This window comes from Mercenaria mercenaria, chromosome 1 (genome assembly GCF_021730395.1).
Source record: "Mercenaria mercenaria strain notata chromosome 1, MADL_Memer_1, whole genome shotgun sequence".
NCBI lineage: Eukaryota > Metazoa > Mollusca > Bivalvia > Venerida > Veneridae > Mercenaria > Mercenaria mercenaria.
The window spans coordinates 60,840,282-60,895,171 of record NC_069361.1 but is presented as its reverse complement, the minus strand read 5'-3'; the positions used below and the strand labels follow the sequence as shown (position 1 = coordinate 60,895,171).

The 54,890-nt window shown below is 36.9% G+C and overlaps 1 protein-coding gene across 1 annotated transcript; it reads left to right on the top strand.

Moving 5' to 3' along the window:
• Window positions 1–16,153: 16,153 nt before the first annotated feature.
• Window positions 16,154–18,417, top strand: LOC123566247 (zinc finger protein 862-like). The gene is made up of 2 exons (XM_045360190.2): window positions 16,154–16,717; window positions 16,867–18,417. Exons 1-2 carry the CDS (start codon window positions 16,154–16,156, stop codon window positions 18,415–18,417), a joined length of 2,115 nt encoding a protein of 704 aa, XP_045216125.2.
• Window positions 18,418–54,890: the final 36,473 nt, after the last annotated feature.

Below are 54,890 nucleotides of genomic sequence, written 5' to 3'. Positions count from 1 at the left end.
AAACATGTGAAAATAGGTCACTAGGTCAAAATCAAGGTCAAATTTCATTTGGGAACACAAAACTATGCATGTGGTCCAAATTTGAAGCCTGCACCTTCATAAATGTGAAAGTAGATCACTAGGTCAATCTCAAGGTCAAAGTTTATTTCGGTATACAAACCTATGCATGTGGTCCAAATTTGGAGGCAGTAGCTACAGAAATGTGAAAGTAGGTCACTGGGTCAATCTCAAGGTCAAAGTTCATTTCAGTACACAAAACTATGCATGTGGTCCAAATTTGAAGGCTGTAGCTATAGAAATGTGAAAGTAGGTCACTAGGCCAAGATCAAGGTCAACTCATGTCAATGTTCATCTAGCCACTCAAAACTATACATGTGGTCCAAATTTGAATGTTGTAGGTTATGGACAAGAAGATTTTTAAAGTTTTTCCCTATATAAACCATGTGACCCCCAGGGCAGGCTATATTCGACCCTATGGGGATAATTTGAACAAACTTGGTGGGGAACTACTAGATGATGCTACATTACAAATATCAAAGCCGTAGGCTATGTGGTTTTGGACAAGAAGATTTTCAAAGTTTTTCTCTATATAAGTCTATGTAAACCATGTGACCCCCAGGGCGGGGCCATATTTGATCTAGGGGAATAATTTGAACAGTCTTAGTAGAGGACCACTAGATGATGTCACATACAAAATATCAAAGACCTAGGCCCTAAGGTTTTGGACAAGAAGATTTTCAAAGTTTTTCCCTATATAAACCATGTGACCCCCAGGGCAGGGCCATATTTGATCCTAGGGAAATAATTTGAATATCTTGGTAGAGGACCACTAGATGATGCTACATACCAAATATCAAAGCTTTTCCCTATATAAATCTATGTAAATTATAAAAATAAACGAAGGACCATAACTCACTCAAAAATTGTTGAACCAGTCTGATTTTCAGGGGGACACAACTAGGGTACCAATACATCATTCTGACAAAGTTTGGTCAAAATCCCCCTATTAGTTTATGAGGAGATGTGATAACGAGAAATTGTTTACGGACAGAAGGACGACAGACCACGGACGCAGAGTGATTTGAATAGCCTACCATCTGATGATGGTGGACTAAAAATGTTGATGGACGGACGACTGACAATGGACAACACACGAAGGACATTAAGCGGTCACAAAAGCTCACCATGAGCCTTTGGCTCAGGTGAGCTAAAAAAACAAAAAACAAGAGCTGTCTCCATAGGATGACATATGCCCCCGATGGCACTTTGAATGAGTAGTTATGGCCGATGTTAGAGTTTAGGACCTTTGACCTACGGAGCTGGGTCTTGCGCGCGACATGTCGTCTTACTGTGCCACACATTCATGCGTAGTTATTTTAAAATCCATGCATGAATGACAAAGATATGGACCGGACACGCCCATCAATGCACTATCATGAAAAATGACCTTTAACGTCTAAGTGTGACCTTGACCTTTGAGCTACGGACCTGGGTCTTGCGCGTGACACGTCGTCTTACTGTGGTACACATTCATGCCAAGTTATTTGAAAATCCATCCACGGTTGACAAAGATATGGACCGGACACGCCCATCAATGCACTATCCTTTAATGTCTAAGTGTGACCTTGACCTTTGAGCTACGGACCTGGGTCTTGCGCGCGACACGTCGTCTTACAGTACTGTGGTACACATTCATGCCAAGTTATTTGAAAATCCATCCATCGATGACAAAGATATGGACCAGACACGCCCATCAATGCACTATCCTTTAATGTCTAAGTGTGACCTTGACCTTTGAGCTACGGACCTGGGTCTTGCGCGCGACACGTCGTCTTACTGTGGTACACATTCATGCCAAGTTATTTGACAAGAAATCACAGAGTGATCTTGGCGCCCACCAATGTGCCATTTTCAGTGTTCCAAATTTCAAGATTTATTGACTAGCTCAAGGTCAAATTTCATGTGGTCCAAATCTGAAGGTTGTAGCTACAGAAATGTGAAAGTAGGTCACTAGGTCAAAATCAAGGTCAACTCATGTCAAGGTTCATCTCGCAACTCAAAACCATACATGTGGTCCAAATTTGAATGTTGTAGGTTATTGACAAGAAGTTTTTAAAAGCTTTTCTCTATACAAGTCTATATGAACCGTGTGACCCCCAGGGCGGGGCCATATTTGACCTTAGGAGGATAATTTGAACAAACTTGGTAGAGAACCACTTGATGATGCTACATTAAAAATATCAAAGCCATAGGCTTTGTGGTTTGGACAAGAAGATTTTCAAAGTTTTTCCCTATATAAGTCTATGTAAACCATGTGACCCCCGGGGTGTGGCCATATTTGACCCTAGGGGGATAATTTGAACAATCTTAGTAGAAGACCACTAGATGATGTCACATACAAAATATCAAAGCACTAGGCCCAGTGGTTTTGGACAAGAGGTTTTTCAAATTTTTTCCCTATATAAGTCTATATAAACCATGTGACCCCCGGGGCGGGGCCATATTAGACCCCAGGGAAATAATTTGAATCATCTTGGTAGAGTACCACTAGATGATGCTTCATACCAAATATCAAAGCCCTAGGCTCTGTGGTTTTTGAAAGAAGATTTTCAAAGTTTTTCCCTATATAAATCTATGTAAATTATAGAAATAAACAAAGGGCCATAACTCACTAACAAATTGTTGAACCAGTCTGATTTTCAGGGGAACACAACTAGGGTACCAATACATCATTCTGACAAAGTTTGGTCAAAATCCCCCTGGTAGTTTCTGAGGAGATGTGATAACGAGAAATTGTTAACGGACGGAAGGACGGACGGACCACAGACGCAGGGTGATTTGAATAGCCCACCATCTGATGGTGGGCTAAAAAATCTATTCTAATAGAAAAAATCTATTTTTAGAAACTGTGACCTTGACCTTGACCAAATGGCATTAAAATGACCTTTTTATCACAAAAAAAAGAAAAAAAGAAAAAAAAAATGTTTTGGATCTCAGTAGAAATTTGAACAGACGCTCTAATCTGACTAAAAAGTAGCTTTAGACCACTGCGTCACCGTGGAATTTTCTAAGTGTAAAGATTATCCTGACCTTGAACTTGACCCCAATGACCCCATATGCAATCCCAATCTTGGTTTTAAGCTACCTATAGGCCAAGTTTAATTTCAACAAGCAAATTCGATGAATTGGTATCCCCCGCCGAAAGGGTATATCCACCAAAAAGTTAAGGATGTTACTAAGAAGCAAATAATTTCATTAGTCAAAATCCATTTAACAGAAAATGCCTTTTTTTTTGGTGGGGTGGGGGGACAGCGGGGGTGACCGAGTGAGGGTACAAAACTTCACATTTTGATTATATTGATGAAAAATTAAAAATAAAACAAGAGGGCCAAAATGGCCCTATATCGCTCACCTGTTATCATTGCACTTAAGGACAAGAAGGTCAAACAAGAGCTGTCGGATGACAGCGCGCTCGACTATTCGAAGAATTGATTGAAGAATGGGGTCAAAATATTTCCATAGATTTTCAGACTAAACAAAAAAATGGATTAAACAAAAAATGTTCCTGTATTTGTGGATTTCGATTAGTCTTGCACTAAATGGCAATGTGTGACCATGATGGCAAATATGTTAAGTTATATGTTAGGCAGAACATGGACTTATATGAAAAATTTAACTAATTTCTAAGTCCAAAAAGGGCCATAATTCAGTCAAAATAGTTGACAGAGTTATGTACTCTTGCCTACAGATGGAAATCATGTTGATAAACTAGTGTTAAAAGTTTCAAAGCCACAGTTCAAACAGTTTTGACAAAACGCTGACTTGTAAGAAAAATTGAACAAATTTCAAAGTCCAAAAAGGGCCATAATTCAGTCAAAATAATTGTCAGAGTTATGTACTCTTGCCTACAGATGGAAATCATAATGATAAACAAGCGTTTAAAGTTTAAAAGCCATATGTCAAATAGTCTTGACAAAACATGGACATTTACAAAACAGAACCAATTTCCAAGTTCAAAAAGGGCCATAATTCAGCCAAAAAAGATGAGAGAGTTACATACTCTTGCCTATTGATAGAGACTATTATACTGAACAAGATATAAAAGTTTCAAAGCCATATGTCAAACACTTTACACAAAATATAAACTGGTACGAAAAACTTAACCTAGATTTCTAAGTCTAAAGGGGCCATAATTCAGTCAAAATGCTTGATGGAGTTATGTACTCTTGCCTACAACTGGACATTGTGATGGTAAACAAGTGTTGAAAGTTTCAAAGCTTTATCTCAAAAGACTTTGTCAAAATGTGGACTGGTACGAAAAACTTAACCAAGATTTCTAAGTCAAAAAGGGGCCATAATTCAACCAAAATGCTTGATGGAGTTATGTACTCTTGCCTACAACTGAACATGGTGATGGTAAACAAGTGTTGAAAGTTTCAAAGCTTTATCTCAAAAGACTTTGTCAAAATATGAACTGGTACGAAAAACTTAACCAAGATTTCTAAGTCAAAAGGGGCCATAATTCAGTCAAAATGCTTGACAGAGTTATGTACTCTTGCCTATAACTGGACATGGTGATGGTAAACAAGTGTTGAAAGTTTCAAAGCTTTATCTCAAAAGACTTTGTCAAAATGTGGACTGGTACGAAAAACTTAACCAGGGTGTGACGCCGACGCCGTGGTGAGTAGGATAGCTCTACTTATTCTTCGAATAGTCGAGCTAAAAATCATAATCAAGATCAATCAAAAGAATTATGAGAAAATATAGTTGAAATTTTCTAAAAGTTACTACAAATAAAATTATTTTCAAATCAGGCCAGTAGTTTCTCTGGAAGAAATTAAAAATAAATCTAAGTCCTCAGAAAAAAATGAAAGTCCTAAGGACAGGAACAACAAATGGAAGAATTTAACCAAAATTTAAAAAAATTCTTAAAGGTACAGATATGTCAAAATACACCTAAAAATTGGAGGTACCATCCATGTTGTACCACAGAAAAGTGGTCTCGGTTTTTCCCTACGGCCAATAATAAAAAAGTTTCTTAAATAAGCTATTTATAGTAATATAAAAGGGAAGTAATAAAAAAAATTTATTGTAATTGAACAAAAGGATCTGCCAAATAAAAACAAGAGCACTGCAATCGACGCAAATGCAGAGCAATATACACAAAACAAAGTCATATGACCCCTAAGTGTGACCTTGACCTTGAATTGAGCCATCCGAAACATGCGCTCTGCACATTGTTTCGATGAGGTGAACATTTGTGTCAGGTTTCTTTGAAATCCTTCAAGGGGTTCAAGAGTTACAGAGCGGAAGGGAAATTGCTAACCAACAGACATACAGACAGACGGACACCGAGGCGATAACATAATATGTCCCTTTGGGTGAATAAAAAGGAATCAAGATCTTATGGTGATACAAGTTGTGTGCAAGTTTGGTTAAAATCAAATCATAAACTAGAAAATGCTTTTGTAAAAAAGCGCATGTCTCCCCCAATGCAAAGTCCTATAGGCAAGAAGTCAATAGGGGTCAGGAGCGAAAGTCAAAGAGACACTGATGGTTGGCTGCAATAGGGATAATCTACTTGGCATGTCCAGTCATCCCGCTAAATTTCAACATTCGTGGCTTAGTGGTTCTCAAGTCACTGTTCAGGCTCCTGTGACCTTGACCTTTGATCAAGTGACCTCAAAATAAATAGGGGTCATCTACTCTGCATGTCCAATCATCCTATTAAGTTTCAACATTGTAGGTCAAGTGGTTCTCAAGTTATTTCCAAAAAATGATTTTACATGAACAGGCCACTGTGACCTTGACCTTTAATAGACTGACCTAAAAATCAATAGGGGTCATCTACTCTGCATGTTCGATCATCCTATGAAGTTTCAACATTCTGGGTCAAGTGGTTCTCAAGTTATTGATCGGAACTGGTTATCAATGTTCAGGCCCCTGTGACCTTGACCTTTAACAGAGTGACCCCAAAAACAATAAGGGTCATTTACTCTGCATGAACAATCATCCTATGAAGTTTCAACATTCTGGGTCGAGAGGTTCTCAAGTTATTGACTGGAAATGGTTTTCCATGTTCAGGCCCCTGTGGCCTTGACCTTTAACAGAGTGACCCTAAAATCGTTAGGGTTCATCTACTCTGCATGACCAATCATCCTACGAAGTTTCATCATTCTGGGTCAAGTGGTTCTCAAGTTACTGACCGGAAATGGTTTTCAATGTTCGGGCCCCTGTGACCTTGACCTTTCACAGAGTGACCCCAAAATCTTTAGGGGTCATCTACTCTTTATGACCAATCATCCTACGAAGTTTCATCATTCTGGGTCAAGTGGTTCTCAAGTTACTGACTGGAAATGGTTTTCAATGTTCGGGCCCCTGTGACCTTGACCTTTCACAGAGTGACCCCAAAATCGTTAGGGGTCATCTACTCTTTATGACCAATCATCCTATTAAGTTTCAACATTCTGGGTCAAGTGGTTCTCTAGTTATTGATCGGAAATGGTTTTCAATGTTCAGGCCCCTTGTGACCTTGACCTTTGATGGAGTGACCCCAAAAACAATAGGGGTCGTCTACTCCAGCAGCCCTACAACCCTATGAAGTTTGAAGGTTCTAGGTCAAATGGTTCTCCAGATATTGCTCGGAAATGAAGTGTGACGTACGGACGGACGGATGGACAGGGCAAAAACAATACATCTCCTGGGGGAGACATAATGAAGCTGCTATTGTGCAGACAAGGTCAAAATAGCTAATGTTGGCCCTTTCAGGGGCCATAACTCTGGAACCCATAATGGAATCTGGTTCAAGAAAGGAACCAAGACCTTATGGTGACATAAGTTTTGTGCAAGTTTGATTAAATTCAAATCATAAATGAGCTGCTATTGTGCAGACAAGGTCAAAATAGCTAATTTTGGTCCTATCAGGGGCCATAACTCTGGAACCTCTAATGGAATCTGGCCAGTTGAAGAAAGAAACAAAGATCTTGTGGTGATACAAGTTGTGTGCAAGTTTGGTTAAAATCAAATAATAAATGAAGCTGCTATTGTGCAGACAAGGTCAAAAAAGCTAATTTTGGCCCTTTCAGGGGCCATAACTCTGGAACCCATTATGGGATCTGGTTGGTTCAATAAAGGAACCAAGATCTTATGGTGACACAAGTTTTGTGCAAGTTTGGTTAAATTCAAATTATAAATGAAGCTGCTATTGTGCAGACAAGGTCAAAGTAGCTAATTCTGGCCCTTTCAGGGGCCATAACCCTGGAACCCGTACCGGAATCTGGCCAGTTCAAGAAAGGAACTAAGATCTTATGGTGATACAAGTTGTGTGCAAGTTTGGTAAAAATCATATTATAAATAAAACTGCTATTGTGCAGACAATGTCAAAATAGCTCATTTTGGCTCTTCAAGGGCCATAACTCTGGAACCCATAATGGGATCTGGCCAGTTCAAGAAAGGAACCAAGATCTTATGGTGATACAAGTTGTGTGCAAGTTTGGTTAAAATAAATTCATAAATGAAACCACTATCGTGCAGACAAGAAATTGTTGATGCACAAAAATAGCAAATTCTGGCCCTTTAAGGGGCAATAACTCTAGAACCCATGATGGGATCTGGCCAGTTTTCGAAAGGTACTGAGATATCATGCCAATACAAGTTTTTTACAAGTTTGATCAAAACTGCTTGCAAAATGTGGTCTCTATCTTGTTCACAAGAAATTGTGGACGGACGATGGACGGACAACAGACGAAGGGCGATCACAAAAGCTCACCCTGTCACTACATGACAGGTGAGCTAAAAAAAAACAAGAGGGCCATGATGGCCCTATATCGCTCACCTGTTATCATTGCACTTAAGAACAAGAAGGTCAAAAAATCATAATCAATATCCATCAAAAGAATTATGAGAAAATATAGTTGAAATTTTCTTAAAGTTACTTCAAATAAAATTATTTTCAAATCAGGCCAGTAATTTCATGCCCGAAGGATTATATCAGAGGAGGATAGGAGCAAAATTTTGACTGATGAAGCCAAAAGGACAGGAACAACAAAGGGAAGAAAGTAAAAATAAATCTAAGTCCTCAGAAAAAATATCTAAGTCCAAAGGACAGGAACAACAAAGGGAAGAAATTTAACCAAAAAGAAAAAACTAGATGTGTGTCTATAGGACACAGGTGCTCCCACTCCTGCCATTGTAACATGGTTTAATGACTCAGGTTAAACAATTCTTAAGATGTTTGCAACACAAACTTTTAAGAACCTTATGTGTATTTTTCACTTAGTTGGCCATAACTCTGGCCTAGCTGAGTAAAATCCTAAAGAGAACACTTCATAGGCTAATGTTTTATGATTCTAGGTCAAGTACATTTTAACATACATGTTTCACAAACTTTTTTTTTTTGAGTTAGTCTGGACAAGAAGTCCGGTCTTGTGTAGTGAAATTATGACTGTGGGTAAAATATTTTCGGAGCTACGCGCGACAAAACATTAAAATGACAATTTTTTTCTAGGTCAGGGGCCATAACTCCTACAATACTGAATTAGGGCTGTCATTGATTGGGTCTTTGGCATATCGACGATACCGATATAACGGAAGACAAATATCGACGATACATCGATTATTAAGTTAGATTAACAACCTATTTGTTCATGGGCATGCTATATACCTTCTTGTTAATGTTATGTTTAGTTTTATTGCCTATTTTTTATATTACTGTTTGATTGTGTCGTATTTGTATCTATGAAATAAACAAGAGGGCCATGATGTCCCTTTATCGCTCACCTGTTATCACTGCACTTGAGGACAAGAAAGTCCTCAGAAAAAATATCTAAGTCCAAAGGACAGGAACAACAAAGGGAAGAAATTTAACCAAAAAGAAAATAAAATTCTTACAAGGTACAGATATGTCAAAATACACTTAAAAATTGGAGGTACCATCCATGTTGTACCACAGAAAAGTGGTCTCAGTTTTTCCCTACAGCCAATAATAAAAAAGTTACTAAAAATAAGCTATTTATAGTAAAGTAAAAGGGAAGTAATTTAAAAAAAAATTATTGTAAGTGAACAAAAGAAGGATCTGCCAAATAAATCGGTTGACATAAATGAAATTTCAGATCAGTATCTTCATTAGTTACGGAGATATACCCATTTTAATTTGAAATAAAGGGAGGTAATTTGACATAAAATCAGTCCATAGTTATCTGCCCTGATTGGCTCGGTCCAACTAATGACAATCATGAAATTTCAAATAAGTCCTATAAGTACTTTCTGATATAAATCCATTTTGATTACAATCAGGGGAGGTAATCAGATATAAAATAACTCTGAACCTACGCTTGGATCTGATTTGTCATGGAATCCAAGAATTATTGTTGTTGAAGTTATTTTGGAAGTTTGTATCAAATAAAACCATAAATGAAGTCTCAATATGGCTGCAAAAGCCAAAATAGCCAATTTTGGACCTATAAGGGGCCATAACTCTGGAACCCACGAGAAAATCTGGCCAGTTCAAGAAAGGAACCAAGATCTTGTGGTGATACAAGTTGTGTGCAAGTTTGGTTAAAATCGAATCATAAATGAAGCTGCTATTGTGCAGACAAGGTCAAAATAGCTAATTTTGGCCCTTTCAGGGGCCATAACTCTGGAACCCATAATGGGATCTGGCCGGTTCAACTAAGGAATCGAGATCTTATGGTGACACAAGTTTTGTGCAAGTTTGATTAAATTCAAATCATAAATGAAGCTGCTATTGTGCAGACAAGCTCAAAATAGCTAATTCTGGCCCTTTCAGGGGCCATAACTCTGTAACCCATAGTAGAATCTGGCCAGTTCAAGAAAGGAACCAAGATCTTATGGTGATACAAGTTGTGTGCAAGTTTGGTTAAAATCAAATCATGTATGAAGCTGCTATTGTGCAGACAAGGTCAAATTAGCTAATTCTGGCCCTTTCAGGGGCCATAACTCTGGAACCCATAAGGGAATCTGGCCAGTTCAAGAAAGGAACCAAGAGCTTATGGTGATACAAGTTGTGTGCAAGTTTGGTTAAAATTAAAATCATAAATGAAACCACTATCGTGCAGACAAGAAATTGTTGACGGACGGACGGACTGACAACGGACGACGGGTGATCACAAAAGCTCACCTTGTCACTATGTGACAGGTGAGCTAATAAAATAAATGAAAATTAATGAAATCTTTTATACATCTTCATTGTGCCTTCACTCCTCTTTTACATTTATCCTACTTTACAACCTAGTAAACTATAATACCAGGCACTGGAGTTGGGTTTCAAACAGCTAAAATTCTGCATTTCTCTTCCACAGATATCTATTTATTTATTAAATTAATTAATTTATTTATTTACAATGTTTTTATTTATTTTTAGCCTGTTTCATACCCTGTCTAATTTTTACCTTGCACTTACATTCGGTACTGGCACCGCGTTTTTTTTTTTTGTTTTCTTTTTTAACTTCTGCCCAAGTTTTTGATGGGCCTCAAATTTGTAGTGTTTGACTGTTTGTTTGTTGTACTGAAAGGCATGTTTAAGCAACACCCTGTGTTTCTACGAACCCAAACAAAGCTTTTCTTTCCGTCTTTTGACCCTTTTTCCACTATTTAAGCCGGCGACGGCTTCCTCTTCGGCCATCTTTGATTGTTATTGTTACGGGCACTAGCTAAATTCTGTACCTTTTACTGAGTGATCAGCTATATGCGAACAAGTAAAAAGACCAGATTGATGTAGAAACAGTATATATACACTATGTTTTTACATGCACAAACAACGAAGCGACCTTTCAAGACAGGACAACGTAACTTTTTGCAAATATATTCTGAAGTTGAGCCCTTTTTACTTCTACCCATATAGGTAGTGCCGGCTAGTTGGAAAAGACTGCTACGGTACAAGTTTAGACATGACCTTTTTTGACAACTTCCATTACTTACGGCACATTTTTGCAGGCAGAAAAAGTTGTTTTAAAGGGTCTGAGTGTTTATCTAGACAGTTGTTTTTTCTCTCTGTAAAATATCAATTTTTGAAAATGGGAATCGATAATTGATCGACCAAAAAATATCGTAGATACATCGATATCGTTTCTATCAATGACAGCCCTATACTGAATGAATCCTTATGTGAAACCCCAGGTGCACAACTGCATATGCTGACCAACATTCCTGTAAACTTTGGGGACTCTAGGTCAAACACTTTTGGAGCTACGCGCAACACAACATTAAAATGATCAATTTTTAACTAAGTCAGGGGCCATAACTCCTACACGTCTGAGTGAATCCAGACGTTAAACCTCAGGTGCACAACTGCACATGCTGACCAACATTCCTGTAAACTTTGGTGACTCTAGGTCAAATACTTTTGGAGCTACGCGCGACACAACATTAAAATGACCAATTATTTTACTAATTCAGTGGCCATAACTACTCCACAACTGAACGAATGCGGACGCAAAACCCCAGGTGCACAACTACACATGCTGACCAACATTCCTGTAAAGTTTTGTGACTCTAGGTCAAATACTTTTGGAGCTAGGGGCGACACAACATTAAAATGACCAATTTTTACAAAGTCAGAGGCCATAACTCGTACATGACTAAATGAATCCGGATGCGAAACCCCAGGTGCATAACTACACATGGTGACCAACATTCCTGTAAAGTTTTGTGACTCTACGTCAAATACTTTTGGAGCTACGCGCGACATAACATTCTCGGAAGGACAGACAAGGGTAAATCTATATGCGCCCCCCAAAAGTGGGGGCATAAAAAGGTTCACACACAACTCTTTACCAGGTAGAGATGGGTCAAAATACATCTAAAAATTCAATGTAACATGCATGTTGTACCACAGAAAAGTGGTCTCGATTTTTCCCTACGGCCAGTAATAGAAAAGTAACAATATACAGTGAAACACCGCTCGCTCGAGCATCGATGCCTCGAGCACCCGGGCTCGCTCGAGCAATTCATGTGGTCCCGGCCGATTTCCTTCTATTTTTTATGTGATATTACCATGGCTGGGTCGAGCATCGATAACTCGATCGCTCGAGCATGACACCTGGTCCCTGTGTATTAATTAACTCTTTGTTGCTTCTGGATAACTCAAGCAGAGGTGTCAAAATTTTTCACACATTCGGCGGTCAGAATGTATCGGTTAATTAAACATTTTCACACACCGTGAGAAATGCGTAGTCTGTTCCCAGACTATCTTAAATGTTTGTTTGTCAGTATATTTGATCTTATGATGAGATTAATTATTGATAAAAGCTTAAAGAAAAGTTTTATTGATCAAATAATTATCAATTACTAATTACTTAAAGCATCTTTTCTGCGGGATCGAGAAGATAGTTATGAGATCTTAGTATTTTAATCAGCACTTGTTTGCATGCAAATTAAGGAAATAATATAGCGTTTTATAAAATTGAGACGAAAATTATGATATGCACTTGTTGATGAATGAAAACAAGAGGACCATGATGGTCCTGAATCGCTCACCTATCCCCACATGACCCAGTGTTGAACCGAGTATGACGTCATTATTTCTATTATTTGACATAGTGACCTAGTTTTTGAGCACATGTGACCTAGATATCATCAAGATAAAAAATTCTGACCAATTTTCATGAAGATCCATTGAAAAATATGGCCTCTAGAGAGGTCACAAGGTTTTTCTATTATTTGACCTAATGGCCTAGTTTTTGAAGGCACGTGACCCACTTTTAAACTTGACCTAGATATCATCAAGGTGAACATTCTCACCAATTTTCATGAAGATCTCGTGAAAAATATGGCCTCTAGAGAGGTCACAAGGTTTTTCTATTTTTCGACCTACTGACCTAGTTTTTGACCGCACATGACCCAGTTACAAACCTGACCTAGATATCATCAAGCTGAACATTCTCACCAATTTTCATGAAGATCCGGTGAGAATATGGCCTCTAGAGAGGTCACAAGGTTTTTTCTATTTTTAGACCTACTGACCTAGTTTTTAACCCCACGTGACCCAGTTTCGAACTTGACTTAGATATCATCAAGGTGAACATTCTGACCAATAATCATGAAGATCTCATGAAAAATATGGCCTCTAGAGAGGTCACAAGGTTTTTCTATTTTTAGATCTACTGACCTAGTTTTTAACCCCACGTGACCCAGTTTCGAACTTGACCTAGATATCTTCAAGGTAAACATTCTGACCAATTTTCATGAAGATCCATTGAAAAATATCGCCTCTAGAGAGGTCACAAGGTTTTCCTATTTTTAGACCTACTGACCTAGTTTTTGACCGCACGTGACCCAGTTTCGAACTTGACCTAGATATCATCAAGGTGAACATTCTGACCAATCTTCATGAAGATCCATTGAGAAATATGGCCTCTAGAGAGGTCACAAGGTTTTTCTATTTTTAGATCTACTGACCTAGTTTTTGACCCCACATGACCCAGTTTCGAACTTGACCTAGATATCATCAAGGTGAACACTCTGACCAATATTCATGAAGATCTCATGAAAAATATGGCCTCTAGAGAGGTCACAAGGTTTTTCTATTTTTAGATCTACTGACCTAGTTTTTAACCCCACGTGACCCAGTTTCGAACTTGACCTAGATATCATGAAGATGAACATTCTGACCAATTTTCATGAAGATCCATTGAGAAATATGGCCTCTAGAGAGGTCACAAGGTTTTTCTATTTTTAGACCTAATGACCTAGTTTTTGACCCTACGTGACCCAGTTTCGAACTTGACCTAGATATCATCAAGATAAACATTCTGACCAATATTCATGAAGATCTCATGAAAAATATGGCCTCTAGAGAGGTCACAAGGTTTTTCTATTTTTAGACCTACTGACCTAGTTTTTGAACCCACGTGACCCAGTTTCGAACTTGACCTAGATATCATCAAGGTGAACATTCTGACCAATTTTCATGACGCTCTTATGAAATATATGGCCTCTAGAGAGGTCACAAGGTTTTTCTATTTTTAGACCTACTGACCTAGTTTTTGATGGTACGTGACCCAGTTTCGAACTTGACCTAGATATCATCAAGATGAACATTCTGACCAACTTTCATAAAGATCCCATGAAAAATGTGACCTCTAGAGTGGTCACAAGCAAAAGTTTACGGACGCACGGACGCACGGACGCACGGACGGACGACGGACGACGGACACCGCGCGATCACAAAAGCTCACCTTGTCACTTTGTGACAGGTGAGCTAATAAAAAAAAAACAAATCTTAGTTGTTTCTTCACATGTGCCATTTACAAATTACATATTGAAACGTCTATCAACAGATATCTTTTGTAATACAAGTTTCAAGTTTATTTTCTTATGTTTGGCCCATATGGGCATCAACATTTACATTTTTTTTTTGAATGTCACAAGTATGTTATTATTACGCATCACCATTTACTCTGCAAACGGTCCCGATGACAAATGGTAAAACAAACTTTAGTTTTCTTCGTAGGTTGGTCAATGTTTGGGTCGCTCGAAACCATGGATAACTCGAGCATTTTGCTCATCCCCTTGCGACCTCGAGCAGGCGGTGTTTTATTGTAATCTATTTATAGTAAAAACAAAGGGAGGTCATTCTTAAAACAAGAGATCACAGAGTGATCTTGGCACCCACCAATGTGCCATTTTTTAGTGTTCCAAATTTCAAGACTTACTGACTAGCTCAAGGTCAAATTTCATTTCCGTACGCAAAACTGTGCATGTGGTCCATGCATGTGGTCCAAATTTGAAAGCTGTAGCTTTTGAGAAATGTGAAAGTGGGTCACTAGATCAATTTCAAAGACAAAGTTCTTTGTACACAAAACTATGCATGTGCATCAAGTTTGAAGGCTGTAGGTTGAGAAATTTGAAAGTAGGTCACTAGATCAATCTTAAGGTCAAAGTTTATTTCGGTACACAAAACCATGCATGTGGTCCAAATTTGATGCCTGTACCTTCAAAAACTTGAAAGCAGTTCACTAAGTCAATGTCAAGGTCAAAGTTTGTTTCAGTATACAATCCTATGCATGTGGTCTAAATTTGAAGCCTGTAGCTACAGAAATGTGAAAGTAGGTCACTAGGTCAATCTTAAGGTCAAAGTTTATTTCGGTACACGAAACTATGCATGTGGTCCAAATTTGAAGGCTGTAGCTTGAGAAATGTGAAAGTAGGTCACCAGGTCAAAATCAAGGTCAAATTTCATTTCGGAACACGAAACTATGCATGTGGTCCAAATTTGAAGGCTGTAACTTGAGGAATGTGAAAGTAGGTCACTAGGTCAATGTCAAGGTCAAAGTTTTTTTTTCGGTACACAAAACTATGCATGTGGTCCAAATTTGAAGGTTGTAGCTTGAGAAATGTGAAAGTAGGTCACTAGGTCAATGTCATGGTCAAATTTCATTTCGGAACACAAAACTATGCATGTGGTCCAAATTTGAAGCTTGTACCTTCAAAAATGTGAAAGTAGGTCACTAGGTCAATGTCATGGTCAAAGTTTTTTCCAGTGCACAAAACTATGCATGTGGTCCAAATTTGAAGGCTGTAGCTACAGAAATGTGAAAGTAGGTCACTAGGTCAAAGTCAAGGTCAACTCATGTCAATGTTCATCTTGCCTCTCAAAACTACACGTGTGGTCCAAATTTGAATGTTGTAGATTATTGACAAGAAGATTTTAAAAGCTTTTCCCTATATAAGTCTATATGAACCATGTGACTCCCGGTGGCGGGGCCATATTTGACCCTAGGGGGATAATTTGAATAAACTTGGTAGAGAACCATTAGATGATGCTACATAACAAATATCAAAGCCCTAGGCTTTGTGGTTTGCACAAGAAGATTTTCAAAGTTTTTCCCTATATAAGTCTATATAAACCATGTGACCCCCAGGGCGGGGCCATATTTGACCCTAAGGGGATAATTTGAACAATCTTAGTATAGAGTTCTGCCGAGGACGCGTTTTTGCGCCATTGGCGCGAAAAAAATATGAATGGCGCACAAAAAATCGGCTAGGTGGGCCTTTGGCGCGCCAGTAAAATCTAAAAATCAAACCCGATAACGATCGCTAGTGTGCCGGTCTTTTACGGAATTTAGATATCTCCAAGGGAGATCACTGCGACGGATCTATTAAAATAACGCGTTGTGATAATTGCACCATCGAAATGGCAACCGCACCGAAGCGAAAAGCCACTTTGCTTGATTTTTTCGGTTCTCCTGCCCATAAGAAATCGAACAAAACTTCAGTTACCACGGAGAAAGATAAAAACAATAATAATAAATCAAACGAAAGTGACACTTCAGCGAAAGATACCGCTGATCAGTCAACACTGACCTCAGAATTAACGAATGATCCGACCCCCACCCAATCTAGTAGTACTAGTAGTAATTTGAGTAAATCGACTTCTGAGCCCGAAAACAGCGGTGAAAAATTAAATAAAACGTCAGAAAAACGGAGCTTTCACAAAAACTGGTTGATTGACTATACATGGCTCAGTTACAATGAAAATGATAATGCTATGACATGTACATTGTGTGTAAAGCATAAGAAAAGTAATGCTCTCACCACAGGTAAATGTAACAATTTTAAAACTTCAACATTGTCTAGGCATGCAGAGAGTAGTGACCATAAAGCAGCAGCCACTGCTAAATCAATGACTGGTACTCTAGAAAAATCAGTTGAAAAGGTTTATGATGAGAAGGAAAAGGCTGTAGTGAAAGCATTGAAAGTAGCATTTTGGATGGCTAAAGAAGACATATTTATCACAAAGTTTGAAAGCTTTCTGTATTTACCCTAGAATGCCCTGATATTAATAAGTTGAAAACCGGACAGAGTGTTACTTATAAGTCTGACATATCAGCCATTGAATTTATTCAGTCAATCTCTTCAGCAATCCGGAAGAGTGTATTAGAAAGTATCGATAGATCTCCATTTGTAAGCATCCTCTGTGATGAAAGTACAGACATTGGAGTGAAGAAAAAATTAAGTGTATATGCTAGAGTTGTTAATCCAGAAACATTTCAGGCAGCTACACTCTACATCTGTAACAAAGAGATAGACAGTGGGACAGGTAAGGGTATATATGATGCCCTGAACAATGCTGAGGAGGTAAAGGGTATACCAAGAGAAAAGATTATGGGTCTTGGATCATATGGGGCCAAGGTGATGACAGGGATGGGCCAGGGGCTTACAGGATATATAACAAGGGACAATCCCATGATGCTTAACTATCACTGTATAGCACATCGTCTTGCATTGGTAACATCTCAGGCAGCTGATGAAGTTCAGTTTTTAGTGGATTATCAGAGGATTCTTACAGGAATATTTTACTTCTTTAAGTCTTCTGCCAAAAGAACACATGAGTTAAATGAAATACAAAATGTACTGAGTCAACCCAATTTGAAAGTTAAAGAAGTACATGAAGTGAGATGGATGTCTGTTTTTATTGCAGTTGAAACAGTGTACAAGATCCTTGACTCACTGATAACATTTTTTGCCCAGGACAAAGATGCAAAATCTAAAGGATATGCTAAGAAAATGGTTCAGTATGACTTCATAGCAACAACATATATGCTTATGGATGTGTTGCCTATAGTTACAGAGCTGTGTCTTCTCTTTCAGAAAGCTGATCTTGATGTGAGTCTTGTGAAAGTTAGTGTAGACACATGCAAGAAGGAACTTTCTCACATTAAAAATGGTACACAAGGTAAATCCCCACACCTTCAGAAATTAGTCAACGAGGATTTGAAAACTGACAAGGGTAAAGTGGTTTTCAAAGCAAATCACATAGTTCAGGGCAAACAGAACATTGATTCAATCAAAGTAAAGTTCATTGACTCTATTCTTAGCAAGTTAGATCAGAGATTTCCTGAGAATGATAGCAACATCATGTATGCTTTTGCTGTGCTGTCCATGAGACCAATTAGCTTCTGTTCAAAGGAAGATCTTGAAACATGGGGAAATGAAAAACTTGAGATACTCATCAAACAGTATGGAGAGAAAAAGGAATCAAAACCCACTGAGTACCAGCCCATCGTTACAGTAGAGCCTATTATTATACCAGATGAAACCAGGAAAGAATGGGACCAATTAAAACCACTTGTACTGCAAGAGGGATATCCTAGAGATAAAATGTCCACTCTTTGGCGCTTGATCCAACAGAACTATAAAGACAGATTTCCAAATCTTATCAAGTTAGCAGCCCTGGCCCTCACAGCTCCAATCCATACCTCTGATTGTGAAAGAGGATTTAGTTCACAGAATCAGGTGAAGACATCATTGAGAAACAGAATTGGTTCTGAAACAGTTGACAATTTACTGATGATCAAAATCCAAGGAGGAAAGTTAGAGGAGTTTGATTTTAGTGTGCCACTGAAACTATGGAGAGAGAAACAGAGGAAGCTGTTTAGTAGTTACAGAAAGGAATAATTGATAATTGAGTTATACTGAAAATAAAATGTTTTACAGTTAAGTGTGATTTCAGTTCATATCTATTTTGCACCAATCAGGTTTGTTTTGCAAGTCATAACCTGTATTTGAGGCATTCAGCTGATGGCAGTGAGTCAATAGTGATTATAGGTGAGTTTTTAAACACAAAATTTGTATGGCCCAAAATATTTCAGAACGGCCCCATGTTTTCAGCATAGATGGGCCATGGGCCCATTGCGCTGAAAACCTCGGCAGAACTCTGTTAGTAGAAGACCACTAGATGATGTCACATGCAAAATATCAAAGCCCTAGGCCCTGTGGTTTTGGATAAGAGGTTTTTCAAACCTTTTCCCTATATAAGTCTATTATATAAACCATGTGAACCTGGGGCGGGGCCATATTTGACCCCAGGGATATAATTTGAATCATCTTGGTAGAGGACCACTAGATGATGCGTCATACCAAATATCAAAGCCCTAGGCTCTGTGGTTTTGGACAAGAAGATTTTCAAAATTTTTCCCTATATAAATCTATGTAAATTATAAAAATAAACAAAGGGCCATAACTCACTAACAAATTGTTGAACCAGTCTGATTTTCAGGGGGACACAACTTGAGTACCAATACATCATTCTGACAGTTTGGTCAAAATCCCCCTGGTAGTTTCTGAGGAGATGCGATAACGAGAAATTGTTAACGGACAGACCACTGACGCAGAGTGATTTGAATAGCCCACCATCCGATGATGGTGGGCTAACAAGGGTGCCTCATGGCAATGAACATTTGTGCCAAGTTACATCAAAATCCCTCCATGCATGGAGAAGAAATGCTCTGGACAAAGTCATTCTTAAATTTAACCTTTGACCTCTAAGTATGACCTTGACCTTACACCTAGGGACCTGGTTCTTGCGCATGACAATCCGTCTCATAGTGGTGAACATTTGTGCCAAGTTTCATCAAAATCCCTCAATGCATGAAAAAGAAATGCTTCTGACAAAGTAATTTTTGCATCTGACCTTTGGCCTCTAAGTGTGACCTTGACCTTAGACCTAGGGCCCGGGTTTTGTGCATGACATGTTGTTTCATCCAGGGAAATATTTGTGCTAACTGATACTTAAATCCTGTCTTGCATGACAAAGTTATAGACCGGACAGGAAAAAAATCCTATTGATACTTGATCTCAGAGTGTGACCTTGACCTTTAAGCCAGGGTTCTGGGTTTGCGCATGACATGTCGTCTCATCATGGGAAACATTTGTGCCAAGTAATATTAAAATCCCTTCATGGATAGCAGAGTTATGGACCGAACAGGAAAAAAAGCCCCGCTGACCTTTGACCTTGACCTTTGAGTCTCATCATGGGGAAATTTGTGCCAAGTAATATTAAAATCCCTTCATGGATGACAGAGTTATGGACCAGACAAGAAATTGCAGACAGACGAACGGACGGACGGAAAAGTGCATTCCTATAGTCCCCCGAAACTGGTTTTCAACCAGTAGGGGACTAATGACCGGTTTTCTACAAAAACCTGGTTAAAAAAGTTTTTTTTCTTTGGTGTGTGTTTGAGAGGGATGTTATGTGGCAAAGGGTGGGGGGTTGGAGGGTATCTGCACATCAACGATGATTACTAAGGCACTAGATACTCAAGTGAATTGTAGCATGGGGTTGGGAAGGAAGGTGGTGTGGGAGTAATGTGGATTGTTGCACTCCTTAATCTACTTTATCACCAACCACCTTTATTCTAAATTTAAAGTCATTTAAGTTAAGTTATGTTCCAGACACAAAATACAAAGGGTTAAATTTGTGACCTTAACCTTTGACCTACCGACCAAACTCATGCACTCTGCACATCGTCTTAATGCTACCTACCTACATGCCAAATTCAATGTCAATACCCTGAAGGGTTATCAAGTTATGCTCTGGAAACAAAACATGACAGAAACACTTGACCTTGCTGTAACCATGACCTTTGACCTACCAGCCTAGTGCATCCACTTGAATGCTACGGCATAAACTAGAAGTACATTCTGCATGCCCACGGGCAGAATGTCGAGCCCGCCAGCACCTTTGTCCTCTAAGTTTGACCTTCACCTTAGACCTAGGGACCTGGTTCTTGCGCATGACATTCCGTCTCGTAATGGTGAATATTCATGCCAAGTTACATCAAAATCCCATCCTGCATGAAGAAGAAATGCTCCGAACAAACTTCAATTTGACCTTTGACCTCTAACTGTGATCTTGACCTTTGAGATAGGAACATGGGGTTTGCACAAGACACTCCTTCTCATTGAGGTAAACATTCATGCCAAATATAAACAAGATTGGTCCATGCAGGTCAAAGTTATGGTCCGGACAAACTTCCATTTGACCTTTGGCCTCCAACTGTGACCTTGACCTTTAAGATAGGAACATGGAGTTTGTGCATGCCACTCCTTCTCAATGAGGCAAACATTCATGCCAAATACAAACAAGATTGGTCCATGCATGTCAAGGTTATGGTCCGGACAAAATCGGATGGACAGACGCACATACACGACCCGCCAAAAGTGATGACAATATCGTGCTCACCACAAGCAGGCTCGACAAAAATAACAAGAGGATCATTGACAAGGCTTCAAGTGTGTTTGTATAAAGTAATGGTACAAGTACAGAGTTAGGTTTATATAAATATCAAGGTTCTAGCTATTATGGATTCAGAGCAGAAGATATTTGAAGTTTCTTTTATATTAGCCTAAATTAAATCTATATCATACACACGGGCATGGGCATATTTTAATCTAGGGCAATAATTCGAACAATTACAGTAGACAGTCAAACCACGATTATCACAGGCCAAATATCCAAGAAAAATTTCAGTAAAATTGTCTTAAAACTGGGCCTGCTACTTCTGACAAGAACATTTTTTAAGGCGCTGCCCTCCAGATCGTGGACAACAAAAAAGACAAGATACCCAAATGGGCCTAAGTTGCTCACCTGAAGAGGACCTTAACCATCTGACCTTTAAAGGAGCCAAGCACACCAAATTGAACAAATTTATGAGAGGACCTTATGTTGATACTACAAACCAGGTTTAATGAAGATCTATTGAGCAGTTCATGAGAAGTAGTCATTAAAAGTTACTTTTACTTTTAGCCCTATGAACTCCTAAAAGGGGCCAACTCTGAACAAATCTGAGAGAGGACTTTGTAATAATTAGAGATTTTTCTAGAGCAGAACAGCAGGGCGCAGTGCCCTGCCCTTTTTTAGTGGCACCATTCTGCCTAAATCGCCGCCCTTTTGCCTTTCTTCTGTGCCCTTTTGAACTTTCAGCAATGCTCCTTTGACCCTTCAGCAGTTAATTATTTCTAACCAAACTGCCTACCACTCTTTGACAAAATATCAGACGTCCCAAATAACTGTCAATTAATACGCAGATATGACACTCGCCGACTACACACAGGTGCTGTGTGTTTGCCCAATGCGTGTATACAGTAACAGTAATTAAAAACGATTAAAGAAACGATAACAGACTGAATCGTAACATACAACAAAAGGGCCATGATGGCCCTATATTGCTCATCTGAGTTTAGTTGCTTCCTTGAACAAATTTCTTTCCTAAAGCTTCAAAACCAAGAGAGTAGGTCAGTAGGTCACATTCATGGTCACTGAAAGTCAGTATTGAGATCTGCGTGCAAAACTGTACATGTCATCCAAATTTCAAGGCAGTATTTTAAACAAGAGTGTCATTGACCCTAAAGCGCTCACCTGTGTACAGGGTTTAAAGTGTGTTTGACTACTGGGTCATGTGGGGTCAAAAACTAGGTCACCACTCAGATCAAAGGAAAAGCTTTTTCACACTGTAGAGGCCACATCTATGACTCTATCTTCATGAAACTTGGTCAGAATGTTTATCTTGATGATTCAAAAGCCAAGTTTAACAGGTGAGCGATAATAGGGTCATCATGACTGTCTTGTTAAACAGATTTCAGTAGTTATCTTGAATTATCTTTTCCATGACCTACTCACCTAGTTTTTGTTAGTGAAGCTTCAGCAAAAAAATTTGTTCAAGCAAGCAACTAAACTCAAGTGAGCAATATAGGGCCATCATGCTCTTTAAGATACAGCCTTGAAATTTGGATGACATGTTCAGTTTTGCGCACCGATCTTAATACTGACTTTCAGTGACCTACTGACCTACTTGTTTTTAGCTCACCTGAGCAATACTAATGGTGAGCTATTGTGATCACGCTGTGTCTGTCCGTCAGTCGTCAACAATTGTGTTTAAAAGACATCTCCTCCATAACCACTGAATGGATTTTGATGAAACTTGGCATGGATGTTCCTTGGATGGTCCTCTACCAAAGTTGTTCAAACGGTTCCGCTTGGTTGCACATAGGGGCCGCCAGAGCTAAAAATAGAAAAATCTTCAAACGACATCTCCTCCTAAACCGATCGTCCGATTTTGAAATAATTTCACACAAATGGTCCTTATATCACCCTCTACCAAGATTGTTCAAATTATCTTGATTCGTCAAAAAAACTTGGCCGCCATGGGGCGTGGTCACTTTTCTCTCTATATATATATAGCGGAAACTTTAAAAATCTTCTTGTGTGAAACTGCTTGCCAAATTTTAGAATTATTTTACACAAATGGTCCTTGTGTCATCCTCTACCAAGATTGTTCAAATTATTTTGATCTGTCAAAAAACATGGCCGCCAGAGGGCATGGTCACTTTTCCTTACATGTATATAGTGGAAACTTTAAAAATCTTCTTGTGTGAAACTGCTGGCCCAATTTTAGAATAATTTTACCCAAATGATTCTTGTGTGACCCTCTACCAAGATTGTTAAAGATTGTTCAAGATTGTTCAAATTATTTTGATTTGTCAAAAAACATGGCCCTAAGGTCAAGAAAAATGGCCACGCCCCTGTGTCTGACATGTACTTACTATAGGCTTTTATGTTATTATCTTCTTCCCTGAATCAATAATAGCTAGAGTCTTGATATTTGGCTTGTGATATCAGATTTGTAATGTCTACCATAATTGTTCAAATTATTGCCCTAGGTTCAAAGGCAACATACTTAATATCAAAAGCCTAAGCCTTGCAGTTTCAGGCAAGAAGATTTTTAAAGGTTTTTTCCTATATAAGTCTATGTCAAACTTGAGACCCCCGGGCTGGGCCTCTTTTCAACCCAGGGATATAATTTGAACAATTTTGGTAGAGGACCACAAGGCAATGCTATATACCAAATATCAATGGCCTATGTCTTATGGTTTTAGACAAGAAGATTTTTTAAGTTTTTTACTATATAAGTCTAAGTAAAATTTGTGACCCCCTGGGCGGGCCTCTTTTCACCCCAGAGGCACAATTTGAATAAACTTGTTAGAGATCCACTAGGTAATGCTACATACCAAATATCAAAGGCCTAGGCCTTGAACTTTCAGACAAGAACATCTTTATTTTTTTTCCAACATAAGTCTTGTTAAACTTGGTACCCCCAGGGCAGGGCCTTTTTTCACCCTAGGGGCATAATTTGAATAGTTTTGGTGGAGAAACACTAGGAAAGGCAACATACTTAATATCAAAAGCCTAGGCCTTGCAGTTTCAGGCAAGAAGATTTTTAAACTTTTTTTTTCCTATATAAGTCTATGTAAAACTTGAGACCCCTGGGCAGGGCCTCTTTTCATCCCAGGGGCATAATTTGAACAATTTTGGTAGAGGACCACAAGGCAATGCTACATACAAAATACCAAAGGCCTAGGTCTTGTGGTTTTAGACAAGAAGATTTTTTAAGTTTTTTACTATACAAGTCTATGTAAAATTTGTGACCCCCGGGGCGGGGCCTCTTTTCACCCCAGGGGCACAATTTGAGCATTCTTGATAGAGGACCATAAGATGACGTCACATGCCAAATATCAAGGCTCTACACCTTGCGGTTTGGGACAAGAAGACTTATAAAGTTTTTCATTTCGGTTGCCATGGCAACCAGAATTCTGCATGGAATTAAATTCTTTCAAAAATTTTGAAAGTGGGCCACCCAAGGATCATTCCTGTTAAGCTTGGTGTAATACTGCCCAATGGTTTTCAAGAAGATTTTTTTAGAATTTGTTGACAGCCGCACACCACACAACGGACACTGAACGGTCACAAAAGCTCACCATGAGCCTTTGGCTCACGTGAGCTAATAAACAAGAGGGCCATGAAGGCCCTGTATCGCTCACCTGACCTACTGACCTAAAGATCATCAAGATTAACATTCTGAACAAGTTTCATTAAGATATGGTCATAAATGTGGTTTCTAAAGTGTTAACTAGCTTTTTCTTTGATTTGACCCGTTGACCTAGTTTTTGACTCCACATGACCAAGATTCGAACTTGACCTAAAGATCATCAAGATTAACTTTCTGACTAAGTTTCATGAAGTGGCCTCTAGTGTTCAAAAGCGTTTCCTTTGATTTAACCTAGTGACCTAGTTTCTGACCCATCCTGACCCAGATTTGAACTTGACCTATAGATCATCAAGATCAACATTCTGACCATGTTTAATTAAGATATGGTCATAAATGTGGCCTCTACAGTGTTAACTAGCTTTTCCTTTGATTTGACCTGGTGACCTAGTTTTTGATCCGACATGACCAAGATTCAAACTGGATCTTGAGACCATCAAGATTAACATTCTAACCAAGATTCATGAAGGTACAGTCATAAATGTGGCTTCTACAGTGTTAACAAGCTTTTCCTTTGATTTGACCTGGTGACCTAGTTTTTAATCCCAGATGGCCAAATATCGAACTCATCCAAGATTTCATTGAGGGTAACATTCTGACCAAGTTTCATTAAGATTGGGCCAAAATTGTGACCTCTAGAGTGTTAACAAGCTTATCCTTTGATTTCACCTGGTGACCTAGTTTTGACCCCAGATAATCCAGTATCGAACTCATCCAAGATTTTATTGAGAGTAACATTCTGAACAAGTTTCATTAAGATTGGGCCAAAATTGTGACCCCTAGAGTGTTAACAAGCTTTTCCTTTGATTTGACCTGGTGACCTAGTTTTTGATCCCAGATGATCCAATATCGAACTCGTCCAAGAGTTTATTGAGGGTAACATTCTGACCAAGTTTCATTAAGATTGGGCCAAAATTGTGACCTCTAGAGTGTTAACAGTCGAATTGTTGACGACGGACGACTGACGACGGACACAGGGTGATCACAAAAGCTCACCTTTCAGCACTTCGTGCTCAGGTGAGCTAAAAATGTGACCCCTAGGGTGTAAACAAGCTTATTCTTTGATTAGACATGGTGACCTAGTTTTTGACCCTAAATGACCCAGATAAAAATTCATACGATATTTCATGCAGACAAACATTCTGACCAAGTTTCATGCACATCAAATGAACAAGTGTTAACACGCTTTTCCTTTGATTTGACTGGGTGACCTAGTTTCTAACCCCATATGACATAGTTTCAAACTTGGCCTAGGAACAATCAAGATAAACATTCTGACCAAGTTTCATAAAGATTGGGTCATAAATGGGGCCTCTAGGTTGTTTACAAGCTTTTCCTTTGATTTGACCTGATGACCTAGTTTTTGACCCGAGATGACCTAGTTTCGATCCAGGCCTAGAGATCATCAAGATAATCATTCTGTGCAAGTTTGTATCAAATCAAAGCATAAATGAAACCTCTATATGGCTGAAAAGGCCAAAATAGAAAATTTTGCCCCTTTCAGGGTCAGTAACTCTTGAACCCATGATGCATGATGCCAATACAAGTTGTGTGCAAGTTTGATTAAAGTTGTTTGCAAAATGTTGTCTCTTATCGTGTTCATAAGCCAAAAATAGCATATTCTGGCCCTTTAAGGGGCCATAACTCTGGAACCCATGATGGGATCTGGCCAGTTTTCGAAAGGAACCGTGATATTATGCCAATACAAGTTGCGTGTTAGTTTGATTAAAGTTGATTGCAAAATGTGGTATCTAATAGCAAAGGGTCATAACTCTGGAACCCATAATGGGATCTGGCCAGTTTTCGAAAACCGAGATATTATGCCAATACAAGTTGTTTGCAAGTTTGATTAAAGTTGATTGCAAAATGTGGTCTCTATCATGTTCACAAGCCAAATATGGCAAGTTCTGGCCCTTAAGGGGCCATAACTCTGGAACCCATGATGGGATCTGGCCAGTTTTCAAAAGGAACCGAGATATTATGCCAAGACAAGTTGTGTGCAAGTTTGATTAAAATCAAATACAATGTGGTCTCAATCGTGTTCATAAGGAAATTGTGAACGGACGGATGACAGACGGACGAAGGGTGATCACAAAAGTTCACCCTGTCACTACCTGACAGGTGAGCATTAAAATGCCATTTTGGTGCTTTTTTTTTTTGATCTCGACTCGAGGATTTGAACACTTTTATTTTTATTTTCTCCTCCTACCCAAAATCCCAGCAAAAATCTCCCGAGAACCAAAAAATAAAAAAATTGTGGCCTGAAGTGCACAGTTTTGTGCTCTAACATTTTGAGAAATATTACTGAAAGCTCTGCGACATGGTTTTTTCCAGTATGAGTCAATTTTGGGAGAATGGCTGTTAAATGATTTAAGAAATCCTAGCAGATGGATTTAACATGAAAACAACATTGCCTTTCCCTTTATGTTTGTTTGGTTTTTAATTTATTTTTAATTATTAAAATTGCTAAAATTAAAACAGCAATACCTGCGGTAACAACATCCATGTAAATGGAAATTCCCGCAACCGAAATTATGTAGTAGGTTAGCCTTACTCATTTGGCTTATCCGGATGACTTATTTTACGATCTGATATTTTATAGCTGTCATCCCTCTAAGCCTTACCCATATCTGCATTTTACTGTTAGGAAAACGAGACATTAAAAAATCCAGAAAAAGTCATAAAATACTGTCAGACTTACTTGCTTTAATAAATTAAACATTAATATTCATGTAGAAACTTCAAATGGTTTGAATTTAATCCATATTTTTAAATAAGATACTTATATCTTCGAAAATATGATGCGATAGGTGCAAGGAGATAGCTATCCTGACACTGGTTTCAATAAACAGCAAACTGCCAATGACACTAAATTGCAGAAACAAAACACAAAATATACATTCATAAAATGTCAGCGAGGCAAGTTTATGCTTTAATGTCAACATAAATTCATTATCAGAGATATAATCATTACAAATAGATCTACTTTGTACATGTGCCAGAAAACGTCCCAGTGGATTTCATTGGGGATTTCCTAACAGAAATATGCAGAATAAGTTTGGACGTGACGGAGACAGCGAAAGTCAAAAGTTATCACGCTGTCCCGAAACATCTTATTATTTGGACTAGTAGCAGGTGGTGGCACCCGAAATGGAAAATTACCAGTGTGACGTATGGATTTCATTTCATTTCAGCGGGTAACTTCCAGTCAGTGCGCAAATAAAAATAAAAAGCCAATGAAAAACAAAATTTCCTTAAATCACGTGCTTGATTTACATGAGACGTCATGCTTGTCGGCGGGTGTCTTTGCTGTCAAAACAAACAGTGACTGGTTTTGGGATATAATGGCCACCCGAAGAGGTTATGAAAATATACTTTTCTTTTAATTTCTCTGAATATCTAAGTGTAAAGTGATAAGAAAATGAAGATTAATTCCTTTGTGTTTTAAGGGGGGAGGGGATGGGGGGGGGGTCACTGAATATATCGATACACAAAGAATGTCTATATACATATCGGTGTAAACATGAATATTCAATTCATATTGATATACAGGTATATTGATCCAGCCCTAATTATAATTGACCTTTATGCATACAACAAGTAAATCAATTAATTTCAAGCTGTAATTTTGGGTCTAAATATGATTTTAGCAGTTTTTATACACTTGATCTAACAATTTATAGATTGAAAAATCTGTAAATATACCACTTTCCTAGACCTGTTTATGCTTTAATGTCAACACAAATTAAATTAATTATCTGAGATGTAATCATTACAAATACATCAATTGTACATGTACCAGAAAACGTTCCCAACAGATTTCATAGGGGACTTCCTAACAGAAATATGCAGATGTAAAGTTTGGACGTGACGAGACAGTGACAGTCAAAATTTATCAAGCAGTCACAAAATGTCCTATTATTTGGACTTATAAATTATCTACTCTATCATTGTCTATATAACAAGAACTCCAGATAAGCTGCGTATTTGCTTATTTACGCAATTAAAGTTGCAGAAAACCCAATTGAATTCATACAACGTGCATACTGAAACGCAGTTAGAATTCCTAATACCCTATTCATTAAAAATCGCTTGCGTATCGCATTTCCGTATTATAGAATGGGTTCGAGACTTTAACGCTAGACAACAGACTGGTTATACATTACATCAGGACAGGTAGCTATTTATCAGAAAAAGCACAGGACCATTAAAATATAATTCAGTCTGATCGGTGTTATTTGGACGCTTTGTAAACAAAAAATTACGCCGATAAAAATAACCACTTCTAGTAATAAAAGAGGTCACAGAAAAACATTGTTGCAGCACAAACAAACAAAATAGAAGGATCATTTTTGTTCAACAAAGACAGTTTATCTGTTAGAGATAATACAGTGCCACTGATACAGGCCAATATCTTACGGGAGAGCACATATTGTGTTGAATACATCGTTCGGGATATTGTAGATGAACTGATCTCTGACTGCACTTAAAGTGCAAAAAAATACCCTGTACGATAAAACAAATGTATCCCAGAAAACATTAAACGGTTGGAGAAAAGTATATCCTTGGTTAAAGTTACACATAATTAGAACTTTTAATTAAAATACACCCGTTTACCTTGCTTACAGGCATGTAGAAAAATAGTCAAACTTGTTAATAATATATACTGTAACTGTTAGCAGGCTTCATCCAGTACAATTTATCCACAAGAAAAAAATACTTGTTTGTGCAAGACTGGTGAAATACCCAGTTGGTCCTAGCAAATACCCAATTACTTTTGAAAGGCCTTGGTAATATTATTATTTTTATACAATTCAGATTTCCATTACCAAATTCAGACAAAAAGTGATAGGTATCGTGAAAGCCGGTAATATGGCGCAGCCAGTCATATGGCACAAATGACGTCGCCGTTAAAAATACGTGTAAAATATATGAGACGTTGTCGTTTTCAACGCACCTTTTGAACAAAAACACGTTCAGCTATGTAAACAAGTCTAACTACTGACGTAAGCGATACGAGCTATGGCAGTGTTTCTTACGGTCTGATAAAAATAAATAAATCTGGGATAATACTGAACTGTTCTGTAAAGTAATTAAGTTCTAGTGATAAATAAACATAGTGTGCTGGATTATAGTGCATAAACTGTTAGTAAAGATGGATAAATCGAACAAAAATGAGCAAAACATAAACACTAGTGAAACAGGTCAAACAAACATGGCGGACACACGTACACAAAATTATACACATGACATTCCTCTGGTATTCATGAAGGAAAGTGCCCTATTTGGCAACCGTACTCCAACCCAGGCCGAGTGGATTAAACATGTGGACTTATTTTGTGCAATCGGCCAAAAAATTGATGAAAGTCACATAAAAGGGCTTCAACGTATACGAGGTATGTGGCGAATATATCTTGATAACATTGAAGATAAAGTCACTTTGATGGCCGAAGGGGTACCTTTAAGGGGAAAGATAGTCCCTGTACTAGGTACAAATCCTGACCGATTAGACGGAGAGAATACCATTCGCATCAGAATAAAGAATATACCACTTTCAGTGGATGATAGTGTAATAACAAGGCAGTTTACATTGGTTGACATTGATCCAATCTCTTGCTTTCGTGATAAATTGCGAGTACGAGGAAAACTCACAAATTGTGAAACGGGTGATAGAATCATAACTGTAAAGGCTTCTTCCCTGAAAGCGCCCCTTCCCAAATTTATGCGTTTTGGGAAGTTCACAGGTCGTGTGATTCATTTTGGACAACAACAGCCTGAAAGCGTTAGGCCAAAGAAATGCACTAAATGTTTCGAGTCCGGTCATGTGTTCGCGGAGTGCAGCAATGACTGGGTGTGCTCAAAGTGTAGAATTAGTGGTCACAAACAAAGTGAATGTTTATTGAATGCTAGCGGCAGTGGAACCGATTCAGATTCGGACGATTCAACTACAGAGGATCGGCCCTCTGAAACTGACGACAACGAGGAAAGCGGGGAGGACATGAACCAAACAATGAAATTTGTTCCCCAAACGTCCTCACCAAAACCCACTGAGGATGAACCGTCCGAGATTTCAGTGAATCACGAGCCATCTATCATGGCTAAAGTGCAACAGCATATGGATAAATTCCTGAATAAAACTGAAACGCCGAACAAGGGTAGACAGTTAAACGTGACAGATAGATCACCACCGACTCCCACGGAAACTCTACATGATAAACAGCAGAAAAAGAAAAAGAAAAGAAAATAATTAACTTTACAAATATTAAATGTTTCTTGAAAGTAAATTGAACATTGATGACGTTTAACGGACTATGAATACTGAATTATGGATTACTCTATGATGGAAAGAAACTTTAAAAACATGTATAGACATGTAAAACTGACACAATGCTGTATTAAGTACAGTATATATTTACAATATGTACACTTTGCTATGCAATTAATTCTGTAATTGTAAACAGATTATACTGATGTATGCTCCCTATTGTGTATATTCTAATACTAAGCGTTTAGACAATCATTTGTTTGTACGCCTGTTCAAGACACTGTCTTTTCCTTCATGTGTTACAATGTTAAAGGAAAATAAGTTTCGTGTCCATTGGCGTATATTATGCAAATTTGCATATATTATTCTTTTTTTCATTTCGTAAGATTGATAGGTTGCAAAAATTTGCTGATTGTTCTGTATGCGCTTTTAAATATGGCTGTAAATGCACTCTCATCCAGAATCATACAAATGAATTTTTTGACTCTGCACACTAGTGTCGAAAAAAAAAACATAATTACGTTTATGACACATATAAGAATACAGTATATGTGTAACAGTATAAAGTATACGTACCCCTGTGTCGGACAAATAGTAACATTAATAGTAACAATTTACGCCTTCCACGAAGTTTTCGTGCGTTACATTATATTATTGGATATATTTAGAAATATTTAAACATATAGTATTCGGCAGGTCGTCAGTTTAATAGTTCTTGCTGAAACTGTAAATAATGTCACAAGTATTTTTTTTTCGTATGTATGCTTTACGATGGCTATTATTTATTATATATGTATTGTTGTATACTTTAAGACATCCTTTTAAAATTAGTACTTGATATTAATGAGTGAATCAAAACTAAGTTTCTCAAACAATCACTTTATTTCTTTAAATGCACAAGGTTTAAACGATAGAAAAAAATTGTCAAGGATGCTGGAATGGTTAAAGCAACAAAAGGCACAAATAGTCTTTTTACAAGAAACTCATTTTTCACCAACTATTCGAAAAGATTTACTTTTACAAACTTCTGAATGGGATGTATTCCATTCGTTTGGAGCAACAAACAGTAGGGGATGTTCTATCTTTATTCTAAAACACATTAATTATAAACTCATTGATGAATTTTATGATGCATATGGTAGATACGTAATTTTAAACATTGAACTGAATAATAATACGTATACACTCGTAAATATTTATGCACCAAATGATAAAAAACTCAGAAATACATTCTTCAATAACTTAAGTGATCTAATTTCAGACAGCTGTCAAGGACTTAAACTAATAGGTGGAGATTTTAATGATACTTTAACAACAAATGACAGAGTATGTAGATCTCAAAAAGAAAATAACATTAAGAATATTCCAGTAGAAACTCTGACAAAATTGATTAAAGTTCATAATTTGATAGATATATGGAGGCAAACAAATGGAAAAATAGAACAATTTACTTGGCGTAGAAAAAATAGCATGGAAAGGAGTAGAATAGACTTTTGGTTAATTGATGAAAATATTGTACCCCTTATACTTTCAACTGATATTAGACCAGCCCAAATACAATACACTGATCACTTAGCTATCTCTTTGAAATTAAGAGTACCTGACAAACGTGGACCAGGCTTCTGGAAATTTAACAATTCCTTATTAAATGATGAAAATTATATTTCGTACATTTCAGAAGTAATAAATTCCGTATTAGCTTCAAATATTAAAAATGAGCAAATAAAATGGGAAATTTGCAAGTTAGAAATTCGTGAGTCTTCTATTAATTTTTCAAAAAAAGTATCACGGGAAAGACATAACCAGTTATTCAAACTAGAAAAGGAACTTAAAAAGTGCATTCAAATACCTAATCCTGACACTAATCAAAAAAACAGAATACAAGAACTTGAACAAGAAATTGAAAGTATATATAATCTCAAAACAATTGGAGCACAGGTTCGCTCTAGAGTATCCTTTCTTGAAGAAGGTGAAAGAAACTCTAAATATTTTTTCAGTTTAGAAAAGTCGCGACAATGTAGAAAAGTAATAAACTCTCTTGTTGTCAATAATAAAATAATAACAGACAAAAGTGAAATTTTAAATCAAGAAGTGTTATTTTATAAAAACTTATATAGCTCTGAAACAAGCGATATAAATTCACAATCATACCTTGATGCTATTTATTTAGAAAACAAGTTAACTAATGAGCTTGCAAACAAATGTGAAGGTTTATTAACACATGAAGAATGCACTCTAGCTATTAACGAAATGAAACTAAACAAAAGTCCGGGGTTAGATGGCTTATCCGTTGAATTTTATGTAAAGTTTTGGAATTTGTTTGGTAATTTAGTCGTTGATGCCCTAAACGAAGGTTTTAAAAATGGCGAAATGTCTAGATCTCAAAAACAGTTTTTTCCTTAATTTACAAAAAAGGCGATCCCGAAAATATTGAAAACTGGCGACCGATCTCGTTATTAAACATTGACTACAAAATAGCAGCTAGAGTTTTAGCTAAAAGACTTCAATATGTCCTTCCAAAAATAATTAGTCTTGACCAGCAAGGATACATAAAAAATCGATATATTGGTTATAACATTCGTCAGATTCAAGATATTATCGACTACGCAGACCTAATTGAAATTAATGGTGCTATTCTATTTTTGGATTTTAAGAAAGCTTTTGACACAGTAAATTGGGCCTTCATGTTTAATGTCTTAAACAAATTTGGCTTTCAAGGATCCTTCATTAATTGGGTAAAGACATTATATAATAATATATCCTCATGCGTAATTAATAATGGGTGGAAATCTGATTTCTTTAAAATCTCACGAGGTATACGACAAGGATGTCCATTATCAGCTTTACTCTTCATTATTATAGCCGAAATCATGGCAATTAAAATCCGTAAAAGTCAAGATATAAATGGAATTGCAATTAATGATAAAGAAATTAGGCACTTGAAAATTACTCAACTAGCAGATGATACTACACTTTTCTTGAAAGACAAGTCAGAAATTCCTTTTGCAGTTCAAATTATCGATGAGTTTGGTGTATATTCTGGTTTAAAACTGAATAAAATAAAAACTGAAGGTTTATGGATTGGAAAACTGAAGAATAATGAAAATACAAAAGAATTTGACATCAAATTTACAAATAAATCTGTCAAAGCACTAGGTGTAATCTTTGGAAATAACAGAAAAGAATGTGATAAACTTAATTGGGAAAATAAAATATTGCAATGTCAATCACTTCTTAATAACTGGAGTAAAAGAAATTTGACAATTTATGGCAAAATTCTTGTAATCAAGTCTCTAGCGTTACCAAAATTTACATATCTAATACAAAATTTAGAAACTCCAAAAGATGTTCTAAGTAAGATAAATGCACTCTTCTTCAAATTTCTTTGGGATGGTAAAAACGATAAAATCAGGCGAAACATTACTATTGGGCATAAATGTGATGGGGGACTCGACATGATAGATATAAATATATTCTCAATAACAATGAAAATAAAATGGGTACACAATCTTTTATCACATGAAAACGCGAATTGGAAAGTTATACCACAGTTTTTCTTAAATCAATATGGAGAGAATCTTCTGATATTTTTCATGAACTTAGATTCCTATAAGTCACTACCACGTACTAAATACACTATTCCTAATTTTTATAAAACACTCATAGATGTATGGATTGAATTCAATAAAAGCAAAATCGATACAACTAAATTAGAATCTTTTCAAGAAATACGTAAACAACTACTCTGGGGCAATCGTTTCATAAAATATAGCGGCAAATGTCTTATATTTAAGTCATGGATAGACTCCAAGATCATTTTCGTTAATGATATAATCTCAAATACTGGAGAAATTGATGTTAATAAAATATTAACTCTTCTCAAATCTAAGCATAACTGGATAGCTGAAACTCAAATCATAAAGAAGGCAATACCAAATTCATGGAAAACGAAATTAAAATCAAAAGATTCGTACTCAACAAGGGTAAAGACAGAATTAGCTTTATTTATTGAACCTAATAAACCTTTAAAAGATATGACAAATAAAATCATATATGATATACTTCTAAAAAGAAAATTTGAACGCCCATATATCCATAAATACTGGGAACAGCAGTTTGGTAAACACATTATGTGGAGGTCCTTCTATTATGTTTTAAATAAAGTCACTTTAGACAACAAAGTAAAACAGTTTAAGTACAAACTTATCCATCGTATTGTTGCTACAAATCTGAATTTATTTACTTGGAATATATTTGATAATCCGTTTTGTAAACACTGTAACTGTATTGAGGATTATTCGCATTTTTTCCTAGACTGCAGATATCTAATAAATTTCTGGACAATCATTTCTAACGTCTTCAAAAAATGTGGGTTTTCGAGATCGTTTAAAAACTTAGAAAGTATCGTCATTGGTTATAAAATTGAACTTAAAGAGTATCAAGGCGTAAATTTATTATTAAATACCATTTCGTATTGCATATATAAAACCTATTTTATTAGCGATAGACGAACTAAATATTTAAATATTAGTAATGTCCTGTACAATGATATTATTGTTCTAATAGACTATTTGGAAAAAAGAAATACAAGACTACCTATTTTGAAAACCTTTTTGAAATACATGTAATGTAACAAATGTTGAATAATACTTTGTCACACATTCTATACATTTATATCTTCTTTTATACTGCTTTTTATATTGTATATGTTAATTTGAAAAAATAAACGGGTCGTTCTACAGATGTAAGACGATTCCAAAAAGAAAAAAAAAGTCTAACTGCGCAGGTGAGAAGTCATGAAAAAAATCAACCAAGTGGGGGGAGTACCGTACATAACCACTTATAAGACGCAGTTTTAGGAGTCATATATCCAGTCCAAAGAGTGGGACGCGTCTTATAACCAAGTCCTACAAGAAAATTAAAAGAAAATCTTAAACAAGAGGGCCATGAAGGCCCTGTATCGCTCACCTGACCTATTGACCTAAAGATCATCAAGATTAACATAATGACCAGTTTCATTAAGATATGGTCATAAATGTGGCCTCTTAAGTGTTAACTAGCTTTTCCTTTGATTTGACCCGGTGACCTAGTTTTTGACCCCACATGACCCAGATTCGAACTTGACCTAAAGTTCATCAAGATTAACATTCTGACTAAGTTTCATGACAATATAGTTATAAATGTGGCCTCTAGAGTGTTAACAAGCTTTTCCTTTGATTTGACCCAGTGACCTAGTTTTTGACCCCACATGACCCAGATTCGAATCTGACCTAAAGATTATCATGATTAACATTCTGACCAAGTTTCATGAAGATACAGTCATAAATGTCACCTCTATAGTGTTAACAGGCTTTTCATTTGATTTGACCTAGTGACCTAGTTTTTCATCCCGTCTGACCCAGATTTGAACATGATCTAAAGATCATGAAGATTAACATTCTGACCAAGTTTCATTAAGGTATGGTCATAAATGTGGCCTTTACAGTGTTAAGTAGCTTTTCCTTTGATTTGACCTGGTGACCTAGTTTTTGATCCTACATGACCCAGATTCATACTGGGCCTTGAGATCATCAAGATTAAAATCCTGACCATGTTTCATGAAGATACAGTCATAAATGTGGCCTCTTCAGTGTTAACAAGCTTTTCCTTTGATTTGACCTGATGACCTAGTTTTTGACCCCTGATGACCCAATATCAAACTTGCCCAAGATTTTATTGAGGGTAACATTCTGACCAAGTTTCATTAAGACTGGGCCAAAATTATGACCTCTAGAGTGTTAGTAAACTTTTCCTTTGATTTGACCTGGTGACCTAGTTTTTAATCCCAAATGACCCAATCTCAAACTTGTCCAAGATTTTATTGAGGGTAACATTCTGACCAAGTTTCATAAAGATTGGACAAAATTCCACTAGAGTGTTAACAAGCTTTTCCTTTGATTTGACCTGGTGACCTAGTTTTTGAACCCAGATGACCCAATATCAAACTCATCCAAGAGTTTATTGAGGGTAACATTCTGACCAAGTTTCATTAAGATTGGGCCAAAATTGTGACCTCTAGAGTGTTAACAACTTTTCCTTTGATCTGACCTGGTTACCTTGTTTTTGACCCCAGATGACCCAATATCGAACTCATCCAAGATTTTATTGAGAGTAACAATCTTGCCAAGTTTCATTAAGATTGGGCCAAAATTGTGACCTCTAGAGTGTTAACAGTCAAATTGTTGACGACGATGGACGGACGACGATGATTGACGGACGGACGACGTACAGGGCGATCACTAAAGCTCACCTTTGAGCACTTCATGCTCAGGTGAGCTAAAAATCTTCAAATTACAGCTCAGTACATTTTTATTTCTGTCACTGCAAACCGCTACTTTCGTTTTTCGGCAACCATTAGCATAGCGTTGATAAAATCTGTAACGGCACGTACCGTATTTCGGCCCGCTATAAAAATCGATACTTATTTGTTTTACGATTCAAAAGTATATTTTTTTTTACAAAATAATGTTTTATTTTTCCTTTGAAAACACCAGAATGCATTGGCTTTAAGAAATATTTTCACAGCCGGCAAACCGAAAACAATTAAAAGTTAATTGGCGCCAATTACAGAGAACTGTTTTAGGGTGTTAAAACACACTCGTTATGAAATATTTGATGCTTCAGATCAGCAAATAAACAGCTTTGTGATTGACACTGATCAATGTGTGACCGGGCCGTTCCTTGGGTCTCTGGGGGGCGGCGTGCCCTTATACTTTGTTTACTTATATGACACTGATGGGGCTCAGGTGTAACCCCTTAAGCACTTGCAGTAGGGACCAAGACCTAAGGTAGAGCTGTGGCGGTACCGGTAGTTACTTGGGGAATTAACTGAGGTCTTGGGGGAAGTCCCTGTATTGTCTCTATGCCCAAAGAGCTTGTCCGGTCACGGGGTCCACTCTACTTCCAATGAGTAGAGTGTGGAAGCAGACAATCGAACTCTTAGAAGTGACAACCATGAAATGTCTCTAGATTCAAATTCCTTTTATTTTTGTAATATAGTAAAATGTCCAACTCAAAATTGTAAGTTCTAACAAAGAAAATGTTCCTTTAGCATTATCACAATCACAAATGTTCTTTTACTGTTTCTGCCAATTTAACTTAAGTCGTTCAAAATTATTTTATTTCCAAGTTCTCCGTTTGGTGAAGATAAAGAATAAATGTTCAATGCTTTCTTGTCAAACGTTTTACCAAGACTGAAGTTATGTTACTTAGCAAAATTCTAGCTTAAGCATAACAACCAATGAAATATTTGATATTATAACCAATGAAATTTCTAATGAATAGTAACCAATAAAATTTCAGAATTACAAGATAAAAACTGACCAATAAAAATGTCACATCATAATCTAATTATTTAAGAAAGCTGGACAGTAAAATTGCCTTATGGCTTCACACCTTATCAATTAAATAATCAAAAAGATTCAACCATCAAAGATAGTGTCCAAGCTGTAAAATTGCCAATCTGGCTTAAGGCTTAATTCTTCTATGTTAAAAGATCTTTAGAATAAAAGGGTTTCCTGCCAAAGCTGTCAGTTAATCAAAATTAACTTCTATAACAATCTTTTTGAATAAAATACAATACATCTGAAAATCAACATATTAAATGAAAACATAATATAGTTAAATGACATTCACACTCACATACAACCTTAATCATATAACTATTATTATTTACAAAGTTTATTCAATTTTATTATATTTTATAGTTTTACTATTTTTATTATTTTATTATTTCATAAAACTTGGGGTGCAATGTGCCCACGGTGGCAGTACCCCCCTCCTTAATTTAGTTCGTCCTCGAATTTAGTGCAATAATACATTAAAACATACAAATTATATTTATAATATCACATGGCAAGGTCAACTTCTATTTACAAAATTTAATGTTGAAAATGATCATTCCCGGGAATTATTTACATATTTTTGTACAGTTCATGCATGAATTATAAAGCACATGTTTAAATTATGTTCTCTTAGACTCACAGTATAGTTACTGTTCTTGCTTTGTTCAGATCACATCACCAGTCAATGTTCCTGTTTCACACATTATACGCCATGTTTTACTGTTTGTTCTCACTATTCTGTCACTGTCATATTAGCACACTGATATTTATGAAGTTCAAGAAATTTATGTTAAAGAATAAGAGTTAGTTTACCTGAGTGCAAAATTTATTAGCACATGACCCACATACACCTGATTAAATGTGACCAGTTTATACCATTCATATTGCATTGGCTTTACAGATTGGAGGATATTCACTATTAAACATGAAAAAAAAAAATTAAACCTTAACATCAAGTCCATCCATCAAGTTGCACTGTTCAAGCAGCAGTTTAAGAGTCAAGCCCGGCCGCTGTATAACTCACAAGTGCTCTAACTCTAGGATGAGTAATTTTACATTAAACTAATATTTAATAAACAGACAACTAGGTGGAATCCTCCAGAAATTAAATGTGAATCAAAATCATTACAGTTAAGAGACAAGGATGTAAAAAAAATATCTGTCCACAAAATTACACATATTTTCAAAATATTGTTTTGCTAATGTCAGATATAATAAAGGTTGGGGTTGATTAGATGGGTTTCAAACCATATCAATCATAGCACTTTTAAACAGATATAATATCTTTAAAATACCTAAGATCAGTCCACCTAATGTAGAAGTAATTTTACAGAAAAATTGAAACCTTTAGCAAAATTTTAAGAAACCTGATTTGAGCATTTAGACATGAGCTGTTCTTAAATTATTTCCACAATTCATAACATTTAACCTACACATTTTCTGTAGCTTCTTTTTAAAGTACTGATCAATTCATTGTAACATCCAGGAGGAATGTCATTAAGATCCTGCCATTCTGGTGCAATATTTGGATTTCTGAAGTCCACTAAACACTGTATCTGGTCATTCTGATCTATTGATATTTCATGAATGTTATTTACTTGGATACACATGTAATAATCAATTGACTTCTTTTGATTCAGTTGATGTAAAGTTCTACTTTGCTTGTTTCGAATGTATTCTATTTTCTCCTCTGTTTCTGTCTTTTGTTTCCAATCTTCAAGTTTAGATAATAAATCTCTAGCGAAGTCATATGCTGCTGTGATAGTTCTAATTTCTGGTGCTTTGGTACCGTATTGAATCAAAAAGTATGGTCTTCCACATATAAATTTCATTCCTACTAATTTTTGCTGAAATTCGTTTTCAGTTTCTAAAGATGCAGAATTTATTTGTGCTGACTTAACTTCCTCAAAGAATTTATGACCTTGTTGCAGAGGTTTCTTTCTCTTCTTTCCAGACATTGTTCTGTTGGCATGGAATTCTCTTATTAGGTGACCTGGAATCTTGCATGAGAAGTGCCATTCTGTGTGACTGTCTTGCCACTTAACTTTGTAATATAAAGCTCCATTGCTACGGCTTGATGCTTGTATCGCTTTGATATCTTCTGTTTTAAATGGCTGGCATTTTCCTTTTTGGCAGTCTTTGCATTTTGGCACACTATTTGGCTGGTCCTGTGTTTTCTGTGTGTTTTGTGTCTGTTGAGTGTGCTGTTTCTGTGTGTCATTTTTGGTGGGTCCCTTTTCATTTGTTTTATGTCTGCTGGCATTCTGACTGGTTTTGTTTACATTTCTCTGTTCACTTGTCATCTCTTTCTTACTTCTTTCTATATGTTTTTTCTTCTGAGCTCCATTTCTGTTATTTTCACTTTTTGTCGTATTGTCTGTTTGTGTTTTCTGTTTACCGTCATTTTTAGCTTTAGACCTTTTCGTCTCATCAGCTTTGCTTCTTTTATTTTTCAGATTTTCTTTCTTTTGCTCCTGTTCTTCATTTCTTTGGTTTCTGTTACCTTTATTTCTATCATTCTGGGCTTCTTGCCTCTGTTTATTTATATTTCTGTTAATCTGTTTTCTGCTGCTATTATCATTCTTGGCTCCGGGCCTTGTATTTCTACTGTTTTCATGCACATTTGGTCTTTGGCTATTATTTCGTCTGTCTCTCTGGACATCTTCATTTCTTTGTTCATTATTTCTGTTTTCTTTTTGATTTTCTCTTGCTGCATTTCCCGGCTGATTACTGTCATGAATCTCCTCTGGATTCAGCTCATCATCCTGATTTTCTAGCTCTGCTGGCGGGTTTGTTGGTCTACTCTCTGGGTCGAAGTACGGCTTCAGTCGCATAGCATTCACCAATGACTTTACCTCTTTGTTAGTTCTCACATGACGCAACTTGTATGTGTAGTTTGGTCCAGTCATGGTAATATAGTATGGTCCGACCCACTTACGATGCAGTTTCGGCGCTTTGCCTGTTGGTACTTTGGTGCAGTACAACCATACTCTCTGGGCTGGTCTGTATTCAGGTGGTTTAGAGTACTTGTCATGTTGGTACTTATACTTCTCTTGAGCACGCTGAATATTTTCATTGGCAATTTTCCTACAGATTTCGAGATTCTGCAAAATTCTCCCAAGATGCACCTTGTAGCTTTGGGGTAGATGATCTTTTGGCTGTAGTACTGCGTCGATAGGTAGTCGCATCTCTCTGCCGTAGAGAAGAAAGAACGGACTGAAGTCGGTTGACTGTGTAGCTGGAGTAGAACGATATGCCATCATGATACCAGGTAAAAGGTCTGGCCAGTCATCTTGTTGTCCTTTACAATATGCTCGGAAGGCTTGCAGAATATATGAATTCTTTGATTCCACTAATCCATTGGTCATCGGATGATAGGCACTTGTAAAGGATTGCTTGATGTTGAACAGTTCTGACAAGGCTTTTACCAGGTTAGACATGAAGTTCTTCCCTCTATCACTCAGTAGTACTCTCGGGGCACCGTATCTTGTGATGATTTCTTTGAATAAAACACTTGCAACTTCCTCACAAGTCTGTGTCCGGAGTGGAAAGCATTCTGCCCATTTTGAGTAGCTGTCTACTACAAGCAAGATGTGCTTATACTTGTCCTTCGTGGTTGGTAGTCCACTCAGGATGTCCATTTGCCATCTGCTGAAGACGTCATCGACGGGCTGTGGTTGTAGTGGAGGAGGTTTGGAGTTGAAAGCTCTCTTTGACTGTTGGCATACTTCGCAAGTCTTAACATACTGCCTTATGTTTTCATACATTGAGGGCCAGTAGTATTTGCTACGAAGTGATGCGTAAGTCCTTTCAAATCCTTGATGACCACCACCTGCGATACAGTCGTGATATTGTTTCAGCACGTCGTCCCTTAGGATTCTTGGAATCGCGATCTGCATGACAAGACGTTCTTCCAGTGGCACTTGTTTTCCACGTCTGGAGTAAAAGTGCTGTAGGACGTTGTCAACCAGCTCATAGTTGTAAGATTCTGCAACTACTGTTCTGGCTTTGTGCAGATCTTCTGGGACTTGGTGATTGGCAAGATAATTATAGATGTCTCTGAAGTCGGGACATTCTTTCTGATGCTTGGCCAAGTCTGGGAATGAACCTGCTTCAGGAGCTATGGCTTCATCTGTGGTCAGAGCTGCCATAACCGTCTCTTCATCTTCACCTGGATACACAAGTGTCACCTGTGTGTATTCCGTGTTGTCTTTCTGTATGGAGCCAATGTGGTCTGCTAACTCACTGGAGGCTGGTGGCGTTGAGTCTTGGTAACGCTGTCTTGACAAAAAGTCGGCATTGCAATTTGTTGAACCTGAACGGTGTTGGATGTCAAACTGGTATGCTTGAAGAAGGATACTCCAACGGCCTAGACGACCTTGACAGTCCTTGATTTTCTGGAGATATTTAACAGAGACGTTGTCAGTGTATACTGTAAATTTTCTTCCAGCAAGGTAATGTCTAAAATGTTGTATTCCTTCTACCAAGGCAAGACCTTCTTTATCCGTAATGTGCCACCGAAGTTCATTGTTGTGCAGGGCTCTTCCTCCGAAACAGATTGGATGCTCTCTTCCTTCATGCATTTGCGAAAGCACGTATCCAATTGAATATTCTGAGGAATCTACTGCTAGGATGAAATCTTTGTTGAAGTCTGGGTACCTTAATATGGGTGCTGTAATTAACTTTTGTTTCAATAGTTGGAAGGCATTTTCACATTCATCTGTCCATTCAAATTTAATGTCTTTCTTTAGTAAGTTAGTTAATGGTTTGGCTATTTTAGCATAGTTCATCACAAATTTTCTATAATACCCAAAAATTCCTAATGTCTGTTTTACTTGCTTAGCATTCTTTGGTCGTTCTGCATTTTTGATCTTATCAGTATTTTCTGGTAGCACTTTTATTCCATCTTTTGTCACAATGTGGCCTAAATATTTAACTGACTGTGTACCGAATTTGCACTTTGCAGGATGTAATTTAAGATTGGCTTCTCTAAGATTTGTAAAAACTAAGTCTAAATGGTGTAAGTGTTCATCAAAGTCTTTTGAAAATACGAGCACATCATCAATGTAAACAAGAGCGATTTTGAAGTTCAGGTTTTTTAGCACTTTGGTCATAAGACTCTGAAATGTCATTGGGGCATTCACAAGTCCAAAGCTGAGTCGTCGGAACTGAAAGATTCCCTGGTCTGTTATAAATGCACTTTTGTGTTTAGTTGACTCATGAAGTGGAACTTGCCAAAATCCTGAGCGCAGATCTAGTGTCGAATAGACAGAGGCTTTCGCATCGGCTAGAGTATCAAAAACGTCTGTCATGTGTGGAATGGGGAAGGACATCGGCTGTGTCACGGCATTGACCTTCCTGTAATCCACGGCGAACCTCCATTCATTGTTTGGTTTTTTGACTAGTACCACCGGGCTGTGCCATGGCGAAATACTTTCCTCAACGACGCCTGATTCCTCCATTTCTTTGATCAACTTATGTAGAATTTTACGCTTTTCTGGCGTCTGTCTGTAAGGACCTGAACTGACTGGCTTTGCATTTCCTGTATCGATAATGTGTTGATGCAAATTTGTCTCTCCAAGTTCTGATAAATCTTTAGCAAAGATATCACGATTTTGTCCAAGAAATTTGTATAATTTATGTTTTTGTTCAGCACTTAATTCACTAGATTCAATGTTAATGCCTAAATCTTTCACTATTTGTTCATAATTTAAGTTTTGTTTTGAGTCTGAAGCACTTAAGTTTGAAATGTTCACTGTATTCTGTTCTTTTAGCACTGATATTGTTGAAGGATCAATTTTACTAACTTTTGCTATTCTCTGTCTGGCTGATAAGAATACTGGAAGACTGGTAGGATTGATAAGTCTATAAACACCTTTACAATTTTTCACATTCACTACAGTTTTCCCTCCTACTATATTTAAATCTTGAATATTCAGTCTAGGTTCTAATAGCACTAGTGATTCTGCTTGCATTCTGGCAATTCTGACAGGAATGATAATTTCGCTGTGGGGTGGCACGATGACTTCTCTGATAGTTGTTGCCCATGATGTTTGTGGAGTTGCTTCCGGTGGTGTTGGCACTTCCATTTGTTTGACATTTACCGAATTTGGCACTAGCATTTCTAATTCACCAAAATTGATGTGTACATTGTGTTTTCTTAAAAAATCTATTCCGACCAGAATTTTGGAGTGTAATTGTTCAAAAACATGAAAATTATGTGTAAATGTCACACCTTCACATTCAAATGTAATATCTGTCTGACCTAGAACATGATGTCTTTCACCACAAACACCAATAATTTGTTGCAGATGACTTCTTCTAAGTTTACTATTTGGAGCCACAATGTCCAGGAAATATTTGCTTACAGCACTTATATCTGCACCAGAATCTACTAGGCAAGGAGTAGTTTGTTCATTTATTTTGACAGTCATATAGTTTTTCTCCAGTTTTGGCTTAAAGCCTACATCCATGATTAAAAAACTTTCTGAATCAGCACTATTGATCTTACAATTTGTCTTTGAACAGCACCACTTTTCCATTTTTACAATTAATATTTGAATTCAAAATTAAAAATACTTTATTTCAACAATAACAAGTAACTTAGCACAAAAATATCTGAACAAAAATATTCAACTTTCATTTACAACATTTCACCCTTAGTTCATCAGCATATTTGAACAAATTCATTTTCTATAATATTATACTTTATATTGTGTCTTATTCAATTATTTGTTTATATTTCCCTTCAATCTTAATACATTATTGTACCAGCTCTTAAAAATACTAGCTCTTAAAAATTCTCTATCTGTTGTACCCAATGCATTGAAAATTTGGCCATAGACTTAATATTGGTCACATATAAACAGGTATATGAGAGGCATGCACACAAAAGATTGCACTCACCCAACATCAGTGACAATTAAGTTAATGTCTGCAAGTTGTCTTCCGTGGCTTCGTCCCCTCGTCTAACACTGTCGTTCTGTGTAACCAAACATCTAAGTCTCCTGAATGGATTGATCTTCTGGCCTTAATTGACTTCCAACTTCCACTGTTATCATTGTGACTGGATGCTTCCCAATTTTCGATTATGAATTTTTGTACTGTCCTTTTTCTTCAAATAATTCCACAATTTTCAATAATTGTCTGCTTCGAAATTAAGTTTCCTTCACGAAATGTTCTTGATCATCTCAACAGTCTGCTGAGTACCCGGCCATTCAACACCAACTGTGACCGGGCCGTTCCTTGGGTCTCTGGGGGGCGGCGTGCCCTTATACTTTGTTTACTTATATGACACTGATGGGGCTCAGGTGTAACCCCTTAAGCACTTGCAGTAGGGACCAAGACCTAAGGTAGAGCTGTGGCGGTACCAGTAGTTACTTGGGGAATTAACTGAGGTCTTGGGGGAAGTCCCTGTATTGTCTCTATGCCCAAAGAGCTTGTCCGGTCACGGGGTCCACTCTACTTCCAATGAGTAGAGTGTGGAAGCAGACAATCGAACTCTTAGAAGTGACAACCATGAAATGTCTCTAGATTCAAATTCCTTTTATTTTTGTAATATAGTAAAATGTCCAACTCAAAATTGTAAGTTCTAACAAAGAAAATGTTCCTTTAGCATTATCACAATCACAAATGTTCTTTTACTGTTTCTGCCAATTTAACTTAAGTCGTTCAAAATTATTTTATTTCCAAGTTCTCCGTTTGGTGAAGATAAAGAATAAATGTTCAATGCTTTCTTGTCAAACGTTTTACCAAGACTGAAGTTATGTTACTTAGCAAAATTCTAGCTTAAGCATAACAACCAATGAAATATTTGATATTATAACCAATGAAATTTCTAATGAATAGTAACCAATAAAATTTCAGAATTACAAGATAAAAACTGACCAATAAAAATGTCACATCATAATCTAATTATTTAAGAAAGCTGGACAGTAAAATTGCCTTATGGCTTCACACCTTATCAATTAAATAATCAAAAAGATTCAACCATCAAAGATAGTGTCCAAGCTGTAAAATTGCCAATCTGGCTTAAGGCTTAATTCTTCTATGTTAAAAGATCTTTAGAATAAAAGGGTTTCCTGCCAAAGCTGTCAGTTAATCAAAATTAACTTCTATAACAATCTTTTTGAATAAAATACAATACATCTGAAAATCAACATATTAAATGAAAACATAATATAGTTAAATGACATTCACACTCACATACAACCTTAATCATATAACTATTATTATTTACAAAGTTTATTCAATTTTATTATATTTTATAGTTTTACTATTTTTATTATTTTATTATTTCATAAAACTTGGGGTGCAATGTGCCCACGGTGGCAAATGTCAAACTTCGGCATCTTCAAAGAATAGCGAACGGAAATTATTTTGGACTAATCTTCTTGCCAAATGTAGAGATGCCTAGCTACTCGAAACTCGAACATGATTGGATAATATATCGAAGTTGGCATACCTGTATTTGACTGGCAGATGTCAAGCTATGATTGATTGACACGTGTCATATTTGAAAGCCCAGCAATAAAATCGGCGATATTATTTCGGCCAATTTGTAGACGTAATTTGGTTTCCTAGCATTTTATTATGTATAAAATAGAATTTTAAAACATTCTGTTTAGTATTACATTTTATAAAACAAGTCTGCAAACTCTTGAATAATCTTTTCTAGACATATTTTCGCCGAATCTTGGTTATTTAAATGCATTTTATCACACATAAAAATACATTTTAAAAGACTTTATTTTATTTCGTCGAATAACATCGGCAAATATCGCCAAAATTTCGGCCGATTTGTACACGTAATTTCGCCGTTTCCTAGGAGCTAAAATGTATTTTATTAAATACAAAAAAGGATTTATGTTTTCTTAAATAAGTCTGCAAAGTTTTGAATAATCTTGGTGAATAACGCCAATCTTTTCTAGACGTACCGGTATTTTCGTATTTCATTGTGCAACATCGGCAAATATCGTCAAAATTTCGGCCGATTTGTACACGTAATTTCGCCGTTTCCTAGGAGCTAAAATGTATTTTATTACATACAAAAAAGGATTTACGTTTTATTAAATAAGTCTGCAAAGTTTTGAATAATCTTGGTGAATAACGCCAATCTTTTCTAAACGTACTGGTATTTTCATATTTCATTGTGCAACATCGGCAAATATCGTCAAAATTTCAGCTGTTTTATACACGTAAGTTCTCCGCTTCAAATTCATTTCAATGTGTTTATCACAGAAAAATAATTGTATATGAGCTGATTATATATTTTAAAATTTAATGACTGAAGTTTGCTTTTTTTTTTTACAAAAAAAAAAATCAGCGATTTACCATTTTAGTTTTCCCAAAACACATCATGTTCGTAAAATAATGCATTTCTACAAATTTTTGACATTGTTGATATCAAAAAATGACCCGAGTCTTATACGAGGGTTAGTGGAAAAGACCCCAGATTGCACATCCAACTTCGGGATGCGTCTTATAAGCAAGTGCGTCTTATAAGCGGTTATGTACGGTAATTATAATTTTAACTGTTTTCTATTCCAAAATTTAGATGTCATTTTTACATACACACAATATTCGATATGTATAAATGTTAATGCAATTGACTCATCACTGCATAACAGGGTCCCACTATTGCATGTGGAAACTTAAAATACCGGTACACGCGTCAATAGCAGAATCAGCTGATTACTTCACACAGTGATGTCATATGCGCCATATTACCGGCAAAGTAAACATAGATGCAGATCGGAGGATGGTGTGTTCCCAACGTTTTTACAAGTAAGTTTGAACGTATTTTTCTTTGCAAACGTGCAGACATATGAAGTAAAAGATGTTCTTTGTTGTAAGAGATGTATTCTAATTGGCAATGGCTAAGATTATGGTACCGTAATCCTAGCCTCCGAGTCTAGGATTACGGAAGTTCCATAATTCTAGATAACCCTATTAGGATAGGCTAGGTTTACGGAGTATTTATCCCTTTACCACACAGAACAGAAGCCAAAGTAACCTCTTTTACATAACACTGATAAGTGATAATCAATAATCAATAATCGGTATATGGCTGATAAGCGTGACTGTCTTATCTGAACAGAGGTGTTGGCATTATTTTGTGATTACACACACTTATGTTAACAAGAGGAGCATGATGGTCCTGAATCGCTCACCTATCCCCACATGACCCAGTGTTGAACTGAGTATGACGTCGTTATTTCTATTATTTGACAAAGTGACCTAGTTTTTGAGCAAATGTGACCTAGATATCATCAAGATAAAAAATTCTGACCAATTTTCATGAAGATCCATTGAAAAATATGGCCTCTAGAGAGGTCACAAGGTTTTTCTATTATTTGACCTAATGACCTAGTTTTTGAAGGCATGTGACCCACTTTTAAATTTGACCTAGATATCATCAAGGTGAACATTCTGACCAATTTTCATGAAGATCCATTGAGAAATATGGCCTCTAGAGAGGTCACAAAGTTTTTCTATTTTTAGACCTACTGACCTAGTTTTTGAAAGCATGTGACCCACTTTTAAATTTGACCTAGATATCATCAAGGTGAACATTCTCACCAATTTTCATGAAGATCTCGTGAAAAATATGGCCTCTAGAGAGGTCACAAGGTTTTTCTATTTTTCGACCTACTGACCTAGTTTTTGCCCGCACATGACCCAGTTACGAACCTGACCTAGATATCATCAAGCTGAACATTCTCACCAATTTTCATGAAGATCCATTGAGAAATATGGCCTCTAGAGAGGTCACAAAGTTTTTCTATTTTTAGACCTACTGACCTAGTTTTTGACCCCACGTGACCCAGTTTCGAACCTGACCTAGATATCATCAAGGTGAACATTCTGACCAATATTCATGAAGATCTCATGAAAAATATGGCCTCTAGAGAGGTCACAAGGTTTTTCTATTTTTAGATCTACTGACCTAGTTTTTAACCCCACATGACCCAGTTTCGAATCTGATCTAGATATCATCAAGGTAAACATTCTGAACAATTTTCATGAAGATCCATTGAAAAATATGGCCTCTAGAGACATCACAAGGTTTTTCTATTTTTAGACCTACTGACCTAGTTTTTGACCGCGCGTGACCCAGTTTCGAATCTGACCTAGATATCATCAAGGTGAACATTCTGACCAATTTTCATGAAGATCCATTGAGAAATATGGCCTCTAGAGAGGTCACAAGGTTTTTCTATTTTTAGATCTACTGACCTAGTTTTTGATTTCACATGACCCAGTATCGAACTTGACCTAGATATCATCAAGGTGAACATTCTGACCAACATTCATGAAGATCTCATGAAAAATATGGCCTCTAGAGAGGTCACAAGGTTTTTCTATTTTTAGATCTACTGACCTAGTTTTTACCCCCACGTGACCCAGTTTCAAACTTGACCTAGATATCATCAAGCTGAACATTCTGACCAATTTTCATGAAGATCCATTGAGAAATATGGCCTCTAGAGAGGTCACAAGGTTTTTCTATTTTTAGACCTAATGACCTAGTTTTTGACCCCACGTGACCCAGTTTCGAACTTGACCTAGATATCATCAAGGTGAACATTCTGACCAATATTCATGAAGATCTCATGAAAAATATGGCCTCTAGAGAGGTCACAAGGGTTTTCTATTTTCAGACCTACTGACCTAGTTTTTGACCCCACGTGATCCAGTTTCGAACTTGACCTAGATATCATCAAGGTGAACATTCTGACCAATTTTCATGAAGATCTTGTGAAATATATGGCCTCTAGAGAGGTCACAAGGTTTTTCTATTTTTAGACCTACTGACCTAGTTTTTGATGGCACGTGACCCAGTTTCGAACTTGACCTAGATATCATCAAGATGAACATTCTGACCAACTTTCATAAAGATCCCATGAAAAATGTGACCTCTAGAGTGGTCACAAGCAAAAGTTTACGGACGCACGGACGCATGCACGGACGGACGGACGACGGACGCCGCGCGATCACAAAAGCTCACCTTGTCACTTTGTGACAGGTGAGCTAAAAATGTCATTATTTTAATATTTTCTGTAAGTTTGACATTATTTTTGTCAATATAAAGTTTATAGCAATTTAAATTCTCTTTCCGATCATACAAAATTTATTGTAGTTTCTCTTTGAGTTTCAAAGATATAAAGTGTTAAAGTAAGGGAAATATATTTTTAGGCATAAAATTCTGTTTTGGATTACTTTCACATTGAAATTCATAACAATTTCATCTTGATGTTTGAAAGTTTGATTTATAGTTAATAGACTCATCTTCCGAATCGGAATCGGCAAGTATTTATATAAAAAAAAAAAACAACCATCAAACTGAATAACACTACATAAATAACGGATCGTAAAATTTCTGAAAGTGCAAAAAAGATCACTGACATCGAGACTCGTAACCGACTACAGTATTCTTGTGCTAAAAATTAAAATATTTTTAGATAATATTACGTAATATTTTGATGATCAAACGTCGGTACATCACTGGTGACTTCCGCTGCAATTAACTCTTGGGGTGTCATAAAATATTTGGAAGCCGCGGTCCTTCTGTTTTGATTAACACTTCCCGTTATGTAAGGCCATAAATTCCAAGCCATTGTTAACACAAATTGTTGTTTAGGGGAAATCCGCATATATCACGCGTGACCTTCATGACCTAACACATTTAAAAATACTTAGATGTTAAATGGTTGTTATTTTTAGAACAAGGAAAGTCCCGCAAACCGGCCAGTTGCAAGTAGTTTTCTCAGTAATTTTCCATGACGTAGCGTCGTGCACATGTAGGAAAAAACCCCGGTGTCTTTCTTTGCAAAGTACTCGATAAATTTAAATAGTAACCACATGATCTTGTACGTAAATAATGATGAAAAAATCCAATATTTTGAGTTAGTAAACATCCGGAATTTGTTTCTTTAGGAAAAGAACGAAAATAAAGCGATTGATTATGATACACGGGATAATACAATTCTGTTCAAATGGCCGTTAATCTGTATTAGACGTTTCTATCGGGTAATCGACAGACACGGGTCAATACGTTTCTGTTTGGTAATCGATAGATACGGTGATAAACGTATCGTTGTGGGAAAGGGTTAAGAGGCATCAAATATATGTTAGGACATGTATAAATGATGTAGTAACAGGGCTCTCACGAGTGGGCGACTTGAGTGAAATAGGCGCTCTAGAACTTCAAACTTCGATCAAATCTAACCTCAAAGCGAAATGCAAGTCGCCCGATTTTCTTTGATTTCCGCACTCGCTAATTAGTGCTACCCGGACTGTTGACAATTTGAACGGTGTCATAACGAGTGCCGAATACACAAACACACGCCGGTAGCATAATTTAAGCTCCGCCTACTTCAGGTACTTGCGAGATTTTCCCGTGAAGTGTGAAAGCGAATCAAATTATCCGATACACCTCGTTGATTGTGTTCAGCCAATTAGCGTCGCGGTTACGTCTTTGACACTTTGTTTTTAATTGTCAACATGTTCGAGTGCAAAAAGCAAAGTTTTTTTTAAAGAAACTGCTGATTAACCATGCAATTAATTGGAATTTGGTACACAATTATTTGTTATCTATGATAAAAGAACGACATGTAATGTATTAACTATGTTTAAATTGACTTCCATCGATGAATTTATTTGAATATGTATTTCTAGATTACACAGTTTACTTTCAGTTTTATTCGAGTGAGATACTGACATTCCTCGGTGAATAATAAACACTTCATACAAGATATAACCAAAATTCTGCAGGTTACATTTACAGAATCGGCTTGAATTTTGAAAACGACTTTTTTCAGAATTTTTTAACGAAACAATAACCACTGTATGGGAAATGATCTAACTAAGAAAATGAATGGTCACATCAATACTTTTTATCAAGAAACAAGAAAATTACAGCCACCTTTCGAATCACTCAACATCATTGCGGTAGGAAAAGTCTTCCCACTTCTCCCTGAAGTCTCCCCACTTCTCCCTAAATCAGCTTGAGGGAGAAGTGACTTCTCCAAAAAAATTGGACCTAGCTAGACCCCTGAGTAAACATACTTTTTTCACTTAAAATAGCGATTTTCACGCCTGTCATACTATTTTGTGTTATATCGATCCGTTATTTTTGGTTACGATATATTAATGGTGGCGACTACAGGCCCATTTTTTACAATTTCCATCAAAATTAATCTTTTTTTTTTTAAAAATAGTATTTTTTTTTTTTTTGTTAAGAGTATGTTATTATTTCATATTAATGATTTTGTTGTTTTTTTTCTTTTATTTTCATTGTTTCTTTTCTATTTTTACTTTTCTCTTAATTATTTTTTCTTTCTTTTTTTTTTTGATTTTTTCTTTCTTTTTTTGTGGTCTCTCTTTTTTAACATTTAACACGTTACGACAGGCATGAAAAAATCGCTATTTTTATTTTATTCAAAGTGAAAAAAGTAAGTTTACAACATCATTTATGCATGTCCTAACATATATTTCATGCCTATTAAAAAGGAAGTGGCTATTCCTACGGTCCCGTAACATTAGCATCACAGGCTATTCCTACGGCTCTCCCGTAAGAATAGTGAAATAGCCCGCAGGTGGCTATTCGTACGGCTCTAAAGACAGTATGAACTGCATTGTACTGAATTAATTCAAATGGTATATTTTCGAACAAATTGTTTACTTTTCAGTATCACATCGAGAGAGAACTTTGCATGTCAATTTTCAAGAAAAAAAATAGTTACATATAAGGTGGTTTTGAAACGAAAAACGTATACGGGTGTTGATTTTGCCAGATTCTACTGGATACGCAGAAATTTTAAGTGACAGGCAAAATCAAGATATAAAATTTTAAGTGATGATTTTTTTAAAGAATCATTTTAAGCTTTTATTCATGAAAAAAAAACGTTCGAGGGTGTTGATTTGGACAGAATTTATATGCGAAGAAATCTCAAGTGAAAGGCAAAATCAAGACATAAAATCTAAAGTGTTGAATACTTTTTAAAATCCTTTTAAACTTTTATTAAGAATATATTTCTACGTGTGCATGCCAATTTTCAAGAAAAAATACTTATACTAAGTATTAACAAGGCAGTCTGAACGACAGCTAAATCCCCCGCCACTGCTATGGATAGTGAAAGGGTAAACCTTTGATTTTAGCTGTGACCTTGACCTTGAACTGACATGGCTGACTCATGAATTCTGCACAACGTCTTGAGGAGGTGATCATTTGACCCAAGTTTCATGAAAATCCTTCAAGGGGTTTAGGAGATACAGAGCTGAAACCTTTGACCTTCAGTTGTGACCTTGACCTTGAGTTGACATGGCTGACTCATGAGTTCTTGATGAGGTGATCATTTGACCCAAGTTTGATGAAAATCTTTCAAGGGGTTTAGGAGATACAGAGTGGACACCAAATGGAAGGCTCAAACCTTCTACCCTTAGTTGTGACCTTGACCTTGAGCTGGCATGGTTGACTCAATTTCTGCACATCATTTTGATGAGGTAATCATTTGACCCAAGTTTTATAAAATTCCTTCAAGGGGTTTAGGAGATATAGAGCGGACACGAAATGGAAGGCTCAAACCTTTGACCTTCAGCTGTGACCTTGACCTTGAGCTGACATGGCTGACTCATAAGTTCTGCACATCGCCTTGATGAGGTGATCGTTTGACCCAAGTTTGATGAAAATCCTTCAAGGGGTTTAGGAGATATAGAGCGGACACAAAATGGAAGGCTCAAACCTTTGACCCTAAGTTGTGACCTTGACCTTGAGCCGGCATGACTGACTCATGGGTTCTGCACATCGTCTTGATGAGGTGATCATTTGACCCAAGTTTTATAAAATTCCTTCGATGGGTTTAAGAGATATAGAGCGGACACAAAATGGATGGCTCAAACCTTTGACCCTGAGTTGTGACCTTGACCTTGAGCTGGCATGGCTGACTCATGGGTTCTGCACATCGTCTTGATGAGGTGATCATTTGACCCAAGTTTTATAAAATTCCTTCAAGGGGTTTAGGAGATATAGAGCGGACACAAAATGGCAGGCTCAAACCTTTGACCTTGAGTTGTGACCTTGACCTTGAACCGACAAGGCTGACTCATGGGTTCTGCACATCGTCTTGATGAGGTGATCATTTGACCCAAGTTTGATGAAAATCCTTCAAGGGGTTTAGGAGATATGGAGCGGACACGAAAGTGTTACGGACGGAAGGACAGACGGAAGGACGGACAGAAGGACGGATGGAAGGACGGACGGACGGACGGAAGGACGGAAGGACGGACGCAGACCATTCCTATAATCCCTCCGCCACGGCGGGGGATTAATTAGAAACGAAAAGTATATACGGGTGTTGATTTTGCCAGATAGTCAGCGACATGCAAAATCAAGTCATAAAGTAATGATTAATTTTTAAAACCCTTTTAAGCTTTTATCCGTATACGTTTTTCGCTTCAAAGACACCCTAAATATGAATATTTTTTCTTGAATATTGACATACAAATGTAATTTTATATTCCTGTTTAAAGCTTAAAAGGATTTTAAAAATTGTTTTTAATATAGAATCTGGCGAAATCAACACCTGTATATGTTTTTCGTTTCAAGACCACCTTATA

Excerpts from the sequence above, each read along its gene's own strand:
- LOC123566247 (XM_045360190.2), top strand. The coding sequence starts at position 16,154 with ATGGCAACCGCACCGAAGCGAAAAGCCACTTTGCTTGATTTTTTCGGT. Across the intron at positions 16,718-16,866 it reads CTGTAGTGAAAGCATTGAAA|TCAATCTCTTCAGCAATCCG; the intron begins GTAGCATTTTGG and ends GAATTTATTCAG.